The sequence below is a fragment of the Arachis stenosperma genome, chromosome 10, assembly GCF_014773155.1.
Source record: "Arachis stenosperma cultivar V10309 chromosome 10, arast.V10309.gnm1.PFL2, whole genome shotgun sequence".
Classification (NCBI taxonomy): domain Eukaryota; kingdom Viridiplantae; phylum Streptophyta; class Magnoliopsida; order Fabales; family Fabaceae; genus Arachis; species Arachis stenosperma.
Genome location: NC_080386.1, coordinates 45070576 through 45142664, shown reverse-complemented (window position 1 = coordinate 45142664; position 72089 = coordinate 45070576). Strand labels below are relative to the sequence as shown.

At 33.5% G+C, this 72089-nt stretch overlaps 1 protein-coding gene and 1 long non-coding RNA gene across 3 annotated transcripts; one reads left to right on the top strand and one right to left on the bottom strand.

The window, feature by feature from the left end:
• The first annotated feature begins 38475 nt into the window (after positions 1-38475).
• LOC130957040 (uncharacterized) lies at positions 38476-47467 on the top strand. Its single transcript, XM_057883943.1, has 2 exons — positions 38476-38581; positions 45904-47467. Exons 1-2 carry the CDS (start codon positions 38476-38478, stop codon positions 47034-47036), a joined length of 1239 nt encoding a protein of 412 aa, XP_057739926.1. The 3' UTR covers positions 47037-47467.
• A 10195-nt stretch (positions 47468-57662) lies between these two features.
• LOC130954874 (uncharacterized) lies at positions 57663-61710 on the bottom strand. 2 transcript variants are annotated; one of them, XR_009076447.1, is made up of 7 exons: positions 60634-61710; positions 60453-60505; positions 60233-60325; positions 59305-59385; positions 58763-58837; positions 58445-58539; positions 57663-58139 (listed from the first exon to the last, which is right to left on the bottom strand). It is a non-coding gene; the product is annotated as an uncharacterized LOC130954874 (long non-coding RNA). The 2 variants fall into 2 exon arrangements; XR_009076448.1 differs by having other exon boundaries at positions 60654-61710.
• Positions 61711-72089: the final 10379 nt, after the last annotated feature.

Here is a 72089-nt window from a genome sequence, read left to right as displayed (position 1 = left end):
AGAGGCAAGATGTTAGGCATCAAGGACTAATTTGTCCATTAAAAATTTGTTCTCCATCCACATCAGCAACTAAAACAGACACCTAACACTCTACCCTTCCAGGTCAGCATGTTCCGTTGCCGTTTTGAAACCCAACTCAACGGAAGGATCTATTTGTCACGCGTTTTAAAACATGAGGGATCGAAATGTATTTTCCAATCTTGAAGGACAAAAATGTCCTCATTTTAAAAGGTCAGAAACCTATTTGTCTTTTACTCTAAAATTTATCTTATTTAATATTTATTAATTGTCGTTATAATTAATAAATATTAAATAAAATAAATTTAAACTCTTTTTTCTCTCTAATATTACTATTACTGTTTATTGAATATAACATAGCTTGAGGCCTTGAGCAATAACGAGAGCATACACTAGCGCAAGATTTCTTTCTTGTATATATATTGTTCGGTAGTCGGTTTCCGGACAGGTCGGGTGGTTAGTGGAGGGGGTGAGAACGCCTCAATCGCGATTGTACTGGGTCCGCATTTGCCGTATAGTTGAGCTCCCGTTGTGAAAGGAAAGAGGGGGTGCCACCTGCAAAGACACTCCGACGCTCTAGTCAGCTAGTGTGCAGGCGGGGAAAATGATAGATGGAAAAAGTGACGTACCCTGGGGGAAGGGCAGGTCTTTCCCCATTTATACCATGTCAGAGGTGGGCCCTGCGAGGATAGGCCTACCTTCCTCGAAGCTTCCTTACAGCTGCTGTGGAGAGCTGTCAAGGACGCGTGTCCGGGTCGCGTAGTGGATTATTCGTGCCCGACAGCTCGGGTCGGGTCATCAGTGGGTCGGGTTGACCCGCGAGTGGCCTGGGCCAGGCCGTAACAGTGCCCCCACGCGCCAGTGGTAGTCGTGGGAGCTATCAATGGCGTGTCGTCTCGCGTTTCGTTTATTCTCGTCAGGTCGGCCGCCCGTGGGAGGGACATGCCCCCAATGCGCGTGTCTCTTGGTTGCACAAGCAACCGTTTCGTCGCCTCGTTCCTTGCGCCGAGCATTGAATGCTCATAATGGGGTGAAAAACCCTGTTTGTAAAGACTATTTTGCCCCCAGGTTTTTCGCGCTTTCTGGGAGGCAGTTTTTAAACAGTTTGTTTTATTCTTCTGCGTTTCCTCATACTCCCATTTCTTCTATCTTCAAGCTACTCTCTCCCAAAAATTTCAGAACGTTGTTGTAGCGCCCTCGCACGTCCCCCCTTCATCCTTCTTCTCTTACAACTTCATCCTCCTTCCCTTACAACCAATTCAGGTAATTCTTGAATCCCTCTCTTTAATGTTTCGTTCTTGCATGCTTGTTGCTTGTATTTGCTTGATTTTTGTTGTTATGTAGCCTTTCGATGCTGGTTAGATGTGTTAGGGGGGGTACCATTCCAGGGTAGGCTTTTCTCGAACCTTTTATGTTTTAATTGTGTTTAGCCTTAGTTGGGGAGTAGTGGGGGTAGCGTCTGTATTCGGCCTGAGCACCCGACCTCTTAGACTGACTGGATGGTCCCCCCATGTAGGTATGGCTCGCACAACCTCCCGGGCTTCCCCTTCTCCCGCGGCGTATGACCCCTACGCCTGGGTCGTTTCCGATGTAAAGGACTCTCCTAACCAAATGGGCGAGGAGGAGCTCACCGAGTTCCGTCAAGCCGAGTACCTATGCGGAGGGACCGACGAGGAGGCTAATTATGACGTCTTCGTCCCGGCTCCTCAGGAGCGCTTGTACGAGCTCAACTTCAATGCTCCCCGGGTTCCCGATTGGATATGGTTCTATAAGTCCATGTTCACCCAGGTTGGGGTCCGCATTCCGTTTTTCGCCTTCCAGATGGCGCTTTTAAGTCGGGTTTCCGTGGCGCCATCGCAGTTGCATCCGAACAGCTGGGCTTCAATCCGCTGTTTCGAGATGGTTTGTGAGTATCTCGAGCTGCCGGTGTCTGTAGATGTCTTTCTTTTCTTTTTCAATCTTACAAACCCTTCGAAGGAGGGGAAACATAAGAAGGGGTTCATGTCCTTCCGGTCTGCCCAAGGTCGGAGGATTTTTGGTTTGTTCGAGGACTCCTATCACGGATTTAAGGATAAATATTTCAAGGTCCGCCCTATCAAAGGTCGTCATCCCTTTTAGTTGTCGTTGGAGGGGGTACGCCTTATCCCGACCTATTGGAGCTTCGGGGCAGGGTCCAATGCCTTCGTCAAAGTATCCTATAAGGGCATGTCTGCGGTGGATAGAAAGATTGCCGATGTTTTGATGGCAGTCTTTGGGAGGAATCATGTGAATCCTCACCTTCTCATGGGTGATCGGGAGGCCGGTCGTAATTATATTTGTGAAAAGCCTTTGCTTGTTTTTTCTCTTAGCTTCTTGTTTTTCTTAACAACTCGTTGTGACTAACCGACTTCTCTTTCTTTTTACAGTGGGGATTCTGCCGAGATAACGGGTCTCCCTAACTTGTTCCAAACCTTCCTTTGCGCGAGTGACGACGAGGGAGGTAATGAAAAATCTACTACTCCTCCGGAGGACAAGGCCAATTCCGAGCAAGGGGCCACGGTCGAGAAGACCGGCACCTCGGCTCAGGATGCCCTGGTTCATGGCGACACGGCGGTTCACGCTTCCCCTATCCGTGAAGTGGTTGGTACTGGGGGGTCGACGTCCAACCCTACTGCCGATGAAGAGGTGGAGGAGGTTCCAAGCTTGAAGAGGAAGAGGACGATGTCCAGCAGTCCTAAGGGGGTTCTTACTGTAATGGAGAATAATTTTGATGCCGGGAGCTTTATCGATTTCCAGCTGATTCCCGGTACTGAGGAGCATTTTCATGAGTCGTCCCTTGCCGGGCAAGCGAGGTGGATGTACCGTACTCTCTTGCGCAGCGCAGTGATAGCTCGGAAAGCCAAGTTTGAACTGTCCGGGATGGAAGCCATTCGCAGGAGGTTGGAATCAGCTGGGAAGGCTAATAATGAGCTTAAGGGTGAAGTTGAGACTCTCCGGGAGCAGCTGACCCAATCAAATGAGAAGCTCGACGCTGCCGAGAAGAAAGCCACTGCCGCCGAGAAAAAGGCCACTACTGCCGAGAAGAAGTTGGAAGAGTCGGCCGCCACGGTTTCACGACTTATCAAGCGCGAAATGGCTTTAGAGAGTCAGGTCGGCGCGGCACAAAAACGGGTGGCCGAGATCGAGAAGGAGAAGCAAACTGTGGAGGCTGAACTGGCAGCGTTGAAAACAAAGTATAAAGACGTCATCAAGCAGGGGAAGGGTGCAATCCTGGCGACCGAGAAGGCCCTTAAAGCTCAGGTCAAGATTGTTGCTCCCGATTTCGACACGTCGGCGATTGGCGTCTTCAAGGTCATCAAAGACGGCAAGATTGTTGACGTTCCCAAGAAATGAATCCTCTGTGTAAAACTTTTTGGTTTAGCCGTTTCGTTTTGGCTTTTGTGAACAATTGACTTTTTAGTCGTTTGCCCGCTTTAACGTAGTTAATACTTTCTTATTCGCCTGGTTGTGTTATCATTTCTATTAACCGTTATTGGTTTATAGCTGTCGCTTATATTAACGGGTCGTGGCCTTTTAGTGTAGTCATTTGCTATTGCGGTAGTTGATGGGCTCCCGGGGTGATCAGTCCCGGGGCCGCGCATCGTTGTCGAGTTGTGATGGAACGGGTTGTCTAGAAAAAAGGGTGAACAAAACAAAAGAGAGAAAATTTGCACAAGTATATCTTATTCGGTAATTGCATAAAAGGTCCATAGGACATAATGAAAAGTACAAATCCGCGAATTGATACTTAGCTCGACTAGTCGGTATGTCGCCTTGTGTGCTAGGAGTAGAATCTTCTCAGGTTGTCCGCGTTCCATGTTCTTGGGACTTCCTTGCCATTGAGCGTTTCTAACTTGAAAGCCCCTTTGCCCATCACCTTTTTTATTCTATAGGGGCCTTCCCAGTTTGCCGCCAGCTTGCCTACTCCAGGGGTCGGTAAGCCGATGTCGTTACGCCTTAGGACGAGGTCGTTCGGTTCGAACTCCCTTTTGAGCACTTTGGTGTTGTAGCGCAGGGTCATTCTTTGTTTCAGCGCTGTTTCCGTCAAATGGGCCATTTCTCTTGCTTCATTTATTAGGTCCTTCTCCACGGCTTCCTCCACTCCTTTTAAAAGTAGCCGGGGGCTCGGTTCCCCGATCTCCACGGGTATTACCGCATCTAACCCGTATGTCAGTCGGAAAGGAGTCTCCTTAGTGGAGGATTGTTCGGTTGTTCGGTAAGACCAGAGAATCGAGGCTAGTTCGTCGGCCCAAGCACCTTTTTTATTATCCAACCGCTTCTTCAGCCCCAACAGGATAATCTTGTTCGCGGATTCCACCTGCCCGTTTGTCTGGGGGTGCTCTACCGAGGAGAACTTCTGTCTTATCCCCAGGCCGGTGAGGAATTCTGTGAATTTCTTGTCGGTAAACTGCGTGCCATTGTCCGAGATGACGACTTTTGGAATTCCGAATCGCGTTATCACCTGCCTCCACATGAATTTCTTGCAATTGGATGAGGATATGCTGGCCAGCGGCTCGGCTTCTATCCATTTGGTGTAGTAATCAATGGCGACTATGAGATACTTGACTTGCCCAGGACCGACTGGGAAGGGTCCTAAGAGGTCGACTCCCCACTGCGAGAATGGTCGGGAGGACGTTAACAGGCTTAACTCGGAGGCCGGTGCCCTGTGAAAATTGGCGTTCTCTTGACACTTGACACATTTTTTGACGAACTCCTTGGAGTCTGCCATCATTGATAGCCAATAGTATCCGGCTCGAATTAATTTTCTTGCTAGGGCTTTGCCTCCTAAGTGGTGTCCGCAGCAGCCTTCATGGACTTCCCTGAGGACGTAGTCCGTTTGGTCGGGGTGTAAGCACTTCAGTAGGGGCTGGTTGAACCCTTTCGTGAATAGTTGTCCTTGAATGACTGCGTATTTGGCTGCTTCCCTTCTCAGTTTCACAGCGTCCTTTTCATCGTCAGGGAGTTTGCCATTTTCTAGGAAGCGGGTGATGGAGTCTAGCCATGAAGAGCCCAGCTTTGACAAATGCAAGGTGACCGCCGGCTCCCTCGTCATGCCTTGGATGAGAGACCGGTTGCCTTCTCCCGGTTTAGTGCTGGCCAATTTTGATAGGAGGTCTGCCCGTGTGTTCCTTTCTCTGGGCACGTGGTGGACCGTGACCTCTTCAAATTTTTGGCTTAAGTTCTTTACTTTTTCCAAGTACTTTTGTAATAACGAGTCTTTGGCTTGATAGTTCCCGTTTACCTGGGAGGTGACGACCTGGGAATCGCTGCATATTTCCAGCCTTGTTGCTCCGACTTTCGCTGCTAGGGTTAAGCCCCCTATAAGGGCTTCGTATTCTGCCTGGTTGTTCGAAATGGGGAATTCGAACCAGATCGACTGCTCGTATACGACTCCAACCGGGCTTTCCAGGATGATCCCGGTGCCCCCAGACGTCTGGTTGGAGGCTCCATCCACGTGGAGCTTCCACCGTGTGCTCGTTTCTTCGGTTGGATCCCCCGTTACTTCTACTAGAAAATCTGCCATCGCCTGCGCCTTGATGGCTCGCCGGGCTTCGTATCGTATGTCGTATTGGGAAAGTTCAATGGACCAAGTCATCATCCTTCCCGCCAAATCGGGTTTTTGAAGTACTTGCCGGATTCCCTGGTCCGTTCTTACGACAACCTGGTGACCTTGGAAGTATTGCTTTAACCTCCGTGAGGAGGTCAAGAGTGCTAGAGCTAGCTTTTCCAGTTTGCTGTACCTTAATTCTGCCCCTTGCAGGGCTCTGCTTACGAAATAGACTGGTTGTTGAGCCCTCCCTTCTTCTCGCACTAGAACTGTGGCCAGGGCTTCTCCTGTTATGGCGAGGTACAGGTATAATGGCTCCCCGTCCTTTGGCTTCCCGAGCACAGGGGGTGCCGCCAGGATTTCCTTGAAGTGCCGAAAGGCTTCCTCGCATGCGGGTGTCCACTCAAACGCTATCCCTTTCTTCATGAGGTTAAAGAACGGTAGGGCCTTTGTTGCCGATGCTCCAAGAAACTGGGATAATGAGGTCAGCCGCCCTGCCAACCTTTGGACGTCCTTGATACAACCTGGGCTCTTCATCTGGAGTATCGCTTGGCATTTCTCCGGGTTGGCTTCTACCCCTCTCTGAGTTATCATGAATCCTAGGAACTTTCCAGCTTCCATGGCGAAGGCACATTTGAGGGGATTCAGCCTCATGCCGTGTTGTCGGAGAGACGCGAATACATTTGCCAGATCGTTCAGGAGGTCGTCGGGTCGCGTTGTTTTCGCGAGGATGTCGTCCACATAGACTTCCACTGTCTTGCCTATGAGGTCGTGGAATATCCTGTTCATCAGCCATTGGTATATTGCCCCTGTGTTTTTTAGGCCGAATGGCATCACCTTATAGCAGAAGGTTCCCCCCGGCGTTATGAACGCCGTCTTGTCTTCGTCCGGACGGTGCATCAGTATCTGGTTGTAACCGGAGTAAGCGTCCATGAAACTTAGATAACGGTAGCCCGCCGCAGCATCGACGAGTGCGTCTATGTTAGGGAGGGGGAAACAATCCTTAGGGCATGCTTTGTTAAGGTCAGAGTAGTCTACGCACATTCTCCACTTGCCGTTGTGCTTTTTCACTAGAACTACGTTCGAGAGCCACGTCGAGTAGTCTACTTCTCGTATGAAACCTGCTTCTAGGAGGCTGGCCGTCTGCCTGGCCACCTCCTCCGTCCTCTCCGTCGACATCTTTCTCCTCCGTTGGGCTACCGGGCATGCTTCCAACTTGACGGCCAGATGGTGTGACATAATTTTTGGGTCTATGCCTGGCATGTTGGCCGGTGTCCAGGCGAACAAATCCCTATTGGCCCTTATCATTTCGACCAAGGGTTCCTTCAACTCATGTGGGAGGTTCTTGTTGACGAACGTGAATTTCTCCTCCGTGTCGCCGATCATGAATTTTTCCAGGTCCCCTTCTGGTTCCGGTCTGGGTTTGTCGTCTACTCTGGCATCCAGGTCAGCTAGGAACACGCCGGATGCCTCTTTGGATTTCTTTCTTAGGGAGAGGCTGGCATTGTCGCAAGCGACTGCCGTCTCAAGGCCTCCTCTTATGGACCCTATAGATCCGTCATCGGTAACGAACTTCATGACTAGCAGCTTCGTGTTGATTATCGCTTCAACATCGTTAATCGTCTTCCTTCCCAAGATGATATTATAGGCGGTGGAATCTCGGAGGATCACGAACTCGGCCATCGCCGATCTTCGGCCTTGGGTCTGTCCCACTGAGATCGGTAGGGATATTACTCCATCAGGTTTGATGAAGTGGTCGCCCAATCCAATGACCCCGTGCTGGTGAGTCGTCAGATCGGCGTCCTTAGTCCCAGTGCGTCAAATACGTTGCGGAACATGATGTTCGAGTCAGCCCCTGTGTCGACAAGGATGCGTTTGACGAGACCGGTTCCCACTCTGGCCGTGACGACCATGGGTGGGTTTTCCGGGGCGTCATCGAACCATTGGTCTTCCGGGCCGAAAGAAATGGATGGAGGCTTCTTAGAGTTTCGCACCAACGAGGAGGTGACCGCCAAGACCTTAGCATCTTTCTTGTGCGCCGATCGTGACCTTGGCGCGGCGTTTTTGGCCGTCACCACGTTTATCACGGTGAGGCCGTGATCTCCGTCTTCTGGCTCTTGTCGCCGCTTTGCTGAACGGGTTTTGCCTTCTTCGTCTTGGTCGCGATAGCGCCTCCTCGACTCCCTGATAAGATGGGAGAATGCTGCTAGCTTACCTTCCCTTATCGCTTGTTCTAGCGCATCCTTCAGGTCAAAGCAGTCCTGTGTTTGGTGACCATAACCTTTGTGGTAGTCACAATAGAAGTTCTTGTTTCCTCCCGTACAGTCCTTGAGTGGTCGGGGCTTCGGCAGGATTCCTTTCTCGGCTATTTGCTGATAAACTTCCATGATGGGAAGAGTGAGCGGGGTGTAGTTGGTGAATTTCCCGACCCGGGGGAACGACCTGGGTGCCTTGCTTGGCGCCTCTTCCCTGGCTTGCTCCTTCAGTCTTTCTCTGTTACCATGTTACCGAGGTTGGCTGTAGCCGGACTGCCGTTTATTGGCAGCCATGACTCGGCTGACTTCCTCGTCGTTTATATACTCTTTGGCTACCGTCTGGATCTCGTGCATCGTCCAAACTGGTTTCGTGGTGAGGTGTTTTCGAAATTTCTCATTGAGGAGGCCGTTCGTCAGGCAAAGGCTGGCCACCGAATCGGTTAGGCCGTCGATTTCCAAGCATTCGTCGTTGAACCAATCCAGGTATTTTTTGGTCGGCTCTCCCTGTCTCTGGGTTACCCCCAAAAGGTTGATTGGGTGCTTTGCCTTTGCTCTTCGTGTTGTAAACTGGGCCAGGAATGCACGACTGATGTCCGAAAACCCGTAGATGGACCCTTGCGGGAGGCCGTTAAACCATCTGATCGCGGGCCCAGCTAGGGTTACCGGGAAGGCTCGGCACCTCACCTCGTCCCCTACTCCCTCTAGATTCATCCTTACTTCGAAGGCCGTGAGGTGTTCTAGAGGGTCTTGAGTTCCATCGTACCTCATGTCCGTCGGTTTGTCGAAGTACTTCGGCAACCGGACTTCGAGGATGGATCGGTGGAACGGGGTGGCGCCCATTATCACGGGTTGTCGTGTCCTCTCGGACCTCCCTTCCCCGTCTTCGCGCTCTCGTGCTGTGCGGCGTGTTTCCCTGCCTCGGGAGTAGATGATCGTGTCATTTCGTCTTCTCGGGATGGGGGACTCTTCACGGGTGCTTTCCGCTTCCGTTTGGGATGCGGAGGCGCGTCGCAGACGGCTTCGGTGGGAGTCTCTCTCTTGGATTTCAGGGGATGGGGTGTAGCTGGGATCGGTAGTTCGTCCGTCACGCTCCTGGTCTGCCAGTTGTCGCTCCAGATTCTGGACCCTGTGACGTAGCTCCTGCATTATTATAGCGCTGTCGCCGCCCGTTCCCCCGAAAGGTCGCGTCCTTGTGTGTTGTTCAGTGTGTTGTCGGGGGGACCTTCGCCGTCCTCTTAGTGAGGCAACAGAGGCCGCCTCTTCTGCTCCGGCTCCTCGGCCTTGGTCTCCGGGACCCAGCACAACGTCCATTAAGGCAATCCCCACAGACGGCGCCAATGTTCGGTAGTCGATTTTCGGACAGGTCGGGTGGTTAGTGGAGGGGGTGAGAACGCCTCAATCGTGGTTGTACTGGGTCCGGATTTGCCGTATAGCCGAGCTCCCGTTGTGAAAGGAAAGAGGGGGTGCCACCTGCAAAGACACTCCGACGCTCTAGTCAGCTAGTGTGCAGGCGGGGAAAATGATAGATGGAAAAAGTGACGTACCCTGGGGGAAGGGCAGATCCTTCCCCATTTATACCGTGTCAGAGGTGGGCCCTGCGAAGATAGGCCCACCTTCCTCGAAGCTTCCTTACAGCTGCTGTGGAGAGCTGTCAAAGACGCGTGTCCGGGTTGCATAGTAAATTATTCGTGCCCGACCGCTCGGGTCGGGTCATCAGTGGGTCGGATTGACCCGCGAGTGGCCTGGCAGGCCAGGCCGTAACATATATAATTACTAATTAGATTTTTTTTTCCCTCAAAATCTAGAAGTGCAACTGCTCTAATTGGTCAAGTTGATAAAATCGAAAGATGTTCCGAGAAATGAGAATTAGTGGTTGCTGGCTAACAAGCCGCAATACAATATCCCAATGGGCGATTCAATTTGAGTTGTATTAACCCAAAATATATATATATATATATATATATATATATATATATATATATATATATATATATAATATCTTATTTAAAGGCAAAGTCTATTTTTTTGGAATATTTTCAAAATATTTATTTTTGTCGATGCCTTTACTTCACAAATCTTTTCCAAAATTGTTGATTAATTGTTGGCTATCAACAAATTAGCTACAGTGGTAAAATTAAAATTTATAAAAATAATATTGAAAATAAAATAAAAATAAATTAAATTTTAAAAATATTAAACAAACTTTACCATTTATTTAAATTACTATTCTCGAAGTGGCCTTAAGGTGACTGACCATGACTATTATATGATGAAGATATTCTTTGGATTCTGTCTTGAATTAGAAAAAAGCTTGCCATTTGCCACGTTACTTAGTAGGTGAATTTTAGTATACAGAGCAAAAATTGGTACAGATTTAAAGATTTGTTTACACCACATTTTCTAAAGCCACACTTTAAACCGTAACTCTTCACAAAGAAAAGCGTCACCTAATGAAAAAAAGTAAATTAGAAGATTTAAGAGAAGAAATAATCAAGTTATCAAAATTAATAGATCAAAATTTAATGATTTTAACTAATGTTAACTGTAATGACACCGAATTCTTAAAATCAATACAAAATAATTTTTCTCAAAATCTTTATTTTACTATAAGTTTTATTGAAGGATTTCAAAAACCTGAAAAAACTTATTTTTTACACGGAATTTCTAAGAAATGTTACCATGGAAATGATTCCCCACATCTTTATCATACTTTTAACCCACAATTAAATTCTATAGTAGATATGCTTGAAGAAATATTAGTATCCATAAAATTTTAAAATATAATCAACATAACAGATCTAAAAGTAAAACCACCACTAAAATTATGAATATTGAAGAAAAATTAGAAGAAGTTACAATGCTTTTTAAACAATTAAAAATGGCTCAAGAAAATAATATTATGGAACAAGAATTTCAAATAGAAGAAGAATTAGTAAATTCTGAAAATATAGAAAATAAAGAACACATCCTAGATTATTCAAGTGACGAAGAACCAGCAATTCCAATACAAGTAAAAACTGAAGCTGGAACATCTAAAGATAACCAATCTCAATATAAATGGGAAACAGGTTTTGATAATTATGCTTTTAAAAAAAGGTTTATAAATAAAGATTCAAAATATACAAAAATACCATCAAAATACGTTCCTAAAATCCAGGAAATGGAAGGAGAAAGAATGCTTGATTTAGACTGTAAAAAGAATGAAAAAGAAATTTTCGAAAATTGGTTGAATTCCTTTTTTTAGAAGCTTTTACTAATCCAAAGCTTAGTGATTTGTCTGGAAGAGATATTTGGAATTACATAGGATTTCATACTAAAGGAACTATAAGAGATTATATGACATCAATAGAAAACCAAATAATAGAAGATTTAGCAACAAAAACAACAGCTTATGATAAGATATTATATATAATGATGATTCTATATAAAGAATTTTTTGGAAAAAATATTATAGATCATAGACAAGAAGTCTATAATAAAGAATATCAAGAAGCAAAAAACCATTTAGCTAATATCCAGATATATGATCTATGTAATGTGGAATCTTATATATGTGAATATAGAATACATTATTACAAATTAAAAGAAGAAGATAAAAATCATTATCTTAGTATGTATATAACAAAACTTCCATATCCTGCTAATGAATTTATAATGGGAAGATTTATAAGAGAAATAAATAGAGGGACAATTGAAAATAATTTTGGTGGAGCAACCGCTGCAATAAGAGAGGAAATAAAAGAACGTTGTATGCAAGAAGCAACTCAAAAAAGATTTGCAAATATAATTAGAATTTGCTGTCAGGATAATGAAGAGATACCCCAAAAATATGGGCTTAATAAAAATTTTCAGAGAAAAAAAAATACCAATTTAGAAAAAGAAAATACTATCCAAACTGGAGAAAAAAGAGGTATTTTAGAACAAGAAATAACAATAAAAACAAAAGGCAAAAAAGTGACTATTGCCCAAATAAAAAAGAAAACTGTAAGTGTTGGTATTGCCAAGAAGAAAGACACTATGCAAATGAATGTCCGAAAAAGAAGGATAAAAAAGATCTTACTAAACAAATAGAAATTGCTAAGTCTTGTTTCATGGAACCTTTAGAGGAATCTGATGATAACCTAGATTATATTTTTGAATATGTCTCAGAAACAGACTCAGAGACTGAGTAATAATGCCACATTTATTACTATAAAAATAACAGAAAAATTTATAAATGCTTTTATAGATTTTGGAGCAACACAATGCTTTGCTAGTTCAAATATAAAACTTGATTGGAAAAAATTAAAGAAACCATTAAGAGTTAGAATAGCTGATAAATCAATACATAAAATTGACCAAAAAGCAGAGATGGCTGAAATTTTTATTCAAAATTATAGGTTCATTGTTCCATCTATATATATGTTAGATTCTGGAATGGATTTTATCATAGGAAATAACTTTTTAAAACTATATCATCCATTCATTCAAGAATTAACATATATAGTTTTAAAAGCTCCACACGATTCTTCAATAAATCAAAAATCAAAACGTATAAAAATACCAACTACTACTATAGATAAGATCTTAAAATTTAAAATATTTTCTATATTAGAAACATGTTATTTAAATTTATACTTTCAGATAAACATTCCAAAAAATAATCTTGAAATAAAGATAGAGGAACTTTTGGATGAAATTTGTACTGAAAATCCTTTAGATATTAAAAATACAAATAACGAATTAATAAGCATTAAATTAAAAGATCCTACAAAAGAGATAAATGTTCCAAATAAAATTCCTTATTCCGCAAGAGATAGAGAAGAGTTCTCTTTAGAATGTAGAGATCTTTTGGAAAAAGGAATTATAAGATTAAGTAAAAGTCCTCATGCGGCTCCAGCCTTTTATGTCGAAAACAATAATGAAATTAAAAGGGGAAAACGAAGAATGGTTATTAACTATAAGAAGATGAATGAAGCAACTATTGGTGATGCTCATAAACTTCCAAGAAAAGATTCTATTTTAGAAAAGATAAAAGGAGCAACTTGGTTTTCATCTCTTGATGCAAAATCAGGATATTGGCAACTTCGTTTAGACGAAGAAACAAAGAAATTAACTGCTTTTACTTGCCCAACAAAAGAATCAACAAGTGTGTTACTCTATGAATGGAATGTATTACCATTCGGATTAAAACAAGCTCCAGGTATTTATCAAAGATTTATGGAAGAAAATCTAAAAGAGTTAAATGAATTTGTTTTAGTGTACATTGATGATATACTAATTTTTACAAAACAGGATAAAGAAGATCATCTTCAAAAATTATTAATAGTTTTAGAAAGATGTAAAGAAAAAGGACTAGTTCTTAGCAAAAAGAACGCAAGAATAGCAAAACAAGAAATAGAGTTTCTTGGATTAATTCTATCCACTCAAGGAAAGCTAAAACTTCAGCCAAATGTCCTAGAAAAGGTAAATTTATTTCCTAATAAAATAGAAGATAGAAAACAATTACAAAGATTTTTAGGATGTATAAATTATATTTCTGATCAAGGATTTTTAAAGAATATAACAGAATACACTAAAATCTTATTTCCAAAAATAAGTACTAAAAAAGAATGGAAATGGGATGAAAAAGACAGTATGCAAATTCAAAGGATTAAAGAATTATGTGAAAAACTTCCAGAACTTTATATTCCAGAAGAAAATGACTACTTAATAGTAGAAACAGATGCTTCAGACATAACCTGGTCAGGATGTCTAAAAGCTAAGAAAGCTATAAAAAGTTTGGAACAAGAAAAAGAATCACTAGATTCTAAATATTCCCCAAAGGAATTACTTTGCAGGTATATTTCAGGGACTTTTACTCCAACAGAACGGAGATATACCACTCATGAAAAGGAAACTCTAGTAGCAATTAAATCTCTTAAGAAATGGAAAATTGATTTACTACCCAGAGAATTTACATTAAGGACAGATTCAAGTTATCTAACAGGTTTCATACGATATAATTTAAAAGTTGATTATAATCATGGACGATTGGTAAGATGGCAATTATTTTTGTTATAATATCCAATAAAAATTGAATATATTAAAGGTGACAAAAATGTGATTGCAGATACATTAACAACAGAATGGAGTTCGTCTACAACGCATTAGATCAAGAAATTCAGAAATACGAACAAGAACTTGAAAAATGCAAGCATTGTCAGCAAATAAGGACACAGATCCAATCCCTCAAGAAGGCCATCGAAGCAATGAAATCAACACAACAACCAAAACCATCAGAGTTCAGCCAGCTAAGCGTGGTGGACAAATCCGGTGAAGAAAAAATTCCAGAAAATAAAACAATTGCTGAAATTATCAAAAAATCCACCCAAGATAAAAATTATTATGTAATTTATAATGGCCCCATGAAAGGAGTATATGATGCCTGGGAAAAAGTAGCACCATTTACACATCAATCAAGGATAATTCATAAAGGATGATTTTTAACACTGGAAGAAGCAAAGGAATCTTTCAGGGAATATGAAGCTCTTCATCTAGAGCAAACCCTAAAAAGAGCAGATAAAGCTCCAATTCAAACCCAGAGAACAGGAATAATAAGAAACATTCCTACAAGGGCTGAAATCAAGGAAAAGAAAAGGGTCTGTAGATCAAATCTCAGAGAAACCCTTAACATAGTCCTAAATTGGACTGAAGAAAAAAGGTCAATCTTGGGATATTATCCTATTGCCAAAGAACAGCTAACAAAGCTGGTTATATTTCCAGATGCTTCCCCATCTGACACCTATCAGTTTTTTCAGTATGGATTAATTGATACAATTTTAATTTTTAATGATTTGAAAATTATTAGTGAGTTTCCTGCAGGATTCATTGATGCAGTAAAGAGATTTAAAAATATGATTGACAATATAAATCCAAGGGATATATCCCTAAAATTTACAAATAGTCAACCTATTTTTAATGAAGAAGAAGAATGCTTGGTTCCAGCACATCAAGTAATCTTCATGTCCGTCTTCCCAGGAAATTTTCAACCAATTGATCAAATCCAAGATTTAACAATCTACAGTCATGAAGGAAGACTAGCCAGCACACTAGCAAGGATCTTCGAAAGAACTCAAAAGATAACAAGGGAATCTCACACAAGAATCAATTATAAAAGCAGAAATACTTTGCTTGTGTCCAGTAAAAGGAATGAAATTGAAGAAAGAGAGATGAAACTCTTAGTGGAATTTGAATCAGCATTCTACAACTTATCTGGACTCTTAGAAAAGCTCCCCGAAGGGATAAAAAGGAATCTCTGCTATTTGATAAAAGACAGAGAAGACCACAAGTGCCAGCTATGTGTTTCAGAGTTATCTGAAGAAAGCAATAATGAAACGGAATCAACCCACATGATAAAGGAAGGAGACAACGCATCTGAAGGTCACATAATGAAAGAGGAGGACAGCACATCTGAAGCATCTCTCAACATTATTGCATAGTGACGTAAGCGCTTAGGTCATAGAGCACCAACAATGTAGCTGGTGCAAGATAATAAACAATGACGTAAGCAATGACGTCATAAGAAGTGTAAGGATGGGAATTGTCCATCAGACCCAACCATTATAAATAGGTTGCTTAGGCAATTGTAGAGATTATCAAACAATAGAAAGCAGGAGGCTACGAGTACTCATATGCTAGGAGAGCAAGGAGGAAGCTGCCGAGGCGATTCTATAGTTTGAAGAAGAATTCCCTTAGGAAAAACCAATTCTAAACTCCCCTCTGGAGTTAGTATCTACAATCTCCCCTCTGGAGATAAAAACATCTTATGTAAAATATACTAAATAAAGGAAGTTTTTCTCCAGAAAGGTACGCCTTTATCCTAATTTCTTAGTTATGAATTATTTAGAAAGCTTAGAATTAACAGAAGAATCTGATTATTATAGATTAACTGCTTTATTAGATAATGAAAAACAGGCTGTTCTAAAAACAGAATTAAATCTCAAATCAAATGAAAATTTCAATAAACAAAATCTTTTAAAAGAAGTTTTTAATAGAAAAAATATAATATACTATGGAGAAATTCAACTTGAAGCCCTTATAAAGATAAAATCCGCCAATGGAGAACTTGAAATAGCTTTGATAAATGATGAAGAATTGAGTAAACAGATTGAGAAAATTAAGGATCAACAAAAAAGATCTAAAATTGGATGGATTCATATTAGTACTATACAAGTCTTAATCAAATCTACATATATGAAAGGAATTAATTCACCAATAAGCTTAGCAATCTGTGATAAAAGAATTACTGATGACCCAATAGATCACATAATTGGAATTGTTCATGGAAACTTGGCAAACGTAAATGTTAAATTCAATGCCCATCTTGGATATACTATACCTTTATCAACTGAAAACCTTGGAAGATCTATAAGTTTGGCTTATAAATTTCATAGAAAGAATCTAATGGAACAAGACGATGAACCTTTTTCAATTACATATGCAATAAATTATGCTTTAACAAATAGCCATCATAGTATAATATTTAAAAACAGAGAAAGAATTTATGTTGATGAATTATTTCAGAAAATTGTAAAAACAGAAATACCAAAATATAAAACTATTGAAAACCCAGTTCTATTATTAAAAAAACCATCAGAAAAATTAGTTTCATCGAATTTTCAAATAAGAGAATCTAAAATTAATAGCCCTTTAGGTTTATCCAAGTTAAAGATTAAAGAAGAAAATTCTGAAATAAAAGAATTAACAAAAAAGGTCGAAAAATTAAATGAAACCCTAAACATTAAATTATGACAATAAATAAAGAAAAAATATATGTAACTTATCAAGACAAGAAACAAGAGCTCTTTGAAAGAGAAAATCGGTTGAATTATTTACAATTTTCTGAAATAAATCAAAGAGCATTTGAAACTCTAAAAATAATTTATGGCAAGTTAAAAAGAGAAGTCGAAGAACTAGAAAAATTAATAGAATCTCTAGAAAATAGTGATGAATCGATGATAGAATTTGCAGAAATTCTAAGATAAATAATGAAGCATACAAAGATTGAAAGACCAAAAAATAAAATAAATAGGAAGAGGGCGAAAAAATTAAAAATTAAAATAAAGGAGTATATAAGGGAATTAAATAATCTTCAGATCAAAATTGATGACCTTATAATAAAAAGGATAGAAATAAGAATAAATATAAACAAGTTGAAGTTAAACTTAAAAAATTTATAAATGCCTGGAAAATCATATTATGACTTAAAAGAATTAAAGCTGTTAAAAGAAAAAATGGAAAATGAAGTTGAAAAATTAAAAAGATATTTAGAAACAACAGAAAGTGTAGAAACAAAAGAAGTTTTTGAGGATTTAAGAAATTATATTAAAGAAAAAGACAAACAGATAAAAGATTTTATATACAATAATCCATGCAAAAAAAATATTATAAACTAAAACAAGATTGAAAAATCAGTAATACGGTCAATACTTTTTATTATGAATTGGCAAAATAATCGAAGAATTAATAAAAATTTCGAAAAAGAAATTAAAAGAAAAGACGCTTTTAAAAATTGGTATCAGAGCCAAGTTAACGATTAAGGGTAACACTTTTTCTTTAAGCAACACTTTTAATGACACGCTTTTTCAGCCACAAAAAGACAAAAATCTGTACAGATACATCTGTACACTAGATGGCCCCTACTTAGTATAGATTGTGGCTATTTCATGCACATTAGTCAAAAAAGATCAGAGGAGTAGTTGACATTTTATTTATTTGTTTTGGGAAATGACTAAATTTCAATTTTATTATTATTCAAGCGGATAGTTACATGTTAGATTTCTTTAGTACATAACAATTCTCAATTTTCTTAAGAACAAGCAACCTTAGCCAAAAAGGAGAATGATGAATTATGGGCACTGCCCAGAAAAATGAAGGTGAAAAACTCTATTTTTCTGTCAGGAGCGTGGAAAGCTTAAATTAGTAGAAGAATTTTAAGTGTACTGCAGAAATACTGGTATTCTAATCGTTTTAATTGTTGATTTAAATTTAAAAAATATATAATATATATTAATTAAAATTAATATTAAAACAATTAGAATATCGATATTTTTTTATACTTAAATTTTTTTCTAAATTATTATCCATGGAGGCTGGTCCACATAGTCCTGCATATGCATGGAAGTATTAAGACATCTAAATGCGCATAATCCATAATAGGATAATCTTTGCAAAGTCCTATACTCCTATCAATATATTAGTCTAACATTTTTACACGATAATAATTTAATTATAAAATTTAAAATAATATAAAATTTAATTAAAAAATTTTAAAATATAGAGACTTAAAAATTTGATCATATTATAAAAATTAACAAAAATTGATAGAATAATTTAATTTTGTTATGTCCTTTTTCATGTTTAAAATATAAGAAGATATAAATATTGTGTTTAAAATATATTACTTTTTTTTTTTTGGTTTTTCTCATTTAAAATAAGATACGGATAAAAGTTTTTTATTTATATGTTTGAGACATTGAGGACACATAATCATATTTAACAGATGAGATATGAATAGAAATTTTGTGTTTAAAAAAGACATACAAATACTAATAAAAAATATAACTTATTTTTTATTTTTTATTTATCATTCTTATTAAATTTTTATAATTATATTTTTTATTATTATATTTTTTCTTAAATTTTTTGAATAAAAAAAATGAAAATAAATTAAAATTTTATCATTTATTTTAGTTTATTACTAATTAAAATACAAAAACACTAATTTTTGTGTCTTTATTTTTCGTATCTTGTTTTTAGTATTTTATCTTATCTTATTCTTAAAATCAAACGCAGAATTATTTTTCAACTAGTATTTTTACCTATAATAACATTACGGAAATATAAATTTTTTAAAACTATACGGTCCACTCTGTTCTAACAGTATAGATTATGCATGGCACAAAAAATTTATAAAATCAAATTACTTTTACAAAAAAAAGTCGTAAGTTGACAAAAGTTTCTGGCTAAAAAAATCAAGATATTTGTAGATTAAAAATCAAATAATAAGATTTTTAGTTATTATCTTTATATAAAAAAGTCTAATTTTTTATTAATAATTAATTTTAACATTTGTTATCTAAAATTTAAAATAATTTAACGTATATATTTTTACATTTAATTAGGTATTAACTGTTAAATTTGTTGCACAAAAAAAATAATTAATTAATTATACTTGTTATTTAAAATAATATTTTTTCTTCCTGTGTATATAAAAATATAATTAGATATTAGCATAAAAAATTATACTAATAGTTATAAAATTAACTCAAAATTAATTTTTTAAAATAATTGAATCTTGATTCTAAATTTTAATTATAACATTAGTATGTTTTTCAAATTATATGTAATAAATATTTGAAAGAAGAAAAATAAAAATAAAAAATAAAAAGATAAGCGATGAAAATTTAAAATTAAATAAAAAAACTATAAAACTATGTATATAATAACAATAATAATAATATTTTTAATTTAAATTATATTATTTTGTTAATTTTGTTTTCTGTAGAAGAGAAAGATGGAAAAAAATAGAGAATGAGAGAAAAGAGAGAGAAAGATAAAGATGAAGAATAAGAGTGAGAGTTTGTTAATTTTGGAAGAAAAAATTTTATTTTAATTGTAAAAAATATCGAATGATATTTTTTTATTTGTCAAATTACTAATATAAAATATAAATTATATATAGAATAAAAATAGTAGAAAGAAATAGAAAAATGGACAATGGAGAGAGGTAGATGAGAAAATTTAGTAAGGGAGTTTATTAATTTTGAAAAAGAAAATATTTTTTTCAATTTTAATAAGAGAGTGTCATATAACACATTTGATTATTAAATTAGATAGTAATATATGATACATAATATAGGTATATTTCAATTTCAATTTTAATATTTTAATTTTAATTTTAATGCAATTAAAGAATGTCTTGTTACATATTTTGATTGTCAAATTAATAATTAGTCATTGATATTGATAATGATATATAAAATAGATAGAGTGGTTGAAGGAATGAGAGAAATAGAAAAAGGAAGAGCGCAAAGGAGAGAACTTTTTAATTTTGGAGAGAAAGATTTGATTTCAATTGCAATGAGGAAGTGATATGTAGCACATTTTAGTTGTACAATTAATAAGGGTGAGTGAAGAATTCTTTAATTTCGGAGGGAAAGATTTAATTTCAATTATAATGAGAAAAGACATGTAGTATATTTTGGTTGTAAAATTAGTAAAGAAAAGAGAGAAATTCCTTAATTTTGGAGGAAAAAATTTGATTCCTATTGCAATAAAAAAGTGACATATAATACATTTTAATTGTAAAATTAGAGAGATATAATAGATAATAAATAATAAATAATAGATATAATAGATTCAAACATTGATTATCAGAATTTCAATTTCGTTTACAAAATCGGTCCAATAGCTTGTGATGTGCTACAATTTGCTAATCTTCAGCACTAGCAGAATAGGAATGTTTGCTTCAAAGATGACAATTTAAAACCAAATTAAAATGTTATGACATAATTAGCTCATTGGGATTCTAAAAAGTTGATTAATTATTTCTTGTTGGCATTATGGATAATAAGAACAAAAACACCCGTGCTTGAATGAATAAAGCAAATATTATTATGTCTTCATGTTAATTGTGTGAACTATACGCTTTAAATAGCAAGGTGCATATATATGCACCTTTTTATTCTTAATCTAACAATCAAATTAAACTTGGGAAGTGCTTTATAACTTTTTACAGAAAAATTTTAAAGAGGACCAAATGAACGAATATAAAATAAAAAAAAAAGTCACATTTAACTTAAAATCTTAAGACAGCAAATTAATATATTTTCCATTTTAACCAACATAAGACAGAAAAGGATAGCAAAGGGATAAAAAGGGCAAATGTGCAATCATATCATCGGCGACAAGGACAAGCATTTAGAATTTTTCTTCGTCATTTTCTCTTTGCTTATTTCTTTTCATGTTTTGTCAGCATGCATGCATCTCTTTAATTCCAACCGTATAGTCTTCTTGAAATTTGAATGATCCCATTGTCTAAAATCTTATGCATTGTTTGGTACGAGGGTTTTGATTAAAAAATAAAAAACTAAAAAAGAAAGAGAAATTAAGTGACAATTCTCTTTGATTGATTTATTAACAGACCAAAACGGGAAAGATTTGACCACCAATCCATTGGAAACACATACGTTTACGCAATTAAGCATCAACTCTTTGTAAGAAATGATTTGATTGGATCGTAAATTGGACCTGTTTTACCAGGCACCATAGAATTCACCCGATACATATTAGTAGTTTAGTACATACTATTTTAATCCTTTTATAAGAATATCGCCTCTTACAAATGACTTGATCTAATTAAATCCCTACCTTTTATTTATTAATATTGGATTGATATAGGATCACTTTAGATAAATAATTTAATTAAATTTTTTAAAAAAACAAATTTAAAATATAAAAATTTATATTAATAATTTATAATTAAATTATTTTATATTTAATTTTTTAATTTTAAAAGTATTTATTTTAAAAAAATAATAAAAAAATTTTTATTATAAGAGAATTTTTTTTAAATATTCATAAACACTTAAAAAATATTTTAGTTATGAAATACAGACACTTCGTTGAATTGCAGTGTTCACATATCGAACACATTTTGAATACGACACTCATCGATACTCGTTCAACATGTGTGTCTGCTGTGTCCTACCGTGTCTTAATAAACAATAAAAAATAAAAAATTCTTCTCTGAACATGTTTGACACATTTGATTAAATATCATCATGTATCAGTGTGTCCAACTTTATTTTTAACATGTATTATTGAAATAAATTTAGAAATAGTATATATTATTATTCATTAAAATATATAAAAATTTTAAATACTTTATATAATTAAAATAAGACATTAAAAATAATTAAAAGATTAATTTATTTTTTAATATCTATAAAATATTAAAATATTATTATAATTTATCTAAAAAAATATTTTATATTATATATATACATGTATTGCCATGTCTTATAAGATTTTAAAATTCATGTGTTTGCGTGTCTCGCATCGTGTCATGTTTTGTGTCCATGTCAATATCCAAGCATCATAGCTTTTTAGAAAGTTACAAGTTGATTTTGAAAATTGTACTAAATATTAATGCTATAACTTTTTATAAGTTGAAAATAAAAAAAATATCCAAACTGGCCTTTAGTTATAGATAAATTAAGAGTAATGCTAGGTAGCCAAAATATTATAGACAATAAATAAAAATACATTATCAATAATATTTATATTTAAAAGAAAGTGTGAATCACCCTCCAACTTAATTGACACAATTAATTTTTTTTAGGTTTAATTATTCTGTTGGTCCCTATAGTTTCGCAAAATTTTCAATTAGGTCCCTATACTTGTTTTCCTTTTAATTGGGTCCTTATACGTTAATTTTTTTTTAATTAAGTCCCTACCGTGAGTATAACGTTTAAGATAACGGAATATTCTATTTAAAAATGAATATTCTTATGAATTATTTAGAATAGCTAGTTGAACATACATCTATTTTTTTAAAATACCAAAAGAACTCCTGATATTTTATCCCAAAGAAAAAACCCTATCTAGCCCTAACTTGCTCTCTACAGGCCATGTGCACTGTGCTTCTTCTCCATCGGTCCGTAGTCTTCATCCAGAGTTGTCGTCGTCGTCCGTGGTGGAGGCTAGGTGGTCGTCCGTCTGTCACATCCTTCTCCCTGCGTTACTCTGTTTGCGTTGATCTGTTCTGTGGTCTTCTGCGTTGTTTGCCCGTCGAAGCCCTCACCTTGCTTCGCCTCGTGTCACCTCGCTGCGCCGCGCCTTGCCTCACTATGCCGCGCTTCGTCGCGCTGCACCTTGATCTGCCTGTACTTGATTTGTCAAAATAGGTGACATTAAAATTTATTTTTTTTTCATTTTTTCAAAGTTGATGAAATGTGTTCATGCATATGACAATTTTTTCGAAGATGATCAAAATTGGTTTGCTCTAATTTTAGTGTTTGATATTCATATAGATATTGTTTTGAAGTAACACTTTTTAGGATAATTCTTGCTTAGATACTATCAGTTTATTTTTTACTTAAAGTGATTGGATCAAACCTAGTTGTTGTAGTAGTTATGACTTGTGAAGTTCGATTGGTGTGCAAATGCAATAAGGTTTACTGATTAATTTTGAATACTATAAGTATGCTCTTAAATATTAATGTAAAGTTTATTATGCTGTCATTACTCATTAAATTATATTATATCAAATGTGTGTGATTGTCGAGACATGGATTCCAACAGTAAAATCTTCTTGATGAGTTGATATATAATTTGGTTATACTTAATTTATTTGGATAGTAACTATGTTAAAATATTTTCTTAATCAATTAAAAAACATATCATTGATATACTATGTTCATTCTGCAATTATTTCTTAATTTAGTTCTTCTGGTATATTTTTACATGCAGTAATATGGATTTGGCTGTATTTAATGTTAATTTTAGGGTTGCTCTTTGTTGATAGTGAAGATGTTTTTCATTCAATTTATGAAAATGTACATAGGTATGTTGATTGTGAGTTATTTTTATTTTCATTCAACACTAAGTACTATACTGCTGATGTTTCTATGTGGACGGCTCATCTTTGTGATAATTTTTCTGTCCAAACCTATCCGTGTTTCAACAAGCAGCAGCACTGGTGATGGTTTTTGACATGAATAATGTTAGTTCTTTCACTTTACTACTCTTCAATTTGTTTTTGGGTCAATGATAATTTATTCTATGAATAAATCTTGGTTACTTTCATTGTTTTAGTGTGTGTCTTATTTTTGGCCATGAAGAATCTCAAACAATGGTTTGAAGCAAGTTGACCAAATTTCAACTAATTTTGGCCTGTTCAACAACATTATTTTTTAGCTATATTTTTACATATTTTTAATCATGTGCTATAGTTTGGACAAAAGTATAAAAAAATAATTTTTTTTGTTAGACCGAACTTTGATTTGCAAACTATAAACAAAACACATCAATATTTATGTAAATTACTCTTCGACTACTTTTTTTTTATTCTATCAGCCTTAAGCTTGTATTTACAGTGACATATTCATATCATGTGAACTTAATTTTCATTTTTCTTGTTATATGCATCCATCTTCTCTAACTACTCTCCAAGATTGTGTATATGGCATTGATATTCAAAACTTTTATATTATCATTTATAGTTGCATATATTTACTTTATGCAATAAATTGTTGGGACACTTGATAAATTGAAGTCTGCTCTCTCAAAATTCTTCTCGGCTCAAAAACGTCTGTTATCAATGTTATTATTGATTTCTATGCTAGTTTAGGGAATAGGAGGCTGCAACAGAAGAAAACTGATTTTCAGATTTTAAATTTCAATAACACAAATTATATAACCTTGTGATTTTTTATTGTGTACCATGATATGAAAAAGACAAATTATATTCTATAAATCCACACAAATGTAAAATGTTACATTATCATAATAAATACTTGAAGGATGAAAGCTGAATTTTATATATGCTTATTACTATTATTTCTATTTCATTTTATCCAATTTTTTTAAGGTTCTTAAGATAAGGTATTTTGAAAGTAAGAAAAAAAAAGAGAAGGTATTTTTACTACAATTTGTATATAAATAAGCAAAAGAATGATAGTCATAAAATAAAGAATTATAAGAATATTTTTCAAGTCTTAGAATCATTAAATATGGATTATAGGAATATCTTTCATTGAATATTTATAATTTCACCGAATTTTCAATTAAGTCTCTATATTTTTTTCTTTTCAATTAGGTACCTAAGGGTATAAAAATAATTTTACAATTCACTAACATTTTTTTGACGTTTAACGTTAATAGGGATTAAATTGAAAAAAAAATTAACACATAAGGACCAATTAAAAAGAAAAAAAAAGTATAGGACCTAATTAAAAATTTTGTGAAACTATAGAGACTAACAGAGTAATTAAACCTTTTTTTATAACTATCTTCTCTCATTTAATTACACTAAAAGTCAATTCTAAATTTAATGTGAATTAAATCTCAAAAAATGCTCTTTCATTATTATTACATTCATAATTTTATATATTTTTTTTCAAATAAAAGTTTTAAATTTTGATATTTTGAATCCTAAAAAAATTTCAAATCACTTTCATACATTTTATAAAAAATAAAAACATCTTATATTTGATTAATTTCTATTTATTAAAAACTTCAAAATTTTAGTTTTTAACATACAAAATAAAATAATAAATAAAATTAACACTAATTCATTAATTATAGATATTATGTATTTAAAATTATAGATATTATACATATAAAATTTTGGATGTTAAATTAAAAATTTTTAACAACTTCTACTATACAATTCATATTTTACATATAAACTATTAAAAAATAAAAATAGAAAACAAAATATAAAAAATTAAGAAATAAATTTTTAAAAGTAATTGTTAACTCATTATATTAAAATCAATAAATAAACATACATATGAATATTAAATAAAAAATATTATAATAATTAAAATTATGATTCATTAGTGTACATATGAGATAATAATTTAAAAAATACAATAAGATACATAGTTTAAAATTTGGTAATATTAATTGTAAAAATTTATTAATTATGGACATCATATGTATAAAATTATGAATGTTATGAGTATAAAATTATGAATGTTATTAATATGAAATTATGGATGTTATGTGTATGAACTTATAGATGTTATGAATAAATTTGTCAATTGAATAAATTAATTTATGTATTTGATTTTTTTTAAATCCAATTATGATAAAATTTGAAAATATTTGTGTTAAAAAATTAGAGTACATTATTATTTTTCTTTGAAAAATATAAAACAAATATTATGTAAGTGAGACAATAGATTAGTGATTACACAAAAATAATTAAAATTAATGACAATTAAAATTTAGATTAATCCAACCTTTACAATATTACCGTAGGTACAGTAAAACAATTAAAAAAATTAAATTAGTAGTTACAAAGAAAAATCAATTAACATTAATGACATTCAATATATATTATTATGATTAGACTTTAATATAATAACATATATAAAAATTAAATTATAAAAAATTTTATTAATATATAATATGTTACCTCATAATAATTATAAATATAATATGATAAGTTGAGTAATAAAAAAATAAAATAAAAAATTAAAATATAAATAAATTATATAAATAAAATTAAATTAAAATTTTTTATTAATTACTAAATCATTTTGGTTTCTAAACTTTTTCCATAAATTAATTCCTTCTTAAGCTATTATCTCAATTTAATTAAGTTTATGGAAATTAGAAAAACTTATACTATGAGATAATACATTAACTATTTAATGAGTCATGTTATATAACCTTATAATGTTTACCGAAGAATAAAACTAAAAGTATCTAATATTTTAAAAAACTAGGAATTAAATAACTATCATTATTTATTATGAAAAAAAAAAAATTCTTCCGATTCGAAGGTTAATCTATTTATTAATTTAAGAAAAGAATTTATCTACATCTTCTTAATTATCTACAATACATTATATTTTTCTCATTAAATTAAACTAAGTATTATTAGGTCATTCTTATATCATAAATGTTTCTTATATATCCTAGTTTAGCTATCACTTGAGTTCCTAGCTATTAAATTAAGAGTAAATAGCCATTTTTTATTATGAAAGATTTGGATGTTGACAAAACTGACCATAAAAAATTAAAATTAAAATTATATTAATATAAGATAAGTTTGTTCAACAAAAATAACTAATTATTAAATTTTTATTTATAATTCTGTAAATACCCCTAACTTTTTATCTTTTTTATCTCTACACCCAATCTCTAGCCCTAACAATTTAATCCAACTCCCTGTTCTTCTGCCTCTACTCTCCAACTTTTTCCGCCGTCACAACCCCATTCCACCACCACCATTCCCTCCATCCTTCTCACCTCATTTTTCCTTCAACCATCACCAACTCCAACACCACCACCACTCCATTTTCTTCCTCACCTCTCATCTCCAACTACCTCTTCTACACTATTGAAGACCTTTCTCAATCCTCACAAATATATGTTTATTATTATGTTAATATATGTTGAGAATGTTAATGAAAATTGAAAAAAAAGTGCAGGAGCCTAAAAGACACCAAATTGTGTATTAAAATCAGATTCGAACATAATAAGAAGTAAAGAAACATGAATATATGACCAATATGCACACTTATATACTTATCCCTCTTTGTTCTTTCAACAAAATCACTCATTCCTCCATCAAACGAGAACACGGTAGAAAAATTTTAATTCTTCAGTGTAATCAAAATGCAAATTTTCTCTAACCACCACCGGCTCTTCCACCCACAGTTTTATCAAACAAACCCCCAAAACCGTTGCCACAATCAGAACCAAGAACAGAATCATGCACAAGTATGCAACACTCAGAAGTCCAAGTCCAAGTTTCTTAAAGAAGAGTGCCGTCGTGGTGGTGGTTGTGGTAGTTCCTCCTCCATGATGAGCTTATTGATAAAGTTCTAATGATTCTATGGTGGTATATTTGGTTTAATAATAATAATAATTGTATCCTTCTTTTTTTTGTGTCTAAAAATATGAGAGACGATTTATTTGGTTTAATTTTAGATTTATTAGGTTCTGTTTTATTTGTGAAGACTGAGGAAGGTCTTCAATGGTGTGAAGGAGGTGGTTGGAAGGGAGGGTGAGGAAGGAAATGGAGTGGTAGTGATAATGAAGTTGGTGATGGTCGACGGAAAAGAAAGGGTGAGGGACTGGAGGCGATAGTGGTGGTGGAAGGGAATTGTGACGGAGGAGAACGTTGGAGGGTAGAGGCAGAGGAGGAGGGAGGGGGATTAAGGGTATGTTTGGAAAATATGTTGGAAGAGAAGAAGCACGTTTAGACTTCTTGAAAGTTTCAATTTTTGTTTTGGTAAATTTTTTTCTCATAAAAGCAGAAGTGATTTTGCTACTAAAACCACGTTTACAACAAGTAACTATTTTTAGCTTCTGCGTTTTCTTAACGGATTTTTAGCCATAGATACTAAACATTTATTTACCTTTTACCAATTTTATCATTTATGTGTATTATTTTATTATTTATAAAATTCTTGTTATTTTTATTTATATGAATTCTATTTTTTTATTTTTTATTATTTTTTTAACTGTTTGTTTGACATTATACACTTTTATAATTGTGATTTTTGTGTATTATGTTTGTTATTATTTTTTTATAATATAATTTATTAATTTTATTAGGTAAAGTAAATTAAACAAAAAATTAACTGTAGTAAATAATAATAATAATAAAAAATTATAACATACTAAATAAAGTACTAAAAATATATTATATAAAAAGATCATCAAGAACTTTCAAATGTGTTTCAATCACAATTTATATTTTTAATTTTTATTTAAAAATATATTTTTTCTATTTTTAAATGTTATTTATTTTAGTAAGTAAATATTAATTTTATTATAAAATTAACTAATAAGATCTATTTAAATATCTAAATTAAAATTATAGAATAATATAAAAAATTATTTAAGTTGATGTCTATTTTAGTAATTTTTTATCTAAAAGTTCTTTTGGAAAAGGAGCTTAAAACATAAGAACTTTTATTAATAGCAGCTTATAAATAAGTTATTTTGTGTTTGGATTTTTAGTTATAAAAGTACTTATTTTAAAGTTGTAGCGTTTGGATAAATAACTCAAAAGATAAATTTTTTTTACAAAAGAGAATGAATATTAAAATAACGACGATAACAAATACTTTTCAATATTGAATGTTGATTTTACATAACCTAATCACTAATATTGTGCATGATATGGTAGGTGAAAATAAAAAATAAATATAAAATGTGTGTCAAGGTATATTTTATTGCTGTTTTTTATTTTTTATTTTTATTCCTATTAGAACTCTCTTCTCCTTTATTGAGGTCAAGAACTTGTTATAATTAACTATGAAAATAATAATAAGCTATAAAATTACATATGAAAAAATAAAATTAAAACTGAAATTTCATACCACACTTGAATACAAATTTAATAATAAAAAATAGTGATAAAATGATAAAAAAAATATTTAGAAGGAATATATGCAGTAAGTTGTTCAGATGTAATATTGTCTGAAAAATGTGGTGGAGGATCAATACTTCCATCAGATGTTTCATTACGTAAAAATGGTGAGACTTGGAACATTGCGTGAGAATGATGGTGGAAGGCCAGTGCTTCTAGCAGACCTTGTGTGAAAATGGTGATGAAGAGTCAGTATTTTTCATAGAGTCAAGAAGGAAAGTAAATTTTTTTGTTTTAAAATTAATTTTTTTTAAGTAAGTGGTAGGATGACTTCTCGAGAAGTAAGAAGTCATATATTTCTACTTCTTCAAAAAGTTACAAATTAACTTTTCGAGAAGTTAAAAGCTTTGACTAAATACCCATTTTGGTCCCACGCGATTACTCATTTTGGTCCTTGAAATTCAAAATTACCTATACTGGTCCTTCAGATTCAAGTTTAGGCACCAATGTGGTCTCTCGATTCTTTTCGGTGATGATTAGGCTAACGGAGTGCTCAGATGACACCCTTCCTACCACATTGGATGATGGGTAAATGACGTTGTTTATCCTTGGCACCCAAACAAGTCAGAAATGTCATCGTTTTGTATATAAAGGAAAAAGAAACGATGGAGACCCAAAATAAAGTATTTGTCTTCTTCTCTACCTCTACTATTCTTTGTTTCTAACTTGTTTGGACGCCAAAAGTAAACGATGTCGTTTACTCATCATCCAGCGTGGCAAGGAGGGTTCAATCTCAGCACGGAAAGAATTGAGGGACCATATTGGTGCCTGGACTTGAATCTGGAGGACCAACATAGGTAATTTTGAATTTCAGGGATCAAAACAAGTAATCGCATGAATCTCAGGGACCAAAATGGGGATTTACTCTAAAAGCTTTTTTTAAAATAGTGCCAAACACATAGATTATGACTTTTCATAATCTAAAAGTTAAAAAAATTAAAGTAGCTTCTGCTACTTCCCAAACGGGCTCTAAGCCAAACAACATTTATTTTATTATAATTTATTTTGATACAAAAATTACCAAACATAAATCACTTTAAAACAAACTTACTTTTTATCAAAATTAAATTTGTAAAATCAATTTTATGCAAATTTTTATTTGTAAACTGTAATCCAAACACACACTAAATTGTTAGGGTTAGAAATTGGGTGTAGAGATAAAAGAAGATAAATAATTAGAGATATTTACAGAATTATAAACAAAAATTTAATAATTCGTTATTTTGTCGAACAAAACTTATCTTATACGAGTATAACTATAGTTTCAATTTTTTATGGTCAGTTTTATCAGCGTCTAAATTTTTTATGGTTAGAAATTGTTATTTACTCTTAAATTAATTTAAATAGTTCAGTTAATATATACTCTAAAACTATATAATAAATTTATTATTAATAAAAAATTTTAAATATTTATATTTAATAAATATAAAATAAATATTTTAAAAAATTATATTTTGATATTTTTGATAAATTTTTTTAATTTAAAATTTTAACATATATTTTTAAAATATAAGTTAAATAAACTTTTATCAATATATATATATATTAAAATTAATTATTAATAGAATATATATATTTAAATATAAAATATACATTAAAAATAAATTAAATTATATATATTATTTATATAATCGACTAATTTAATGGTTGATTTTTTACGTATATATCAATTTTTTAATTATCAATATTACTTATTTGTTGAAGTTTAAATTTGGGATATGAGACAAATCTAGCCTAGACATCATCTAGACCGAGTGAGCTTGTCCCAGCTGGCCTAATAAACGATTTATAATTACATTAATTACATGCTTATCTTCTAAAATAATGTGATGCATTACCGGAGCATTTTAAAAGTAGCCAATTGGATCGGAAAAATGCATGCATTCACACCTTGTTATCCCATAAAATAAATGAGGGATAGCTAGCCCTCAAGTTTAGACTTTTTCTTTTACATTAATAAGAACAAGAAACTTAAAGCAATTCTCCACTTCCCATAAGGCCATGCCCTCTGTATCCCTATATAAAAATCAAGACACTCAAAAGGAATTAGAAAAGAAAAGACAATCAGCAATGGTGAAACTGTGATCATGAACCAACCAAGTATCCTTTAAAGGGTGTTTGGAAACCCTTAAAATTTAACGAGAATCGAATTTAATTTCATTATTTAAAACAAAAATAATTAAATTGATTTAAATAAATTTAATTTTATTATTTCTTATCAAAATTAATTTTAACTCAAATAGATTCAATTTAAAATTTTATTACTTAATTTAAATTATTTAAAATATTTCTATAATTTAATTATTTCTTAATTTTCATACTTACTTTTTTTTAAGATCTCCCACTTTTTAATACACATTCTTTTTTCTATGTTCTTTAACCACTTTCATGCTTTTTTCTTTCCTTTTTTTTCAACTTATTGAATATATTTGAATATATATCAATTTTTTTAAGAAAGTTTACTATATAAATCTAAAAAAATATCTATCCGTATAAATTTTAATTTAACTTAAATTAATTGACACCAAATATTTGTTAATTTACTATGTTTGAATATTTGAAGTGAAATTATGTCAATAATGACAGTAACAAAAAATGACATAATTTTATTCTATTTTAATAATATTAATTAGTTGCTATAATTTATTATTAATAACTAATTTTATTTTACTTGTTATCTCATTATATCACTAAATCAAGTTGATTCTTAATAGTTCATATTTACTTTTTGTTGTTGATTTGTCGTTAAAATCAACCATAAAGAATTTATTTAATTTTTTTAATTAATAACAATATTTTTTAAATTTAATATTTTTAGAGTAATATAATTTTGTGTTTTTAGAAAGTAAACAAATTTTAGTTAAAAAAAATTAGTTGAAAAATATAATTTTTTTAATTATTTTATATAATTTAATAAATAAGTATATTTATTATTTAAATATGATATTATATTAATAAAAGATAAAGTTGTTCACTATAAAATTTTAATTCATTTGATAAATATTTTAAATACTGAAATTTAATTTAATTTTATACTATTAAAAGTTTTTAAATAGACTGTTAGAGAAGAAAATATTTATAGACTGTGATGTATATAGTTGGTATATAATTATATGATCTCCATTTGTTCCTTTCGGATAATAAACATAAGATATATCATGATTTTTGTCACACATCCAAATATTTTTATCAACTAAGTTCTATTAAATTGGTCCAAACTAAAAAAACTCACTCATATAAGATGTGTTTGAATGATGCACTTCTTCTTCACGTATTTCTTTCTCGTGATTTTTCTATTGCTACTGCTATTTGTTGTCACTATAGTTTTTTTTCATTTCTTCTCGTCCTCCTTCTAATGTTATTGCAATATTTGTTATTTGTTATTTGTTATTTTTTGTTTGATTTTTTTTCTCTTTTTTTTATTTTTCTTCTTCTTATTAAGACAATAAAAACAAAAAGAATTATAAGAAGACAATAATGAAAAAGAGGAAGAGGAAAGCTTTGAATTGCGCAGAACTTATAAAAAAAATACCAAATTTTTTAAACTTGTTCTAAATTTTGATACAAAAATTTCTTAACAATAGCATAGAAATTTTTTTAACTAATTAGAAGTCATGAGAAATAAAAATAATACTAAAAATTTCTTAAAAATAACATTAAAATTTTTCAATTATGGCACCGAAATTTTCTTCAATATATCTTCTTATTCTACTTATTTTTTTCATATATTATATTATTTTTCTTTCTTCCAACATGATCTTCTTCTTCTTTTTTATATTTTGTTATTGATATAAAAATTTTTATGTATCTTCTTGTGTTTTACTTTGAAAAAACGGAGGATTTTATCTAAAAAAATAATTTTAAAGTTAAATTGTATACTCTTAAATTTTAAACAATAAACTGTCTTGCAACATTAGTATGGAGATCAATTTAAATTATATGTTTATTGTGGTAAAATTTTTGTATTTTATATAACAAATTTTGATGTCATTTCTATTTTATTTATGTATTTTACATTAAAAAACTTAGTCTCCTCTTCCTCCTCCTCCTCCTCCTCCTCCTCCTCCTCCTCCTCCTCCTCCTCCTCCTCCTCCTCCTCCTCCTCCTCCTCCTCCTCCTCCTCCTCCTCCTCCTCCTCCTCCATCATTTTGTGTTCTTTTTTTTTTCTTTATTCTTCTCCTTCATAAAATTTTTAAAAATACACAAATAAATAAACAAACAAATAAAATAAATAAAAATAAGAAAAGAAACGTATAACAAAAAGAAGAAATAATGTCGACAATAACAATGACGACGACAATAATAATGATAATGGAGAAAGAGAAAGAGAAAGAGAAAAAAGAAGAAAGATGGAAAATGAAGAGAGAAATGAAGAAAGAATGAGGAGGAGAAGAAAAAAAAAGAAAGAAAAAAACAAAAAAAAGATACATATATATCATGACTTCATTAGATTTAATTACGTAAAATATTTAGTTGTCTAAAATTACTGTATTTAAAAACGAAATAACATTATGACAATATAAAAGAGTTTCATAATAATAAGTACCCAAATCATGAATCGACTATTATAATTAAATTGTCTATATCTATAATAAATTACTTTTGCCCAATAACTAACATTACTTAAATATAAAACTACTATAATCATATATAGGGATAACCATTATTTTTGTCTCTAGAATTTGACATCAAAATTAAAATTATTCTTTAAAAAAAAATTAAAAGACAAAAATATCTCCCCCACCAGTACATCCAGTATTCTCCACCACCACCCCCTATCCCACCAACTATAAGGGATTTCTTCCCACAACTATCTATTTTATTCATAATCAATAATAGAACATTCAAATTCAAGAATCCATCATCAATGACACCACATTTAAATTCAAAATAGAAAATTCAAGAATCCAATCCTTGAAACTCAACAATATTATAGTAATTCATATATTTTGAAAATAAGATAAAAAAAGATTAGACAATGACAGTGAAGAATCTGCCGCCGCTATCACTACTGTCGAAAGAAGAGAGAGAGAACGCAGATAAGAGAAAAAAAGATAGAGAGAGATCGTCAAAATTGTTGAAACAACCATGACTGTTGAAACTGTTACCGCTACTTGTCTTCAAAACTGTCATTGGAAAATGGAGGAAAGGGAGATTTAAAAGTGCTTCTCTTCGATGGCGACGACAACAATCAATCTCGCTGCACTTCGACAAAGAGAACTTCAAGGACTAGGAAAGCCACCGCTTTGACGTCTGACTACCGCTGCTCATCCATACCGTCGTGGCTTCTCTGCTTTTACATCGCCTCTGCTTCCTCCCTGGTTCCACTTTAATTCGTCGCTTCTTGTTCTCTTAAATGGTGTCGCTTTGATACGTCGCCGCCTTTAATTCTGCATCTCCTTCTCTCTTTTACTTCAAAGAGAGAGAGAGAGAGATTTGATCGACGACGATTGCAATTCAACCTTCTTATTTCACCCTTTTTGTTTCTCTCTTTTTCTTCTATCCAAGTGTGTGTGACTGTTAGTAATGGAGTTGAAGATAAGGTTAGTGACATAAGATTAGTGAGATAAAGATAAAATTGTCAAAAGAATGATTTTAATATAAAATGAAATGTTGATGACGATTTTGAATTAAAAATAAAATTAGGGACGATTTTGATTTTAAACTCAAATCATAATGACCAATGTAAGAACTGGCATAACCGTTTCAATAAATAATAATTTTTAAGTGCCAAAAGTAGATTCAAAATTTAGAAGTTTTAATTTGAAAATTTAAAGGTGAAATTTAATTTCAATTAATTTTTCTGAGTTGAAAAATGTATCTTTTGCAAAAGATTTTTGTAAAAATGTGTACCGGTGCTTAAGCCGGCAGTACTGGCTCTAGTTTGCCTGGTATCGCATATTTTGGAAAAATTAAATTTATTGTTTTGAAAGGATAAAAATAATTTATAATTGAAAACTGGACGCTAATCTTAAAGGTTTTGGCCCAAAGTGGACCAAATGGACTAAAAACACTAACGGGTTAGACCAGGCCCTAACTGGGCCCAAGATCCAACATATATAAGGCCAACTAATAAGTTTTTAGCTCATTTTTCACCACAAAGAGAGTGGAAAACGCGGATTGAGAGAGGGAAACGCAGATTGAGAGAGGAGGGAGAAGAAAAGGGGTGTTGACAAACCCCAATTTGACGGTTTATCTTGTATTGAATTTAGGGGATTTTATCACCTTTTACCCACATTTATTCAATGAAATAGCATGGTTTTGTATATTCTCCTTTAATTGTGCTTAAGAGTGAAAACATGCTTTTTAGGTCTTAAAATAGCTAAATTTAATTCTCCTCGATTCCATTAGATGCCTTGATATGTTTGCTAAGTGATTTCAGATTTAGAAGGCAAAGATTGGATCAAGGGAAAGAAGAAAGAAGCATGAAAAGTTGGAGAACTCATGAAGAAATGAAAGAACCGGAAAGCTGTCAAGCCGACCTCTTCGCACCTAAACGACCATAACTTGAGCTACAGAGGTCCAAATGATGCGGTTCCAGTTGGGTTAGAAAGCTAACATCCGGGGCTTCGAAATGATATAAGATTTTCCATAGTTGCTATACGTATGGTGGCGCGCACGCGCAAAGTACGCGCACGCGCCGTTGCTGCCACCTAGTTCACTTTAAGCAACATGTGGCCAGCGATTTTAGAAGCCTTGTGGGCCCAATCCAACTCATTTCTGATGCTATTTAAGCCAAGGATTGAAGGAGAATCAACATACTCTCATACTTTACAAGTTAGTTACCATTAGTTTAGTTTAGTAGTTAGAGTTAGTTTCTAGAGAGAGAAGCTCTCACTTCTCTCTAGAATTAGGATTATGATTAGGTTTAGTTCTTAGATTTAGATTTAGATTCTTCTTCTTCTACTTCTATCTTCTCAATTCCTTGTTGTTACATTCATTCTTCTTCCATTCTTTTATTGCAATTTCCTTTATGTTGTTCTTATATTTTGTTGTAGATCTAGTATTGTTCCTTCTACTTTCTTCCAATTCAATAAAAGGTAATTCATAATAAATGTGTTTCTTTTGATTGTTGTTGTTAATTCCTTTCAATAAATGTTGTTAGATTCTATTCTTGTTGTCAATTTGCTTTGCTTTTCTTTTGTGCCTTCCAAGTGTTTGATGAAATGCTTGGTTGGATTTTAGTGTAGGTTTTGTTCCCCTTGGCCTAGGTAGAGTAACTAGTGACTCTTGAGTTATCTAATTCTTTTGTTGGTTGATAATTAGAAGTTGCTAATTGATTTGAATGCCTCTAAAGCTAGTCTTTCCTTTAGGAGTTGATTAGGACTTGAGGGATCAAATTGATTCATCCACTTGACTTTCCTCCATGGTTAGAGGTTAACTAAGTGGGAGCAATACACAATTCTCATCACAATTGAGAAGGATAACTAGGATAGGACTTCTAGTTCTCATATCTTGCCAAGAGCTTTGTTAGTTGTTAGTTTATTTCCCTTGCCATTTATAATTCTTGTCTATAATCTCAGAAAACCCCAAAATAACTCACAACCAATAACAAGACACTTTATTGTAAATCCTAGGGAGAACGACCCGAGGTTTAAATACTTCGGTTTATAGATTTTAGGGGTTTGTACTTGTGACAAACAAATTTTTGTATGAGAGGATTATTGTTTGGTTTAGGAACTATACTTGCAACGAGAATTCATTTGTGAAATTCTAAACCGTCAAAAATCCAATCGTCAGGTGACACTAGTCATTGTCACCTTCCGAGAGCCATAACTTGAGCTACAGAGCTCCGATTGACGAGTTGTTTGCGGCCACGTGAAGCTCTCATCGAGCTCTTTGTTTTTATCTATGATTTGCTGGTAAAAACGTGTATCTCAAGTTTCAGTTTCCTGCCCTAGTTTTTCTGCATTTTTGGGTTTGGTTTTGAGTAGATTTTGTGATTTTACTTGTTTAGGTGATATTTAGTAGTGGGTCTTTGCCCCATTCACCATTGGATAAGGTAAAGAACCTGTGGTTTAGTATAGTAGAAGCTTTAGTTGTTAATGCATGGTTATGTTGTATATATAAAGCTTATTTTTGGAGTTAGTGGTGGCTTTTGGTTTGGCTTTGGTGGTTTGGAGCTTGTTGGGATCATGTTTGGTGTCTGAGCATATTGGGAATCAGCTAAGGTATGGTTTTGGTTTTCTTTATGTAATATGTAATGTTTCTAGACACTTAGGCTAGTTGACCCTAAGATAGGATTGAATGATATTGATGTATGAATAATTATATGTGAATTAAAGTTAATTGTTGGTTGTATTAGACTATTATGGTTGTTGATGATAATTGAGAATTATTGGTGTTGATGAGTATTGATGGTGATTAGTTATATTGATCAATAATGAGGATTATGAGAATTTATGGTAATAAGTTAATGTAAAATATTTGTGATGGTTTGGAATGAAGGATATTGATGATTATAATCTGTGATGATATATGTTGATGATGATTTTGGATTTTGAATTTTGTGGTTGGTGTTGATATTGAATGGTGGTTGAAGGAATTTGATGTGAACTTAGTTGAATGTTAAAGTTGGATGAGGTGAATATTAAATAGTTTAGATGATTTAATGGTTGATTTTTGAGAAATGAGTGGTATGGACCTTTGTGTTGTTTTGGTATTTGGATTCTGAGTAGTTTGGTTTTGAATTGAGAGATTTAGTGAATTCGAGTTTTTAAGGTTTTGGTAAAAATAGATTTTAGGCCAACTTTGGCATATCATATCTTAAGCTACAGTTTTTGAAATTGAATAAATTTTGTATCAAATTAAAGATAATTACAAGAGCTTTAAAATGATATAGATTTTGTAGAAATTAGAATTTTGTAGAAGAAGATATGATTGTTGGAAGTTGGTGTAACAAAAAAAATCTGAATTTTGTGATGTTGCAGAATTTGTGATTTCTGGTTTGTGTGTGCATGCACACTGCTGTGCGCGTGCTCTGAACAGGGGCCATGTTTTGACTTGTGCATACGCACACCTTTGTGCGCACGCACACCTTGTGATTTTTGAAAACTTGCGTACGCACACTTTGGTGCACACGCACACACAGAGATATGCCTACTATTGATAGCATTCGCATACTCTAGTGCGCATACACACTCTGTGAAATTTATAAGTTGTGCGTACACACAATGTCACGCATACGCACAAGTTGGAAAAACTCTTCTGGGCGTGCGTACACACAACCCTATGCGTACACACACTACCCTATTTTTCAATAAAACATTGTTGTTAACCGTTTTACCCTCCCGGCAAGCTTGCAAACTTCCGTAACACTTGTTTAAAATCTTTTTTTCCAATTTTTGGATATTGAATCAAGGGAGAAAACATTAAGTGAATTAAAAGGGGGTATTTTTAGTTATGAGATTAGAAGACGGAGGTTTAGGTTGCTGAAGTGGTGGGTGAGCGGACGGAATACTATATTAGGGATGACTAAGAGGACTTGAGAGGTGATGATAGTTGATGGTAAATTTGAGAAAATGGAAAATGACGATAGTTATGATGAGTTGAGGACTCAGAAAGGAGTGATGAACTTGTTGAATGTTGAGAGTGTGCCAGGCACTATATCCTTGGGTTAAGTATGATGATAACTCAAAAAGGAATGATTATCTTATTGAATGTTGAGAGTGTTCCAGGCACTATATCCTTGGGTTAAGTATGATAGTATACAACGCACTATGTCCCTGGTAATGAATTATGATTAATAACCTTTTCTGCTGTAAGAGTGTGTCAGGCACTATATCATTGGGTTATGCATGCGAGTGTACCCAGCACTATATTCGTGGGTCAATAGAGTGTGTCCGGCACTATATCCATGGGAGTGGCAGAAAAGCTACATCCGAAAGGATGTGTTGGGTTGGCATTTATAGACCACAAGTGATATCACGAGCCAATAGGAAAGGCATTCATCATATGCATCTTCTACCTGTTTGTTTGCTTTGCTTAATTTCTGTTATACCTAAATGAATCACCTGTTTACTTGCTAATTGTTCTATTTGTTGTACATGTACTTTACTTGTGCTTTATTTGTCTGCATTACTTGTGTTTTCTGCTGGGGTTGAGGAGGTTCAAAAGGCAGTGGCGATGGGATCACACAGAGGTTAGGTTGGCGAAGGCTGTGGGATGCAGTGGTGTGATTAGTACTAGTTAGAAATCCCCTAAGTTTAGATAACCATGTTTATTGTTTACGGTTTACGTTATTTATTTTGGTAAGCTTGAGTATCTGTTTTCGATGTGAAGTTCTAGGATTGCATTTGGCGTCCCAAAACCTTATATCTTATATATTGGACACTGTTACCATACTGAGAACCTCCGATTCTCATACCATATGTTGTTGTGCTTTTTAGATACAGGTCGTAACCCACCTCGGTGAGTTGTGGGATGGTGACAGAGTGGACGATCTTTTGTTATCATTTCGGAATTTTTTATTATTTTGATATAATACTTTCTCTCACCTTTCTGTTTTAGACTTTATGACCTTAGAGGTTTAATTTGAGAGAATAGTTGTATAAGCTGTTTTAAACTTCAAAAACCCTTGGTATTTCAGTTTGACTAGCCGATCTAAATTCCGCAGGTCGTAACTAGTTCTCCTTTTGGTATGTCATATATATATATATATAGTTAACTTGATTATTACCTTGTGTATGCTGGAGCTATCTATAAGGTTTTATATATTATGTCTTGCTCTATCGTACCTATGCGTTTAATTAGTTATCGTGTGTGAACGCCGCTTCACGTTTCATAATTTCGCCTTATGCAAATTGAGTTTTTATTCCTTCATCGGACTTCTAGTATTACTATTTTTTTATATATTTATATATGATATTATACGAGCTTTAAAACTGTCATAACACTTTGTTATCCTTCGTTTTACGGCGCGAAATAAAACTTAGAATAACAAAATGTTACAACCAAAATAGCACTTATCCCTTATATATATTCACAAAAATGAAAATGTTAGGAGACAAGACTTTTCAGCTTAAAACTGCTATATTTTTAATTTTAACTTCATTTATATCACTTGCATATGTTATTATATATATACCTCGCGCATATACAACATTAATTTTTATTAATTGGGTGAATATCAATAATTACCTTGAACACTAATGAGTAATGAATCAATATCATTGAATTGACATTAATAATATTTTATTTCTTTATTAATAACCATCATACATTTATTTCTATGTTGGGTAGATAATTTACATGAATAGTAATAAAAGCATATTCCATATTTATTGTGTATGTTGATTTCATTTTATAGTATATAATTTGCTCACTCTTCATATTTTCTTCAAAATAATTTTTAACACTAAAACTCTCAAATAGCATAAGACAATTTTGTAAATGTTCAATCCTTATTCACAATATAAGAATTTTTTATAAGCATGGCCTTAGTTTTTTATTTATTGTTTTATACTTTTTAATATTTTTTTCTTTGTATTACAATCCTTTTCTAGTATCAATCATTCTATTTTTTTATTTTATGAAATTTAAATTTGATCATCTTATTTAAAAATTTGTTTCATATTTTTTATATTTTATGTTCTATTTATATTTATGGCATATGATATGTTAAAAATATGAGTTTCATAATAAAATTTGTAAAAATATCTTTAACATTTAATTTCACGCACATAACATTCATAATTTTATACATATAATTTTTATAGTTAATGTGTTTTTTAAATTAAGATTATCCAATTTCAAACTATGTATTTTTTAAATTATCTTACATGTATATCAATGATAAGTCATGATTTCAAATTATTTTATATTTTTATTTATATTTATATGTATATTTTTTTATTGATTTTAATCTGATCAGTTAATAATTATATTTAAAAATGTATTTCATAATTTTTTTATATTTAATTTCTTTTTTTATTTTATAATATATAGTCTTTATATATAATAAGAGTAGTGTAACACCCTACCACATAAAGCTTTACGCTTAAGCCGTAAAACAGAGGTGGTGTGATATTACGACCTCTAAAAATAAAATATATATAGATAGTAGTGGAAAGGATATAGTATATGAGGAGGCTTGAAGAATAGGTAAAGCAAAATTGCAAAATTAAAAGCACAACGCTCAGAGATAACGTAACTTGCGTACGAAGAAATTAAGGTTCATAAATATATATATATATATATATATATATATATATATATATATATATATATATATATATATACAAAAAGTAAGAACAGAAGGTCAAGAGTACAAGATAACAAGCTCATAACTCAGCCTGCAAAGCTAAGGCTGATCGGAGAATATTTACATACATACATACATACATACATACAAATATATATATATATATATTCAAAGCCCATAGCCCAAAAATATATAAAAGAGGTCCTAGTTCTCCATACATCTCTAAGAGGCACAAAAGTAAAACAAGTTGTTAGGAGAGTTATGTACATATAGTCATATATAAGCTATACACCAAAATAAAGTCCCCAAAAGATTCACTTTGCTGCAGAGCTCGAGATGTCTAGCGAGGTGCCTCTCGACCTGCATCTGAAAACACAGAATATTCGTATGGAATGAGAATCGGGGGTTCTCAGTATAGTAAAGGTGCCACGTACATAAGATATAAGGCCTTGGAAATGCCAGAGGCAATTCTAGAACACCCACACTCAAATTATAAAACTTAAAGAGCTAAAACAGAAACCATAAATGGGTGGTCTTCTAAAGATTCCTAAACCTAACTAAAACTTAACTAGAACACTAAATCCCTCCATATATCCTCCGTTCCTCCATCTCTGGTGAATTTGTACAAATAGACAAGCAAACAATGGCAAACGCAGGTAGAATACAAGTAATACAGGTAGAAAGTATAACAATTAGCATATTATAATCAATTAGGCATTCCCAATTAATGCACAAGCAAGCAATTCAAACATATGCACATGATGTATGCTTGTCCTATGGATGATGAGTCTTATCTATTGGTTATCAAGCCAACCCAACAAGTCCGGCTGCTAAACCCTGGAGTGTTCCCCGACGTGCATCCACAAGAGTCTATGCATAGCTTTTTCTCATTTATATATAATTTGCTCAATCGGAGAACCTTCCTGGGAATATATAAGTGCCCAACACCCTTACGTCGTAGGGTCAACAGAGCGTCGAGTCTCAACCTGGAACACGTGGTGGCAAGCCACAGTACTTTACCTCAGAAAAACTCGTATCTCAGACAATCGAGTGCATAAGCCAATAAACATTCATAATCATTCATAATAATTGCACAATCATTCTTTACAGCTATGGCATCACATATACTTCAGTTTTCTGCATTTTTCATACTTAATTCATCATTTTTCAATCTTACTTCACCCCCAAGTTACCACCTCTTTCTAACTTCTTCTCATTACTAGGCATACTATTAAGATCTAGGGCTAAAGGAATTAAAACAGAGGTTTAGAGGTTTGAAATTAAGTTTTAAAACACAAAATCCATGTTTATTGAAACAGGGGCCACGCGTACGCGTGGGAGTGCAATTTGTCCATCACGCGGACGCGTGGCTCGTCCGCGACCGTGTGTACACTGGACAGAACCAACCGTCCGCGTGTGAATCCCCATGCTCGTGTACGCAAAGTTTTCTTTTGCCCATGATGCGTACGCATTGCTTTGTCCGCGTATGCATACATGCCAAACAGAGACGACCCTTCGCGTATGGAGGGGTATGTGTACGCATATACTGCAATTTGATAAAAAAAATGGCTAAGTCTGCAGAATTTCAATTTTACATACCGAACTTCCGACGCACATAACTTTCTCGTTTTAAAATATTTTTCATCCGTTCTTTGAACGACGTCAACTTCACGAACCCAATTTTATATAAAATAGGTTTGAAACAATTTGGGGGTCCAGAAGTCAAATTATGGCTCACTGAAATTTGGCCAAAAATTAAATTTATACAAAATTCTCAACCTCTATTTTCATTTAAAAACCAAACTCAACCTTAGCATTCCGTATATAAAATCAGCACCCCAACATACCAATTACAACATCACAACCATCACAAATTACCATATACAACCATTCCTCAATTTTAAACAACCATATGCATAATTTCTCAACAATGTCAACAAAATCATCAATATACCACCACCCATTCTTATTTATTCATATCACCATCATTAACTCATCACCTAACAATCTAGTATCATCGTAAGCAATAGTCATCCAACAATTAATCAATAACAACATTATCATCAAAGCACTAAGCATTCAACATACTCATGCATTCCAACCTATCCTATGGTCATCTAGCCTAAGTTTTCAGAAGACATTATATATTAAATACGATAAACCAAAATCATACCTTGGTCGATTTCCACGTATAACCCGAAACACCACCAAAAGGCACCAAACATAGCCTCAAGGATCCAAAATCTCCAAAGTAATGACACCCAAACTCCACCAAGTCTCCAATGTTTACAACCAAGCTCTAATTTACATATATACACACACATATATCCAAAACTTAATACCCAATATACAAAATCAATGAATTAGCTAGAAGTATAGAATTTTCACCTTACCCAAGCACTAAAGAAGCATGATTGAATATTTTTCTCAAGCTAACTTGATCCTATAACATCAAAGACTCAAAATTTCAACATCACTTTATTTAATTTCGAACATTTTAGGGAAGGAGAGGCTGAGGACGAGAATGAAGGTTTCTTACCAATTTATGCACCAGGCTTTATAGAGCTCGACGCCACGGACGCGTGGTCGCAAACGATGCAGTGATCAGAGCTCGGAGTGAAAAGATATGGTAATTTGAAGTAGAATCAAGGGTTTGGAACCTTCTCCTCTCTTCCCTTGGCATGTTTCAGCGTATCTTTTGCTGAATGGGGAAGAAGATGGACTCTTCTTAAGTTATTGGGCTGATGGGTTAGGCATTAGACCCATTTTGGGTCCGGTTTGGTCCAATCTTAGGTCAAATTCTTTAAAGTTAATGTTAAAATTTTTATTTTAATTAGCTCTATTTTATTTGATTATAAAATTTATATTTCTATTTTTTTTTATAAAATTTACAGAGTTTACAAGTAGTATAGTAGAATTGTTAAAATATCTCTAATCAATTAATTGAAATTGATTTATTATTATTATTATTATTATTATTATTATTACTTATTTTTTATTTTGTAGGTCATAAAATACCAATTTTTTTATGTTTTTAATAAATTGAGGCTAATCGAATTTGAGATATTTAATTTTTTTTTTAGAATAAATTGAAGTAATTTAAAAAATTTTATTTAAAAAAAGATTATTATATAATTGTTAAATGTAATAATGAAAAAGAGATTTTTGGAATTTGACTTACATAAAATTTGGATTAACTTTTGATGTGACTAAATAAAAAAATAATTATAAAAAAATTAATTATATTAATTAATTAAATTAAGAGAAGGTGATTTATAATCTAAAGTATTATTGAGTGTATATTTTGATTTATTAACTGTAAATTTTTTATTATTTACCATTAATGTAACAAAAAATAAATAATAATTGAAGTGGGAGAAAATAAGCCAAGAAGAATTATTAGCACATATGGAAAAAGTTTTAAGTTAAATTATACAGTTGGTTTTTATATTTTTAATAAAATTACAAATTGGTCTCTACATTTTAAAAGTTTATAATTGAATCTCTAAAGAGAATTAAAATTTGTAATTTAGTCTCCATTGTTCAAAAAGTGTTTGATTTAACAGAATATTTTCAGCATATTCTCTATTTTAACAGAATATTCTGTTAAATCAACAATTTTTGACTGGCAGAGACTAAATTATAAATTTAAATTCTCTTTAGGGACTCAATTACAAACTTTTAAAGTGTAGGAACTAATTTACAATTTCATTGAAAGTGTAGGGACTAACTGTGTAATTTAACAAAAATTTTACTATTGTAGGAATTTTTTTATTAATAACCTAAAAGGAATTATTCACATAAAGACATTTAAAATATCTTTTTTAAAGATATTTTTTAATAATTAAAATTTAACTTATGTAATTGATTAAACTGTATTATTTCTGTCATAATTAGATCGGATAAATCGATTTGGCTAAGAAATCAATGAATCAAATTTTAAATTGGCTTAAATTAATATTTTTTTATATAAAAAACGACTACAACATCCCTATTATAGAAAATAACTAAGATACTCATATTTTATATATATATATATATATATATATATATATATATATAATAACAGTATTTTGTCATTTTTTATAATAAAGATATTGTAGTTATTTTTTATTAAAAAAAATAGTAATTTAAACGAGTTTAAGATTTAGTTTATCTATTTTTGGTCAAATTAATTTGTCTGATATAATTTTAACAAAAATAACACGATTTAATAAATTATATAGAACTTTAATTATTATAAAACATCTTTAAAAAAAAATTTTAAACGTCTTTGTCTAAATGACCTCTTAATCTAAAATATTTTTTTTATAATTACCACATTGGAGTGAGATCCATCTAAATTTATATTGAAAAGAAAAACAATAATAGAATGACATTTATATTTTTACAAAATATTAAGGGACAATATTTTTGTTAGTACCAAAAAATAAGTTAATATTAATTTAAAATTATGATAAAAATAAAAAAAATTATCAATTATTTTAAAAAAATTTTGAAGATTAACAATTTTTAATTAAAATTGATTAATATTTTTTATAAATAATTTAATATTTTTAATCTAATTGATTAATATTATATTTTTAGTTAATATTTTTAAATATTAATAATTAACGGCTAATTAAAAATAATAAATTATACCGATGTTAAAAAATATATAAACTAAAATTTTTACATATATAACATCTTTCGAAATAAAATACTGGTCATGTTTGAAAAGGCGGCTACCATGGACTAAATTATCACTCTGGTCAATGTTTTCCCACTCTCACTCTTACTCTTTCTTACCACAACCTCCCTCTCTCGTTCCGCTTTCTCTCTATATATATTAACCTCTTCACATTCCAACCGACATCCGCTTTTTTCTCTCACATCCACATGGAAGTCGTGGTTCCGATGGCTGCTCCTCCTCCTGCAGTGGCGGCGGAATTCAACTTCGACAGCAACTGCTCCTCCCCTTACATAACTGCCCCTTCAAGCCCTCAACGCTTCGGCAACTTCTTCTTCAGCGCTCCCACAAGCCCCACCAGAATCTCCACCTTCATCAACAATAATATTCCTTCTTCTTCTTCTCTTATTCACGACCACCATCAACATGAACATGAATTTCAATTCGATTTCAGCGGCCACCTCCAACCACCTTCCCTCTCCGCTGACGAACTCTTCGACGGCGGAAAGATCCGCCCCTTTGAGCCACAATCCGGACTCATCGCTTCGAGTAGCAAACCGCTTTCGGCGCACCGCAAGAGCGAAAGCTTCGATCCTGCAACTACCGCCATGGAAGACGAAGATCAAAAACCACCTACGCGAGGAAGAGAGAAGAGAGCTTTCTCTGGTAGAAAAGGAAGTAGATCACTATCTCCATTAAGAGTCTCAGACATCATCAACAACAATAACAGCAACGAAGAAAGAGCAGTTCCTTCTTCTTCATCATCATCATCAAGAAACAACACAAAAGCTTCATATGCATCGTTCTTATCTTCAATCTCATTCACGAGAGGGTACCGAAAATGGAGGCTGAAGGATTTTCTTCTCTTCAGGAGCGCCTCGGAAGGAAGAGCCACCGATAAAGACCCTCTGAGAAGGAAGTACGAGGTTCTGTCCAAGAAAGCCGCCGCCGTGGACGATGACGTCAGAAACTCCAGTTTCCGGTCCAGTGACGGTTCGGTTTCGAAACGGAGAGGACCGGTTTCGGCCCACGAGATTCATTACACAGCGAACCGGGCCGCCTCTGAGGAGATGAAGAAGAGGACTCTCTTGCCTTATAAGACTGGCTTGTTAGGCTGCTTGGGCTTCAATCCAACTGGCATGCATGAAATTTCTAGAGGAATGGGATCTTTCACACGTTCCTAAATTGTTTCTTCAATCTTATTATTCAAATAACATACTCTCTTTCTTTTTCTTTTCTTCCCTTTTTGCCCCCTTGTCATGCAATTTGGTCCTTGTGGTGGTTTAGTTTTTGAGTAAACGTCTTTTCTTGTTTCTGATTATTTGTCTGAAGATAAAACGTTCTTTTACTGTTTAAAAATCTCTAATTAGTCTCTAATTTTTAAGTTATTAGTCTAGATAACATTTGTAGACTGTGATCGCTTCAATCAGTTTTTGTATGATTTGGGCGTTATAATCTATTTGGAATTTTCGAATTATAAAATAGGACTTTGTTGTTGGGGAAAATATTCAGAGAGTAAAAAAAGTCATTTATTTTTAAGTTTTTTAATTCTGAGTTCATGTTTTGTCTTTGCTATTTACAAGAGGCTTAAATTTGTATGCAAATAATTTCTCAGAAAAACGATCCTTGTAATTGTGGTACCCCCATTTCACACGGACAAGTGCAGTAGATTCCTTACATAAATACATATATATACGTGTATTGCAAGCGAAGTATGCTGGAATCTTGTGATTAACAATTCGGTAGTTCTGCACAGAAAATTCCATACAGTGTAGCTAGGTATTCAACCTTTAGAAAGAAACTAAAAAATAAGTAATTTTTCATAAAAAAATAAGTAATTTTTATAAAAATAAATATTTAAATTAATTAAATAATATTATTTAAATAAAAAACCTGATTAAAGACTAAACATTTAAAGCACAAATAACATTTTTCAATTTTATATTTACAACTACTTCAACAACATTTTTTTTAACAATATAACATTTTTATATGAGGTCTGCTATACATACAAGACTTTTTAACTTACATGTCTTACAAGTTGCTACATATACGATCCTTTTAATGCGTTATTCAACCGGTTTCTGTTTTCAAAGCGCGCTACTCACCAGTTTCTTTGGTTGTCATTTGGCAACGGCTGTGGTTTTTTCTCCAGTAATTGGAGTTTTCACGTTAAATTCTTGTGTTGTGATTCTGTCTATTTTATTTCTCTGTGAAAGGTATTTTCTCAAGGGGAAATGGTGTATTATTCCCATCAAGTGGTATCAGAGCTTCGGTTCGGTGGGATTTATTCTTAGTATGCTCTGTGGTTGCAGCCTAGTCTGACCTTCCACATCAGAAAAGAATTTTGTCCTGTAGCTTGAGGTTGATCTTTGGTTGCTGTTGTTGTTGCTGGAAGGCAGTGTGACACTGTGAGAGTGCAGTTTGGAAAAGATTCTGGTTAAGGAAAGACCTGGTATTTAAGTGTGTCCATTGTGACCCACCTCTCTTTCCTGGGGACCCTTCCTAGTGCACGGTCTACAGTTGAGTTATACTATTCCAGTATACGATTGCAACAATGTCAGGATATTCAAGTGATGTGAAGTTTGAAATAGAGAAATTTGATGGAAGAATCAATTTTGACTTGTGGCAAATACAAGTCAAAGATGTGTTGATACAATCAGGTTTGCACAAGGCGTTGAAGGAGAAGATCTCTGGTATGAAGGATGAAGAATGGGAGGAACTAGATTTGAGAGCTGCAAGTGCTATTCGCCTGTGTTTGGCTAAGAATGTTCTTGCAAATGTGCAAGGAATGAAAACAGCCAAGGAACTTTGGGATAAACTCGAAGGGTTGTATCAGGCAAATGGCATCTCAAATCGGTTGTTATTGAAGGAGCAGTTCCATAATCTACGCATGGATCACAATGTGAAAATCTCCGACCATCTTAGTGCTATCAATGGTATTGTCTCTGAATTAGAGGCAATTGGAGTGAAAATTGATGATGAAGATAAGGTACTGAGACTCATATTGTCTCTCCCTTCTTCCTATGAGTATATCAAACCTATTTTAATGTATGGAAAGAAAATTCTGAATTTTGAAGAAGTTGCCAGTAAGCTCATTGCTGAAGAAAGAAGAATGAAAAATGAGGGTAGCACTTCATCAGATTTGGCGCTTGTAGATAGAGGTGATAATTATGGAAAAGGAAATCGTGGAAGGAGTGTAACATGCTGGAAATGTGGAAAGGCTGGGCATGTAAAGAAAAATTGTCCAGGTAATGCGGTTTCAGAAAAAGACTCTCAATCTAATACTTGCAATATTGCTCTCTCTATGAGAGAAGATGATGTTCTCTAGAAGACAAGAAGTATCCTCATGGTATTACCGCACTGCCATGAATAAGGATAAGTTGTGGCAATTGGGTCCACAATTGCACACGGGCATTGGTTGGCATTGAGATGCAAGGTGTGTGGCGGAGTTATGTCGATGGCTGAAGAACTTCCAGGAAAAGCCAATTTGGAAGTTGCACAATGAATTTTCAGCAAGGTTTCGATCTGTACCAAGGCGAAATGCTTGGAGTGGTCTAATTCCAAGTGAGTATACTTTCATGGTGGAGTATGATAGTTCTCTGAACTATGATTGTCGGTATAGACAATGGCAGCAAAGAATTGTCGGTGTTGACTATGGAAGCTGAAGATGTGTGACTATTTCAATCAAGGTGGAGATTGTTAAAATTTGGTTGAATTAGTCCCACATTGCTTAGGATAGCAAATGGAGTGGGTGGCCTAGGCTATAAATATGAAGCTAAGTTCTCCATAATTTTTGCACCAGTCGGAAATACTTAAAGCTTGTATCTGACTTTTCTTTTCCTCTATACCTTTTGATTAGAGAGTGTTGTGAGGTGTAGTTAAATATTTGCTTTGAAAGTGTGGGTGTACTGGGGTGCCGGTGTTAGAGAGAAAGAAGTCTATGTGTTGTAACAATTTTCACATAGTGATATTCTCTGGTTGTCATTTGGCAACGGCCGTAGTTTTTTCTCCAGTAATTGGAGTTTCCACGTTAAATTCTTGTGTTGAGATTGTGTCTATTTTATTTCTCTATGAAAGGTATTTTCTCAAGGGGGAATGGTGTATTATTTCCAACAAGAAATACACCCAAAGGATTTAAGAAATACACCTAAAGGATTTAAGAAATACAACCAAAATTCATTGAAGTACACCTTATGCATAATTCAGAACTCTTTTTCTTTCTCCTTCTCATCTTCTGCTGCTTCTTCTTTTTCAAAAACGATTTCAGAGCTTGATGTCAAAAAATAATGGAAATCGAGAATAACGAAGAAAGAAAATAGAGAGAAAAGCACGTAAATGAAGAAGGAGAAAGAAAAGGCAAGAAACAAAAGAAAAGAAGAAGAAGAAGAGGAAGAGGAAGAAGAACGTGCAGCAAGAAGAAGAAGAAGGTGCAGTGAAAAACATGCAGTAAGCGCGTTAATATAAATGACTTGTAAAGACTTGTATAAAAAAATGCTTGTATGTGGAGAATTTCTCTTTTTCTATTCTTGTTTTATTTGGGGCGGAGCTACACGGAGGATATATTTTTAAAATAAAATATTTTATTTATTGAAATAAACTATTTAAAACGTTTTTATTGAAATGTATCGCTTCTCTTATCTCGTTTATAGTGTAAACGAGATAAGACATGATACGATGTAGCCGTATCACGTTTATACACGTATTATGTAAAATTCTTATTTCGTTTACAGTATAAATAAGATACGTGTAATTTTATTTTATTTACACTGTAAATGAGATAAGAGTGGAGGATACTTATGTATATGTATCTCGTCTACAGTCTTGAGTAAGAGTTTTTGAATTCTATTTTTTTTGCCTTTTCTCCTATTTTTACCTTTTTCTAATCATATTTCTAAATTACTTAAAAACTATGGCGCGCGCTGATAATTACGATGGAGACATTAACAAACTGAATGCGACTTAGCACATTGCAAGAACAACTGACTTTGAGGTTGGTGTTGTTTTTCATTTTATGCTTATATTAAAGCATAGATCCATTACTATACTTAGGATACCTTTTTTATAGAGGTAGCATGCAGTATATGTTAGGCGAATGAATATATGGTTAAGAGTGGTTTAAATGTTAAGGTATGATGTTAGACATATTTTAAAATGGATGTTAGTTAAATATTTGTTTAAGTTTATTTTTCTTTCATCTAAGTTATTATTAAGCATATATTTTTTAATTTAGTTATTAATTAAGGTTATTAACAATTTCTAATAAACTTAATTAAGTAGCAAAATATTTATGTTTGTATTTACTAAATATTTAAATAAATGATTCTTTCTTAAATTTCTTGTTACTTAAACAAAATTATCAAGTTGATGGTGTACTTGTTGGTTATTCAAATAAATATTTTCATTTAATTTACTATATATAGGATATGCAAAATGAATTTTATTATTTACTATTTAACTAAATAATTTTATTTAAATTAAATAAAATAAACTTTTATTAGTGTAGTCATTAATTATCTTACAAAATATTTTTATTTGTATTATATTATACAGACATTTAAGTTAATTATTTTACTAAATAATTTCATTATTTAAGTAAAATTTTGATGTAAATAAATTTATAGTTAAAATGTTTATAGTTATTTGTTTAAATAGTTTACTTATAAGTCAAATTGATTCTTGGGTTCGGTTTTTTTATTGTTTACTAGAGGTCTTGTTTACTTCTTTCGAGGAGAGTAAATCACACACTTTCACTACCGGACGCCATTGTCCCGTATCTGAGAGAGATTGGGTTCGGTAACGCGTTGCCACTTAAAAATTTTGTGTTCGACAACTCCCTGATCACAGCATTTGTTGAGTGTTCAGCACAAAAACCCACATCTTTCACCTACTATGGAGTGAGTGCACGATCACCCTAACAGGACGTTGCATACCATCCCGGGCTGCGTGCTAATGAAGAGCCTGTGGGTGGTTGCTTTCAAAATTTTCACACATGGTATGAGACCGGGACCTTAGAGTTAGTTGAGAAGCTACTCGGTGCCAAGCCTCCTGTAGTCCAGCAGCAGGGAGCGCATGGGAAGGAGCCTTTCTCCCTGAAGCTGACATGACTTTGGGAGTGTGTCCGACAGATGCCACCCGATACTGATGATTCAGTCACCCTCCGACAGTATGCGAGGTGCAACATATTGTTGATTGATCGGGGGTTACCTGATAACTGATAAGTCCAAAAACCATGTTCATCTCCGATGGTTTCCACCATTTGATGACTTTCAGAGGTGTCGATCTCTGTCTTGAAAATTTGCGGTGCTACACCTTGCATTACTGTATTTCTACTTTTGAATCTGTGATCAACCCTAAACTCCACACCACCGTCCAAGTTGTAATCGTCTTCATCCGTGTTAGAAAATAGATTCTTCTCTTGCATCGTGTCCAGATCCAACGTACCATAGTGACTGGGTATAGATGACAAGGCCATTGGGCGTGAGGGAGGTAGAAGATACGTACGTGATGCCTCAACCGGAGTCTCTGGTACAAACTCCTCCTGATCATCATCCTCAGAGGAACCACTCTCGTTGCTATCCGCAGTATACTCCTCCTCGAAGTCCTCACTGTCGACGTCCATGACTTTCACTGGACTAGCAATATGAATCGGTGGTGGTTCGCGAGTTAGGTCATCCTAGACGAAGTCTGATGAGCCAGATCCATTGCCATCAACACCGACGTCGCCAACCTCCGCAGAAAGCTCCATCACTTGCTCCGCTGTGATTCTCCCTTGGATGTCAAACATCAGGCGCACATGCTCATCGCCATGGAGTCAAAATAAACGAAACCGAAAAACTCTATTTTCTATCGGTGCTAGCAACCTATACCCCACCTTTCCGATTTCTTTTCTTCTGCTACCACCGACGCTATCCAATATCAAACTCTTCAATTCGGACAAAGAACTTATTGGCCGGGTACTTAAGAGAATGAGATTCTTACACTCAAATATCACTCCATTATCACTATTTTTCATACGATAATTCGGATACACATTTACAGCCAAGTATCCACTACTACTGGACATTTTAGCCTATTTTCAGAAGAAATAGATAGAAAAGAAGTAGTGAAATGTTTGTGGAGAATATAAAAAGTTGTACATCCTTTTATAGCTATTAAAAATTTGTCTTTACATATCTCGTTTACACTGTAAACGATATATACGCTTTATTTTAATTTAGCCTTATCTCATTTACAGTGTAAACGAAATACATATAATTTTATTTCGTTTACACTGTAAACGAAATAAGAGAAGCGACGTATTTCGATAAAAACGCTCCGAATTGTTTTTTTTTTGGATAAATAAAATATTTATCTAAAAAAAATCCGCTACATGGATCATCATAGTATTACTGTTTGGATCGTATATGGCAGAGTGTGGTGGTGAACTTTAGATTCCCATGGGGCTATATGTTCCGAATCATGAATATTATTGAGGTCTGTTTTTGAATCGCCAAGACGCCAATTACCCTCTGTTACTGTCGAAAATAGATTTGTTTGGTACTTTTTTACCCATCGATGTTATTTTTTATTGCATGGTTGATTGGTTGTATTAATGTAGTGATTGACTGATGGTGATGGCAAAAGTAATAATGACAGATATCAAAACTCAAATTCAAAATGGTAAATATAGTGGGTGTATTTGTAGCTGGTTATTAGGTATATGAATATAATCAAGAAATGGAATCATAACTTTTAGCCTTGTTAAAGTGCTCCTTATTCCCGGGGTATCTTTTAGGATAAAAACTTATATATAATTATTTTTGTGTGAAGTTAATAACTAAAAATTATTAAATAATTTAAAATATTTGACTAAATTTTTATTTAATAATTTTCAAACTATCAACTTCGTACATCAGTTTTAAGACAAATATAATTTTGCATATGAGTTTCCATTATATTCTAGACAAAAAAACCCCGAGCATCTCGTCATTTTTATCTGATCTACTTCCATATATAATAAACATAATTTTCAACTCAAAGTATAAACACTTTTTAATCCTAATTCTTACCTCTTGAAATTTTTATAGTCTGAATCCGTATATATATATATATATATATCCACCACCACCACCGTTCCTTGAACACGGTTCACCACACTAGAAGTCCATAGTGTTTTATTCAAAGAGTCTATCTTACTAATAATCCAAGTAACCTCTCCCAAAGCAAGTCTATGATCTTGTGTATAATCATTAGTCATTAGGGTAGGGAAGAATGATAGTGACATAATTGCATAGCGTAAAATTTGTGGTTGAATTGGGCCTTCCCGATGAAATTAAACAACAGGTACAAAGGAAAAATCATTAAAAACCCTAATTCATCAAATTAATTATCCTCTTAATATTTAAATGAATAATAATTTAAATATATATTATTCTTTTAAAATATCAAAAAGATAAAAAATATAACAAATTATTTAAAAATTAAAAAAGAAATGATTTAGGACTCCTAATCATTTTTCAAGTATAAAAATATGGGAGACAATAATATAAATTTATTTTATTTAACTTAACATCTATAATTTCATATATCTAAAATCTATAATTATACATTTATTACATCTAATATTATTCATTTACTACAACAATAATTAATAAATACATAATAAGATAATATTAGATTATTTTAACTGATTTTTATTGTTTTTTAAATATTTTTGTAAAAATAAAATAATTATTTATGTCAAGATATTTTTATATAAAGATAATGACTAAAAAGCATTAAATAGTTTAACATATTTATCTAAGGAATTTAACTAATAGCACATGATAAATTTATCATTAGTAAAAAAATTTAAATATTTTTATTTAATAAATACATTAAAAATTTAAATTTTTATATTTTTAATAAAAAAATTTTTAATTTGTAAACTTAATATGTGCTCTTAGAATACAAGATAGATAAATCATTATCTAAATTATTTAATATAATATGTATTTATATCTTAATTATTTATTTTATAAAAATATCTTTACGTCTAAAAAACAAATTCATAAATAAATTAAAATAAAGGTCTTAACTACTAAATCTAGTGTTATTATTTGTCCATCACCAAATAGTTAGTGCAATGATTACAAGTTAACAAGAAGCTGGTTAAGTGAAAATTAGAATTCTGTAAAGCCAAAGCATGTGCTGATGGTGCCCTGTCTCCGAATATTCCACCGTTCTAAACTTCTAATCCTTCCCCACACAACGGAGAAAAAAAAATAATAGAGGGAAGTGACAGATTTTAATTTGAGATTTCATATCATAAGAAATGATGAAAAGGTACATGGGCGAATATTTTTTAACTTATAAGGGTGAAAAGCAAAAGATGATACTACATTGTCACGTTGGCAGTTGCTACTCGCGACAAATTGTAGAAAGTATAGGGAGATTATTAATCCATTGTAATCTTGAAAATAAATTTAAAAAAGTTAAGTTGATGATTGTTATTATCTCCAAATTTCATTATCTTTGAAGTTAACTGGGTGGTTTTCACACACTGATTTCATTTTTTTATAAGTAGAGTAGTTTAATGTGCTGCTATTGAATGCTCCTAACTAGTAGTGTTTGATAATGAAAAGTTTAGATTATATATTTGACCCTTAAAAGCAAGAAATAAACGCAAAAGGTTTCTGACCGAATATTTGAACTCACCAGGCTGTTGTAGCCTTTATTTGCCATAAAAGAGAAAATATTTGTCATAAGATACATGACCGAATTATTCATGATCTATATAATAGAATTAACTCAATTAAGTATTAATTTCACCAAAAGTTCATTCGATCAAAAATAATAAAAAATAAATATGTACTGTGTTATTATGTGAAAAAACAAGTTAACTTGGTAGAAAACAAAAGAATTATTAACTACCTTAATCAATCTTAACAATAGTGGCTTGAGAGAGATGTGGTCCTTAATATACATAATAAAATTGGCGAAAGCAGAGAACCTGCTCTGATAATCATAGTAAGCACAAAAAAGCTTAATTCAATTATCCTAAGACTTTAAGAGTTATGAAATAATTTATATGCTTCCATCTAGTTGGTACAGGTTCTTGCAATAGTTAACAAATTCCCCTTTCTTATCACTCTCATTTTTATAATTAAAGGTCTTACCAAGAAATGCTCTAATTAAATTCTTTTAAGTTAACATTCAAAGTACATAATTCAAAAGTTTAAGAAAATAAGTGAAGTGGGACCTGTAATTATAAATGTGATGAAGCCATTTGAGTACGTGTAACAATTAATGTTATGGAATTTTTTGTTGTTAAGCATTATATTCTATTGTATTGTACATGCAGAAAAGGAAGTGGTCCTGGAACCATGGAAGCAAGGTAATTAACAATGGTGTCAGAGTCTCCAAGTTGAGATGAAATGAGGATCAGTTAAACAAGTTGAGGTAAACATTGCCATTGACGTTCTTAGTTGCCTCTCTTTTTTTCCTTGAACATGTGCATAATGATACGTGGTCCAAATATAAATAAAAGGAATGGTAAATGACTATTAGAATTTATTATTTTTAGTTATCAGTTAGTTATTAATATTTAAAAGTATAGAATAAAGTATGTTATTAGATTATTAAACTAAAAAATTTATATTATTAAAAGAATTGAGTTGATAATTAAATAATAATAAAAAATAATAAATTCTGATAACTCTCTAGTATTTTTTTATAAATAATAATCTCTTGTGATACTCAAAAGTTATTGAAGTAAAAAATACAACCTCATATCAGAGCATCGCCACTTGATATATATGTTAACTATACTTTGTGTATATAAAAAAATTAGTCACAAAATTAGTTATTCATATAAAATACATATTGAATATACATTAAAAATAAACTAAATAATATATATTTATATAGAAATATATATAATTTATTTTTACAATTTTTGGGTGGCAGTGGTGGTTAAAATTGTAGGTAATTGAAGTTTACCCAAGGTTTTTTAAAAGTTTATCTCACCAATAAGCATGAAAAAATTCAATACTATACCCAATTTTAGAGATATATATGAGCATAAGATATTCAATTTCCATCTTATCAATGCATGAGAGAAAACTATAATATAAGATCATTTTGTATTATACAAAAATGTTGTTACAAATAATGCATGTAAGATGAGCTGTGTGCGAGATATACATCACATATATTGACTTATATAATTTATTACTAAAGAGAATATACAGGTTAACATTAATAAAATAACTCATATTTTATATCTAATAACAATTTAAAAGAAAATACAAGTCGATAAATATTTTCCGTATTATATAACACAATTTGATTCTATGTACTATGCATGGACATCTAATTGTAATGCATATATTTGTTTAATTTTATGTGAAAATAAATGCAAATTAAATGTGTTTTCACTACAAGAGACACGTCGAATAGCGGCGATTTTTTTTAGAGATTAGCGGCGGTTTTAAACTGTCGCGAAACGAAATTCCAGCAATTCCACAAGCGTTGTCTATTAAAAGATAGAGATTTGATTTTGTGACGGTTTTGAAAAACCGCTAACACAACGGCAGCAAATTAAAAAATTAATTTCGTGGCGGTTTTGAACCGCTGTGATTTGGCTAATAGGTTTTTCTAAAAATATTGCAGCCGTTTGTAAACCGCTACAATTTTGAAAGCATTTTAAAAAAAATGTATATTGTGGAGGTTTATAACCCCCACAATTTGCAAAACTACATTAAAAAAAATTAACTTCATAAAGCTACTCAATTATATTGCTTCTAAATCAAGACAAATACAAAAATAAGAGCAAGCTAAAAATGGCTAAAATATCACAAGTAAAGTAATAACAAATCAGTTGTAAAGCACTCCTTGATCTTTCATTTCCTGTCATAATTATGATCAAATCTAACTTCATGATTTTCTTGTAAACTTTGTTATTAAAATAAATGAAAATGTTTAATAAGGATTCTTACCGCATACATGTTTTACATCTAAACAAACACAAAAATAAGAGCAACCTAAAGATGGCTAAAATATCACAAGAATAAAGTAGTAACAAATCACGAGAATGACATCTCCAAAACAAAATACCAGAAGCAAAATGCACATTTTAATAATGGTCTTCCCTAGTGGATAGGTAGCAGAGATTGAGTGCAAAAACTGGAACTCTAAGGAGACATTTCATACTGCCAAATGCTCATAATCAATTATTTGTAGTTCTTGAAAGCACCAGCACTGCCAAATACTTCATGTATCTCCAAATGTAAAAAATGCACAATGTCTACAAGCTTTTTCATTACCTGAAGAGTCCACAATAAGATTTTATATTTCTACAAAAATAAACCATGCTCAATATAAAGTGGTTGAAAAGACTATGGACCATTCTGTTTTTATTGTAGAAGATGAAAATTATTACAATATAAAGAGTTAAACTACACTATTGAAAACAACAACCCAAATGAAACTACCAAACAATAAAAGGAAGTCATTATAATTCAAAGGATTTGGGATAGTGCAACACAAACAAATTCTCAATCTCTATTTTAGATTTTGAGCTCCCATCATAGTAAAACACAAGAATTAGTAAATACACTAGTTTTCTTACCTCCTCCAAAATCCTGGATCACAATGATTTTTTTTCAAATTTCTCACCAACAGAGTCACTCGTGATGCCCCTACAGGCAACTGTTTCTGGACACCCTATAGATGCAAAGTCAGTGTTTAATTTTAACTACATACAGGATACCAAGAGTACTCATCAATGAAAATACAAATAAAGGGAAAAGTATAGCTAACAACAAATACAATAAGAGTGTCACATTAAAATAAATTTATGCTGAAAAAATTAGGGGCTCAACAGTCTAAAGCTTATTCAATAAAATTCTAAGCTCAGTGATGAAATAATCAAATGAAATTGCACTACCTGAGCATCATATGTCCCGACTCTCTGGGTAGGGATATCCAAATTATAACTTAAATGTGGTCGGTCAGATAAATCCTGGACAAGATTAGGAAGAAAGATATAAGTATTAAGAACAAGCAAAATTTATTTGAGAAAAATAAGCTTACAACAAATGGGAATGTAATTCACACTTGAAATTTCTAATTACAATTCAGTAGCCTTGTATGCATTCATTGCTTGAGAATGCATGAGCCTTAATACAAAAGCTAACTTAATTTCAATAGTCCCAAATTATTTTTATGTACATTAATCAGCATGACAATATCGGATTGTTGAATTTTTAAATGTAATATCAAACATACTCCAATTATCATATACCTAAGCAAGGAAAAAATCATACCGTCTTCCCTAATAATAAGAAATAACTAAACATTGTCCCACTATACGAGATTGATACATGGATTAACATCAACGTGTTCTATAATGAAATCTTATTCACACCATTTAAATTTAAACTTTGACTAATGCCTAATGATCATTTCTACAATTGGTATGCAAATTACCAGTGAAACGTGTATTAATGCTTCATCAAGTGGAGCAGAGAAGTCACCAAACCGACTAATACCCTTCCTATCACCAAGAACCTGTAGCAAAGCCCAAAGATAGAGTAATAGACAAGTAGTTAAATGCAACTATCATTTTTTTTAAAAAGTGCATAATTATAAATCTAACTATTACAAGGTAAGAAACTGTGATTGTTTAAGAGTCTGCAAAATTGAGTAGAAAAAAAAGATAACAAAAAATCAGTAATTATTTAAGAGTCTGCAAAATATTAACGAAATTGTAATCAGAGTTATTTAGAAGATAGCTGATAATACAATAAATAGATTGCTATAGACCTTCTTTTTCTTGGAAAGTATACTGCAGTCTTCAAATTTGACTAGGCAACCCTTCAAGGTTATGAGAATTGTTAAACTATAAATTAATAACCCCATCAAGGACAGAAGTAAAATACTGACTTTATGCTTTACTTAGACAATAATACGATAAATGATTGAAAATTGAAAATTGAATGGCACATCAGTCATCAACACTCATGCTTTTGTTATGGTTTCAAAAATGGAAAGTCGTCAAAGAGGAAGTTATTACGGTGAAGGGTCTATGTGGTGTCTTCAAGTCAAAGAGGAAGTTATTACGGTGAAGGGAACTTGTGATTTTGATGGAACATCTATAGTTACTACTGAAAATCCTAGTAAGTCTTTGCAGCTTCTTATTTTTTCCATTTTAACTTCCAATCTCATTATCAACTGTATATAACAACAAATGAAACTATCACATCACAGTTAAGATTGGAAAAATAAGAAGAGATCCAGTCTCTTCTACCAGTTTTATTGGAAAAATAAGTAGTGAGGCATAAAGATCAGCATACAATCAGTTTCTATGACTATGATACAAAAAGATAATAGATATCAAGATGTTTCAAAATATTACCTGGCAACCAACAAGTATATATAGCAGCTGCTGCAAAGCAGGCAACTACTCCAAGAGCTCCTCATTATCTAAATCCCTGGTCTTGTTGTATCCCTACTTGAAAATGAATAAACATAAATGATAATCAAAGACTTAAGAGTTGAACATCGTACAACAAAATTATTCTTAAAAGGAGCAAATACTTAACTATTAGCAAGTCTAACAAAATAAATTATCATACCTACAAACAGAAAAAACAAATACATCCACAAACAGCGATTATGTCGTAGACTTCTACAATATCAATCAGCAATAGAAAAGTAAGTTTTGAATACATCAGAATACAATGCACATAACAGAAGAAAAAATATGTGAGATATACGAAATAGCATTGTGCCATTTGCATTAATCCAATTAATTACCTCAATATACTGTTACGTACCCTCAAAAAGGTGGGAGCAAAAAAGAAGATTCTATTGAGGCAGCAACAGGGGCCAAGGGAATTCCTCTTTAACTAATAGTAGGGCTTAGAATGAAACAACAACGCAACACAACACAATAATACCATGCCGATTTTGCAATCAGAATCCTACTTCATACTTTGGAAGAGAAGGTTAAAAATTAAACAAATAATAATAATAATAATAATAATAATAATAATAATAATAATAATAATTTCAAAAACGGTAGCAGTAAAGGTGCACAATTGTGGAATAGAAACAGAAATGGGAATGGTTATCACAAGGAATGCGTTAAAATTTGAACAACTGAGTTGAATTACCATGGATGAAGCAAAGCAATTACTGGGTATAAAAAAAATGAGCAAAACCAATTTCAAAATACATAAAAAGAGAGTTCAGAACAAATTAAATCAAACCAAAAAGAACAAACCAGAAGTAATGAGCAGAGCAAAAGGAAAGAGGCACCAGTAACTCCAAAGTCGAGAGGCTCGTCCGACGTGAAGTTTTGGCAGAGGATCTGAATCAGAAGAAGCAGACATGGAAAAGTAGCTAGAACAAATCTGAATCTGCGATGGGTGCGTTGATGAAGGTTGGAGGTGACGGAGGCAGAAATTTATCGCCGATGGTACCTCGTAGAAGAAGGTTAGAGTTAGCAAGGTTTGGGGATATTTTTGCAAAGAGAAGAGAGAAAGAGAAAGGTGTGTCTGATAAATGAGATTATGGGACTAAGAGAATGGGAAATTGAAATACGGTCAAGATAGATTGACAACGGTTTTTTTAAATTCGCAGCAAAACTAAATCAAATGGCTGCTCTTCCGGTGTTCACCATTAAATTTGTTGGAAAACCATCAGATAACAGCTATTGTCAAAACAGCTACTAACTATCCACCACTACCTTCCGTTTTTGTGGTAGTGTTTAAGGAAAAGAAAAGTTTGAGATTAGAGGACCATGGCATGCAAAGCTGTCTTTATGTAAAGGCCACTTCTGTCGATTCTAGAGGAGACCCAAATGATTATATGTGAATCCCTTTGAATTATTTGATGATGTTAATTAACTACAAATAGAATTCTCTTTTTCTTGCTTACTTTATATTTACCCTCCATTTGACATAGTACAATAATACAACACGTAGTATAGGTGTAAAAGAAGGAATCATGCATTTGTAATAGCAAGCTACATCATGCAATAGTACTACATCATATATATATATATATGATGTTATGGTGATGATGAAATGTAGAGCTTATATAGCAATTTAATATTGTATATGATTTTAAGGGAAAAATGACATTATAAAATATCTAAATGCTACCTTTTTTTTTATTTATAAAATATATACTTTTTTTGATAAAATTAAATGAAAATAACTTAATCTTTAATTCAATTGACCGAAATACTTTTAATAATAATTATAATAATATATAAATTAGTGATAATAATAATAATAATAATAATAATAATAATAATAATAATAATAATAAATGTAATTTATTATTAATCATGATATATATAAAAATTTAATTTAAATATTTTTGTAACAAGTTAAAATATTTTATAATATGATATAAAATATTAAAAATAAAATAAACTTATTGTAATAATAAATATATTGACTATTATTATTAACTAAATAATTATGACTAATTTATATATAATTATAATAATTATTGAAGGATATTTTAGATTATTTTAATTTTGCAAAGAGAGGAGGAGTGGATGTTTAAGAGTAGGAATTTTTTAAATAAATAAATATTTTATTTATAAATATAGGTAATTTGTAGTATTTTTACGTATTGACACTATTATTTATTTCGTTTATAGTGTAAACAAAATAACAATGTGTATATCTCGTTTACACTGTAAAACGAGATAAGACACGATACTACGTGCATGTATCATGTTGGCATACGTGGTGTGTAATGTGCTTATTTCGTTTACAGTGTAAATGAGATATACACATTGTTATTTCGTTTACACTCTAAACGAGATACGTAATAACCGTACCTATATATGGAACTCGTTTACGGTGTGACTTGAAGCCACTTTCGAACTATTTTCACTCTTCTCCCGTCTCTAGTCATTTCTATTCATATTATCGAGGTATTCGGAGATTATGGCGTGCGCAGATGCACGGAATGAGGACACCAACCGCTTGAACGCGATGTGACATATCATTGCAGCAATTGACTTCTAGGTTAGTGTTGTTATTCTCATGTTTAAGTTAAATAAGTATAAAGTTATAGTCATAGCAAGGGTACTTTTATAGATATAATATATGTTACGTAGTAGGATGTATTGTTAGTAAGTGTTAATTGATAGGTATGATTTAACTTATTAGTCAAATTAATTTAACTAGTACATATTTATTGCATTTTGTGATGTCTTTAATGTGAAATCTATAATTTTAATTTTAATTTTGATTATGGTAGATAACTTTTTTAGGAATTTTTTTAAATAAATAAAATAAATATTTGATTTATGAATATAGGTAATTTATAGCGGTTTTTAACTGTTATTCAATGTTTTAATGGGAATTACGTTTGCTCGAGTCCGGCATATGCCCAATACCACTGATGCAGCCACCCTTCGACGGTACACTAGGTGTTACATACCGTTGCTGATTGGGGGTTACCTGATGACCGACAAGTCAAACAATCAGGTCCATCTCATGTGACTGCCACTATTAGATGACTTTCAGAGATGCCGAAGTCTGTCCTGGGGATAAGCTATGCTTGCATCGACGTACCACTCCTTATGTTCTATAGCACATTGAGATACCACAGACATTGTTAGATGCACTCTGCTTTTATTCTCTTAGATATACCATAGATTTTTGCAGTGGTGTCCATCTGAGAGACAGGTTCTGACGTATCCCATGATAACTATTACTACTTATGGTTTTTTCTTTTTATTTATGTAATTGAACATCATCTTGCATAAATTGAGACACTTTTATTGTTCCATATGTCTACAAGTTGATAGGTATGGCCCAGTAGAGTAGAGACTAGTACGACTAGAAAGTCCTCCGATGGCATTTGTTGTTGGATCGGTTACAATTACAGAGATAAGCGAAATCCCTCTATTTGGATTAAAATAAATAAATTAGATCTCCGATGTAATTAACTGTTACTAATGATTATATCACATTGTATGTGGTAGTTCCTTTAGACGTTGTATGATGACCTGGCATTGTAGGCACTGTGCCTGAATTGGTTAAGAGAGTAGGCAGAGTGGGGAACATGGATATCTATTGTCTCCTCATCTGTTTTAACATTGTTGAGTTTTACCACGTCGATCCGGTGAAACGTTAGTTCGGTGGCGAGCAGCCAGTAACTAGGGCCACGGTCAATGTCGACAGGTTCTTGACCACCACATGATGGGACGAGGACGTGTGGTTGCCTACTCGTCATCAGTTGAGGTATGATGGATAGAGGGATCAATTTCAGGATGGCAATTAGATCTCTATTTAGCCATTCACAGACTTCTGGCCTATGCAGAAGTACTGGGCCTGGTACCGACAGGCTTGCCGTGTTAGACCTCTTTCTGGCCAGGGGGTGCTTGATGATCCCAGACTGTTGGAGCTACCGAATGACACTCAGCCTACTACCAGCTAGCCTAGGGATGTGCTTGACCTTCCCGGGATGTCCCTAATTATTGTCGGCGTACCAGAGAGGTTCAACTGAACACTCAGAGGCTGACCAGGAGAGAGAGGGATGCCAGGGACTGCGTAAGAGTTGCAAGACCCTAGAGGGAGAGGGCCAGGCCTCACAGGGAGAGGCTGGATGTGGAGTCTGAGAAAAATGCTAATTATCACTAATAGGAAGGGCACGACGTCATACCATCTAGCTACGACGACTCACCACCTTCACCCCCTTCTCATCCACCACTACCACCACCACCACCAACACTGGGGTTATAGTCACAGCTAGTCCGGGATGATTGGGACGCGGTCCCACTTGGCTGGGTGGATCTCGGGGCATCAAGCAGTTGTCACGAGGCCTCGATGGTCAGCGAGATCCAGTTCTACAAGGCATTCCAGATTCATACCACTGACCAGCAGAACATGCAGCATATCGTGGAGCAGTTTTGCACGGGCAGAGATTAGACTCTTGGATAAGGTCATTATCATTCGTTTGCTCCCGTATTTACCTCAGTTTGGGTACCGTACTTGACACCATAGCCTAGCACCTTATACAACATAGATGTCTACCCCAGTACTCAGTATGCGACACCCTCATCCATCGACTACGGCGGTTGATGATTGCATCCCAGTCGATGCCTGCACCACCATGTTTTCCACTTGGACAACCTTAGTATTAGAACCAGTCATATCCTCAAGCGTAGTATTACAACACTCACCTTGCCCCACATCACCCACCACCTCCACTACACTCACAGGATCCCCCTCCACATGCACAGCCTCCTCTGGATCCACGACCTAGCAGACCCTTGATGAGCAGATAATTTATACGCTTTTTGGCATTATTTTTTAGTATATTTTAGTTACTTTTTAGTATATTTTTATTAGTTTTTATGTAAAAATCACATTTCTGGACTTTACTATGAGTTTGTGTTTTTCTGTGATTTCAGGTATTTTCTGGCTGAAATTGAGGGACTTGAGCAAAAATCTGATTCAGAGATTGAGAAAGGACTACAAATACTGTTGGATTCTGACCCTCCTGCACTCGAAGTGAATTTTCTGGAGCTACAAAAGCCCAATTGGTGCGCTCTCAATTGCGTTAGAAAGTAGACATCTTGGGCTTTCCAGCAATGTATAATAAACCATACTTTGCTCGAGATTTGATGGCCCAATCTGGCGTCTAAACACCCACCAGAGACCCTATTCTGGCATAAAACACCGGAACTGGCACCAAAACTGGAGTTAAACGCCCAAACTGGCATCCAAGCTGGCGTTTAACTCCAAGAATGGCCTATGAACGTGAAAGCTTCAAAGCTTAGCCCAAGCACACACCAAGTGGGCCACGGAAGTGGATTTCTGTACTATCTGCACTTAGTTACTCATTTTCTGTAAACCCTAGTAAGTAGTTTAGTATAAATATCACCTTTTACTATTGTATTGGGAACTTTTTGATCACTTGAGATCATTTTGCACATTTGGGACGGCCATGCCTAGACCTTCTTTTCTTATGTATTTTCTACGGTGGAGTTTCTACACCTCACAGATTAAGGTGAGGAGCTGTTCTGTTCTTCATGAACTAATGCAAGTATTATTGTTTCTCTTTTAATTTACGCCTACTTCTTCTCCAAGATATACTCTCATACTTAATTCAGTTAAGTCAGAATGGAGGGGGTGACCTGTGACAATCACCCACTATCTTCATTACTCGCTTAGCCAAGATCCGCATGCCTGACAACCACAAGCGGTCTACATGATGTTCAACGTAGTCATTGGACGACAGTTGGAGTATAATCTCTTGGGTCTCTAATCCATGGACTGAGTCTGCATGGTTAGAACCTTCGTGGTATAGGCTAGAAACAATTGGCAGCATTCCTGAGATCCGGAAAGTCTAAACCTTGTCTGTGGTATTCCGAGTAGGATCTAGGACGGGATGACTGTGACGAGCTTCAAACTTACGACTGTTGGGCGCAGTGACAGTGTGCAAAAGGATAGAGAGATCCTATTCTGACACAAGTGGGAACCGACAGATGGATAGTAAAATGGGCGTTTAACGCCCAGTCTGGCAGCATTCTGGGCGTTAAACGCCAGAAATGGCACCCAGATTGGCATTTAACGCCAGAAAAGGGTGTCTAGTGTCTGGCTGGCGTTAAACGCCAGTAAGGGTAGCAGAATGGGTGTTTAACGCCCAGTCTGACAGCATTCTGGGCGTTAAACGCCAGAATTGGCAGCCTGACTGCCGTTTAACACCAGGAAAGGCAGCAAACTGGCATTTAACGCCAGAATTGGCACATAGAGTGCGTTTAAATGCCAGAAAGGTGCAGAGATGAGAAATCCTTGACACCTCAGGATCTGTGGACCCTACAGGATCCCTACCTACCCCAACTCACTCTCTTCCTTCTTCACACCTTTCCGTAACACTCTTCCCCAAACACCATTCACCTATCAAATCCTTCCCTCTTCCCCATAATCTCTCCACCACTCACATCCATCCACTATTTCCTAAAATAAACCCCACCTACCTCACCATTCAAATTCAAAACCAATTCCCTCCCAAACCCACCCCTTCTCACATGGATTCCATCTCTCCAGTACCTATAAATACCCCTCCTTACTCCGCTACTTTCACACATCACAAACACTTCATACACCCCCTTGGCCGAACCCTTAACACACTTCCATCTCCTTTAATTCTTCTTCTTCTCCTCCTTTCTTTCTTTTGCTTGAGGATGAGCAAACCTTTTAAGTTTGGTGTGGGAAAAAGCATTGCTTTTTGTTTTTCCATAACCATTAATGGCACCTAAGACCAGAGAAACCTCTAGAAGGAGGAAATGGAAGGCAATTACTTCCACCTTCGAGTCATGAGATATGGAGAGATTCATTTCAAAGATCCATCAAGACCACTTCTATGATGTTGTGGCAAAGAAAAAGGTGATCCCCGAGGTCCCCTTCAAGCTCAAAAAGAGCGAATATCTGGAGATCCGACGAGAGGTTCGGAGAAGAGGTTGGGAAGCTCTCACCAACCCCATCCAACAAGTTGGAATCTTAATGGTTCAAGAGTTCTATGCTAATACATGGATCACTAAGAATCATGATCAAAGTGTGAATCCGAACCCAAAGAATTGGCTCACAATGGTTCGGGGGAAATACTTAGATTTCAGTCCAAAAACCGTGAGGTTGACATTCAACTTGCCAATGATGCAAGGAGATCTTCATCCTTTCACAAGAAGGGTCAACTTTGATCAAAGGTTGGACCAAGTCCTCATGGATATCTGTGTGAAAGGAGTCCAATGGAAGAGAGACTCCAAAGGCAAGCCGGTTCAACTGAGAAGGCTTGACCTCAACCCATGGCTAAAGGATGGCTAGAGTTCATCCAACACTCTATCATTCCCACTAGCAACCGGTCCGAAGTAACTATGGACCGGGCTATCATGATCCATAGTATCATGATTGGAGAGGAAGTGGAAGTTCATGAGATCATACCTCTAGAACTATACAAGGTGGCAGACAAGCCTTCCACTTTGGCAAGGTTAGCCTTTCCTCATCTCATCTGTCACCTATGCAATTTAGCTGGAATTGTCATAGAGGAAGACATCCTCATTGAAGAGAACAAGTCCATCACTAAAAAGAGGATGGAGCAAACAAGAGAGCCCACTCATGGATCTCAACAAAAGCATGAGGAAATTCCTCATCAAGAAATCCCTGAGATGCCTCAAGGGATGCATTTCCCCCCATACAACTATTGGGAGAAACTCAACACCTCTTTAGGAGATTTGAGTTCCAACATGGAGCAAATAAGGATGGAGCACCAAGAGCAATCCATTATCCTCCATGAAATTAGAGAGGACCAAAGAACCATGAGGGAGGAACAACAAAGGTAAGGAAGAGATATTGAGGAGCTCAAGCACTCTATAGGATCTTCAAGAGGAAGAACTAGCCGCCGTCACTAAGGTGGACCCGTTCTTTAATTTTCTTGTTCTTATTTTTCTGTTTTTTTTCGGTTTTTATGCTTTATGTTTTGTCTATGTTTGTGTCTTTGTTACATGATCATTAGTGTCTAGTGTCTATGTCTTAAAGCTATGAGTGTTCCATGAATCCTTCACCTTTCTTAAATAAAAAATGTTTCTATTTGCAAAAGAACAAGAAGTACATGAATTTCGAATTCTATCTTGAAATGAGTTTAATTATTTTGATATGGTGGCAATACTTTTTGTTTTCTGAATGAATGCTTGAACAGTGCATATTTTTGATAGTAAAGTTTATGAATGTTAAAATTGTTGGCTCTTAAAAGAATAATGAAAAAAGAGAAATGTTATTGATGATTTGAAAAATCATAAAATTGATTCTTGAAGCAAGAAAAAACAGTGAAAAACACAAAGCTTGCGAAAAAAAGGGGCAAAAAATAAGGAAAAAGAAAGAAAAAGAGAAAGCAAGCAGAAAAAGCCAATAGCCCTTTAAACCAAAAGGCAAGGGTAAAAAGGATCCAAGACTTTGAGCATCAGTGGATAGGAGGGCCCAAAGGAATAAAATTCTGGCCTAAGCGGCTAAATCAAGTTGTCCCTAACCATATGCTTGTGTCATGAAGGTCTAAGTGAAAAGCTTAAGACTGAGTGGTTAAAGTCGTGATCCAAAGTAAAAAGAGTGTGCTTAAGAACTCTAGACACCTCTAACTGGGGACTCTAGCAAAGCTGAGTCACAATCTAAAAAGGTTCACCCAGTTATGTGTCTGTGGCATTTATGTATCCGGTGGTAATACTGGAAAACAAGATGCTTAAGGTCACGGCCAAGACTCATAAGTAGCTGTGTTCAAGAATCAACATACTAAACTAGGAGAGTCAATAACACTATCTAATTTCTGAATTCCTATGGATGCCAATCATTCTAAACTTCAAAGGATAAAGCGAGATGCCAAAACTGTTCAGAAGCGAAAAGCTACTAGCGCCGCTCATCTAATTAGAACTAAGCTTCATTGAGATTTTGAGATTTATTGTATATTCTCTTCTTTTTATCCTATTCTATTTTTGGTTGCTTGGGGACAAGCAACAATTTAAGTTTGGTGTTGTGATGAGCGGATAATTTATACGCTTTTTGGCATTGTTTTTAGGTAGTTTTTAGTATGTTTTAGTTACTTTTTAGTATATTTTTATTAGTTTTTATGCAAAAATCATATTTCTGGACTTTACTATGAGTTTGTGTATTTTTTTGTGATTTTAGTTATTTTCTGGCTGAAATTGAGGGACCTGAGCAAAAATCTGATTCAGAGGCTGAGAAAGGACTGCAAATGCTGTTGGATTCTGACCCTTCTGCACTCAAAGTGGATTTCCTGGAGCTACAAAAGCCCAATTGGCTCGCTCTCAATTGCGTTGGAAAGTAGACATTTTGGGCTTTCCAGCAATGTATAATAATTCATACTTTGCCCGAGATTTGATAGCCTAATCTGGCGTCCAAACGCCCACCGGAGACCCTATTATGGCGTAAAACGCTGGAACTGGCACCAGAACTGGCGTTAAATGCCCAAACTGGCATCTAAGCTGGCGTTTAACTCCAAGAATGGCCTATTCACGTGAAAGCTTCAAAGCTCAGCCCAAGCACACACCAAGTGCGCCCCGGAAGTAAATTTCTGCACTATCTGCACTTAGTTACTCATTTTCTGTAAACCCTAGTAAGTAGTTTAGTATAAATAGCACCTTTTACTATTGTATTGGGAGCTTTTTGATCACTTGAGATCATTTTGTACATTTGGGAGGCTGGCCATTCGGCCATGCCTAGACCTTCTTCTCTTATGTATTTTCTACGGTGAAGTTTCTACACCTCACAGATTAAGGTGAGGAGCTGTTCTATTCTTGATGAACTAATGCAAGTATTATTGTTTCTCTTTCAATTCACGCCTACTTCTTCTCCATGATATACTCTCGTACTTAATTCAGTTAAGTCAGAATGAAGGGGGTGACCGGTGACAATCACCCATTATCTTCGTTACTCGCTTAGCCAAGATCCGCGTGCCTAACAACCACAAGCGGTCTACATGATGTTCAACGTAGTCATTGGACGACAGCTGGAGTATAATCTCTTGGGTCTCTAATCCACGGACCGAGTCCGCGTGGTTAGAACCTTTGTGGTATAGGCTAGAAATAATTGGCAGCATTCCTGAGATCCGGAAAGTCTAAACCTTGTCTGTGGTATTCCGAGTAGGATCTAGGACGGGATGACTTTGACGAGCTTCAAACTCATGACTGTTGGATGCAGTGACAGTGTGCAAAAGGATAGAGAGATCCTATTCTGACAAAAGTGGGAACCGACAGATGATTAGCCATGCGGTAGCTGTGCCTGGTATTTTTCATCCGAGACGAGAAATTCGACAGTTGATTAGCCGTAAAGAAACTGTAGCCGGACCGTGTTTACTGAGAGGATCATACAGCTTGCCGTGGAAGAGAGGACGCCTAATTGGATGAAGACAATAAGAAAGCAGAGGTTCAGAAGCAACAAAGCATCTCCAAACGCTTATCTGAAATTCCCACCAATGAATTACATAAGTATCTCTATGTTATTTTCCATTTTATTTACCTTTTAATTATCAATACCTCATAACCATTTGAATCCGCTTGACTGAGATTTACAAGATGACCATAGCTTGCTTCAAGCCGACAATCTCTGTGGGATCGACCCTTACTCGCGTAAGATTTTATTACTTAGACGACCCAGTGCACTTGCTGGTTAATTGTGCGGAGTTGTGAAAAGTATGATCACAATTTTGTGCACCAACCCTCCAGGTAGGCACAGCCTCCATCCTGTGGCACCGGACATCGCTTGCATTACCCGCCTGATCAGCACTGACGATGTTCTTATCTTGTTTTTTGTATTATTCAATCTGTATTTTTTATAAAATTTATATTTATGCATGTGTTATGTAACTTGTGTTATTTATGCTATTTTGTCAGTATCTCGAGACTTTATTTCACTTATTAGAATTTAAATTTTATCTACCGTCATTAATTAGTTTATAAACTCATTTCAAGTTTACATTCACAAAATGACTTGAATAGTAAGGAAGATATTGTATTCAAGTACATATAAACGCACTAACAAAAAAATTCCAAATGATACACAATAAATGTAGGGCACGAACAGTGCATACGATAGACGACAATACAAACATAACAATGCTAAGAATAATCTATGGGATGATTGGGATAGCCTCTCCGAGTGTGCCCATTTTTTCTGCATAACCCACACTATTTCTCTTGGCACTCTCCTTCATTTATCTCATTACGAAACTTCGTGAAATCTGGTTGGCCAATTGCTTTCCGGCGCATAGATGGACTAGGATGCAACCGTGTCCCGTACCACTTCAGCCACAACTTCTCATCAAATATCGGCAGAAACTCCACCTCATACACCTTGAACACAGCCTCTTACATGTAGACCGGATTAACATATTACCCCTACTCGATACTTGTGGTGGCACAGGAAGCAAGTGGTGCACAAAATTAAACTCTGCACAACTGAACTGACAAATGCACTGGGTCGTCCAAGTAATACCTGAGGTGACTGAGGGTAGAATCCATCGGAGATTGTCAGATTGAGCAAGCAATGGCTATCTCTTAAATCTTAGTCAGGCGATTAGAAAAGATGGTTGTTTGTTTGAAAGCATAAACAAAATAGTAAAGAATGAAATACAAGATTAACATAAAAGCAATGATAGATATTCATTTAAGGCTTCGGAGATGCGTATTCTTTCTGGATTAAATTTTCTTACTGTCTACTTCAATAACGAATGAT

Excerpts from the sequence above, each read along its gene's own strand:
- LOC130957040 (XM_057883943.1), top strand. The coding sequence starts at position 38,476 with ATGATAGTTGATGGTAAATTTGAGAAAATGGAAAATGACGATAGTTAT. Across the intron at positions 38,582-45,903 it reads GAATGTTGAGAGTGTGCCAG|GCGGCTACCATGGACTAAAT; the intron begins GCACTATATCCT and ends ATGTTTGAAAAG.